The sequence below is a fragment of the Rana temporaria genome, chromosome 3, assembly GCF_905171775.1.
Source record: "Rana temporaria chromosome 3, aRanTem1.1, whole genome shotgun sequence".
In the NCBI taxonomy this organism is placed as follows: domain Eukaryota; kingdom Metazoa; phylum Chordata; class Amphibia; order Anura; family Ranidae; genus Rana; species Rana temporaria.
The window spans coordinates 23,423,254-23,495,342 of record NC_053491.1 but is presented as its reverse complement, the minus strand read 5'-3'; the positions used below and the strand labels follow the sequence as shown (position 1 = coordinate 23,495,342).

The 72,089-nt window shown below is 44.7% G+C and overlaps 1 long non-coding RNA gene across 1 annotated transcript; it reads right to left on the bottom strand.

The window, feature by feature from the left end:
- Positions 1–22,975: 22,975 nt before the first annotated feature.
- On the bottom strand, positions 22,976–55,640 carry LOC120931163. The gene is made up of 2 exons (XR_005747832.1): positions 55,538–55,640; positions 22,976–24,037 (listed from the first exon to the last, which is right to left on the bottom strand). It is a non-coding gene; the product is annotated as an uncharacterized LOC120931163 (long non-coding RNA).
- Positions 55,641–72,089: the final 16,449 nt, after the last annotated feature.

Genomic DNA, 72,089 nt, shown 5'->3' with positions numbered 1-72,089 from the left:
ATGCTCTGGTGCCAAGCTGCTTCTACCTCCTGCTCCAAGGACCGTGACTGCCAGCTCTACCCACCTACAGAGGGGACATCACCAGCCAGCTACCCAGGACTCATGCCACTCCTTTACACTTCCTGTTCCCACCTTCAGGAGTGTAGGCGGGAGGAGCAAGGGAGGCCTCCATCACATTCCAGTCTCCACCAGGTATGTGATAGATTAGCACAACACAGTTGGTTGACATGGGTCTAGGTAAGAGGTGTGTGTGTATCATGGATACATCTTATTATTCAGAGAGCAAGCACTCCAACTTCATTGATTCATTATCAAATTTAGCAACACATTGGTCTTTCAGGCACAACAACACTTTACACACCCATAAAAGTTGTGTATGTATATATATATATATATATATATATATTGTACATATAATACTTGTGTAATTAACCTTTTGGGGTTCTTTGCCCTTACCTACTATGCCTTTGAAATGTTAAGCCTGGGTGCTATGCCTTTGCATCAAAAATGCACAAGTTTTTTATAATATAGAAACGTAGACATAGGCATTTTTACATTATTATTATTTATTAATTTTTATATTATTGCAAGTAAATATATTTTATATTATCATAGTAAAATAAAATTTTATAAAAATATTTTGAAAATTAATAAATAAGATATAATATATATATATTTTTTTTTCAGGCGTACATCTTGAGATGTTATCCATAATTTTCTGACATATGCTTGAAAGATCTTCATTGGAGACTCTATCTTGTCTGTGGACATATTCGTAGTGGAACCTTTGCTGAGACCCACTTGTACTCCAGAAACGTGCTGCTTGTTCTTCCAGCCACAGAAGGGACCACGAGGACTCAGTATTTAGCCATGCCATTAATAATTTACAGAAAATGTGGCATAGTCCATCATTGTTAAATAGTGCATGAATAGAAATGAATGAAAGGTCAAAGGAAAGGGGAGATAAAGAGAAACACAATGAGCGAGAGATGAGGAAATATTGCTGTTAAGTGGAGATCTGGCAGATCAAATATTTAGCCAGTTAAGTTCATTAGTAATTGGTAGCTGGCGGTTTCATTATTAACATAGCAAAATTTTTTAGGTTTAGTTTTGTTTTCAGAGAAGGTTTTGTTGTCTTTACTGAATTATTGAACTAAAAATGTATTCCTTTTGGTGAATTAAAATTATTTCTTGATACCATATGAATGCCATAATTATGTGACAATTCGACGATGTATGATGTCAGAATTGACAATAGTTGTATCAGGATCATTAGTGTCCCTACAGGAAAAATTTTAATACAGCCTTATGCAATGTTCCAATAAAATATACCAATTCCTAATGCGGTCAATAGTCTTGATGAAGCACCCTCCAAGAGTAGTGTAGGCTGTTTAAGTAAATGTAGTTGGCTCCTCTGTAATGATTGGAGCAGGAGTTGATTGTGTAGGCCTGCTCTGTGTCTCACAGGCTGCTGCTCTGACTTCTCCTTTTATTCTAGAGGATTCTGGAGTTATATTACGAGGAAGAACAGAGTGGGCAACCTGAATATATATGCTTGGTAGGTGACGGGAGAGCCCATAAATAGTCTTGCAGGGTGCAGTCCCTCTGGAGGAGACTCCTGGGCTTGGGCTTGGGCTCTGGACCTAGGGAAGAAGTGTTAAAGAAGCCTTTGTGAAGGTACCGAGGTTCCAGCTAGGCTTAGTCGGGGGGCCTATTTGCATGCTTAATCCTGGAATAAATTTGGATCAGGAGAGCGCTAACTGAAGAGAGCCAGGAGGAAATTGGGTGTCCAACTGTGTCCAAAAAAAATAAAATAAAAATGGGAGGGGGGCTGACCGGGTCTGTAAGGGGCACTGGGGACCATTGGGCCCCTTACTGGTGTAATGCAAAAAATAAAAAAATAAAAATAAAAACAGGAGGGGGCCAGCTGGGCCCCTGGGGACCCTCGGGCCAGCCGGGCCCCTGGTGACCATCGGGCCCCTTACAGGTGTAATGCCTGTACCCCCCTGGTGGCGGCCCTGCTGGTGGATATCAGAAGGAGGCAACTGTTGATCCTGTGGCTTTGTGAGTAGATGGTCCAAGTGCTGGAGAATGTGTGTGGCTTTTGGTCGCTGGAAAAATTCATAGTCACTGTCTGCATTAGAGATTATGTGGGACATTTTTTTACAGTGCAGCAAGAGAGTTAAAGCAGAGGTCCGCCAATTTTTTTTTTTTTTTTTAAGTCAGTAGCTACAAATACTGCAGCTGCTGACTTTAAAATAAGGACACTTACCTGCCACCGCCATCTTCGGTAAGGGAATCAGAAAGTGAAGCCTTGCGGCTTCACTTCCTGGTTCCCTTACTGTGCATGCGCGACTTGCGCTGTGCAATGCCACTGGTCCCTGCTGTCTTCTGGGACCCGTGTGTCTCCCAGAAGACAGCGGGGGGCGCCAAAACATGGCATAGACTGCGGCAGATATGCAGGGGTCTATGCCTGGAAGTGGGTGAAAATACCTGTCTTAGACAGGTATCTGCTCCCCCCCCTCCCCCCTGAAAGGTGTCAAATGTGACACCGGAGGGGGAGAGGAATCCAGACAGCGAAGGATTCATTTTTTGTGTGGACCTCCACTTTAAGGAGTCCTACGAGTGTTCAGTCCTAGTTTATCCCATGCTCTCTCACCCTGTCCAAGTTCTATGTTCCAATTAAACCCTAGTAAAACACTGTAGACTGTTCAAAGTCTTAGGCCCCATACACACCATCAGATTATCTGCAGATTTTTGTCTTCAGATTTACCAAAACCATGTAATAGGAGGTCAAACCCCAAGAGTTTCAATTTGTATGCAATCAGGCAGGCCCTTGTACTACATGGTTTTGGTAAATCTGAAGAAAAAAATCTGCAGATAATCTAATGGTGTGTATGGGGCTTTACAGATAATTTCCTATAGAAAGTGCCCACTGCTTGAGTAAAAAAGCCTGTGTTTTGCAAGTGTGCTCTAAAGAAGGACCCTTGCTTTCTGTGTCTGAAAGCAGTGGTCTCTCTGCAGAAGCCTAACTGCAGAGCATCCAAGTCAGCAAAGATTGTTCTACCTGAAAACTGGGGAGCTATACTCCTGACTCATATGTAAAAACCCACACTAGCTAGAACAAAAACATTTTGGCTGGACATTCACTTTAAAGCCCAACTCTGGGCAAAAAAAAGAAAAGATTTCCATGCAGTAGGGCTATGCCTACACTTTGTGGGTTAACTGTTTGTTTTGACCAGGGAAGAAGGGTAAACTGTATACTCACCAATTCCTCTGCTTCAATAGAAAGTGGAGCTCCCCCACAATCCAGTGGTGGACTGATTCTAACGTTCTCACCTCCAGAGCAGATCTATGGGCGTGATGACATCAGGAACAGTCCGCTAGACCTGTTTTTTTTTTTTAGAAGCACATGATTAGAGCTTGAGGCTCAAATTGGCTTAAAAAATAGGTGGGCTATGGGGGCAGAGCACTGCGCCCTGAGCCCACCCAGTTGTGTGACATTAGAAAATTAATATTTTCTAATGTCTTCCTGCTTCTCCTCCCATTCAATCAGAAAGCAGGTCCTGAGACCCGATTGGCCAGGAAGTCTTATGACTCCCGGGCCAATCAGATCTCAGGACCCACTTCCTGTTCGGCTGGGAGGAGAAGCAATGGCCGGAGCAGTGGGCGAAGTGGCAGCAACAGCTGCTTCAAGAAGCCCTACCCCGGATCCAGCACCACCTCATCATCGAAAGTTAAGGCCACAGATTGCTGTCTTCCCATCTGACCCACCCAGGGCGGGAGTTGTTTGCACCCCAAAATATTGAGCACCAGCCGCCACTGGTACAGACATGAGGCTTTAGGGAGACTTTGCTTCACATTTAGAGATTACAGGAGCCGGGATGAGCTCAATCCCGGACCGACGTTCTTAGTGGTGGACATTAAGAACTTGCACCCCTTTTGAGAGCCTGAAGGGCACATGCATTGGGTCACCCAATTTAAGAGTTAGTAAGCTGCAATCAATTTAATTTCTGCCTGTGGGTTGTCTCAACCCTCTAAATGCCACTTTTTCTGGACAGTTTGGTCTGGTAAAGGGAGTTGAATGATAACAGACTTACTGGTCAGATTGTCAGATAAAAATAAAGGGAAAAAGCATAAAAAAATGAAAACGAATGCAGCCATCACATCTAAAAATTTGTAAACTGCAATAAATTAAGGGCCGAATTCACAAAGAGTTACGCCGGCGTATCAGTAGATACGCCGACGTAACTCGGAATCTAAGCCCGTCGTAATTTTAAGTGTATGCTCAAACTGAGATACACTTAAACCTAGCTAAGATACGACGGCCTGTGCCGTCCTATCTTAGGGTGCAATTATTCCGCTGGCCGCTAGGTGGCGCTTCCGTTGATTTCGGCATAGAACATGTAAATGACTAGATACGCCGATTCACGAACGTACGCTTGCCCGTCGCAGTAAAGATACGCCGTTTCCATAAGAGATACGCCGCGTAAAGATAAAGCTGCCCCCTAGGTGGCTTAGCCAATGTTAAGTATGGCCGTCATTCCCGTGTCGAAATTTGAAAATTTTACGTTGTTTGCGTAAGTCGTTCGTGAATGGGGCTGGACGTAATTACGTTCACGTCTAAACCAATACGTCCTTGCGGCGTACTTTGGAGCAATGCACACTGGGATATGTACACGGACGGCGCATGCGCCGTTCGTAAAAAACTTCAATCACGTCGGGTCACCAATAATTTACATAAAACACGCCCCCTCATGCTCATTTGAATTAGGCGCGCTTACGCCGGCCCCATTTACGCTACACCGCCGTAACTTAGGAGGCAAGTGCTTTGTGAATACAGCACTTGCCTCTCTGACTTACGGTGGCGTAGCGTAAATACTCTACGCCGCCGTAAAAATGCACAGGCAAAGATACAACAGACTATTATGGCAAGATGGTTATATAAAAAAATTCTTAAATGTATCCAAGAAATAAAAGCTTTTGCTGTGGATGTTGTAGATGGAAATAAAAAGCGTCCTTATAATGGGAGTCCTTCACCTTTTTTTAAGGGATCAGTAAAGCAGATTACTGTCCTTTTACATTGTCCCGCAGATTTCTTATTGTCCTGCATATGCTCTGGATCTTTTTACACTACTATTATCTGAATCGAATTCAAATTACCACATGAAATCAAATCAAATTCCAGACTGGTAAAATAGCTGACAGGGTTCTCCAGTTTAGCAGATTGGAGTGGAATGCATGACATCGGGCACAAAGAGGTCACAGGGTACTGTGCAAGAGGATGGGGTGGGGGCATCTTATTCTCATTATTAATCCCGAGTTGTACAATTTGTAATGGTCAGAATGGTACAACTGTAGGTATTGCTTTCTGTTAATCCTGACAGTGGAGAGGATTTACAGCTTTCTCCGTGTTATGCCATTGGAAGTTAAATAGGCAAAAAATAACTCTAAAGGATCTTTTGATCCGTATCGCCTGGATCATACAATTGTGATTGCGAAAGGTCAGAAAGCAATGCAGAGTAGAATCATAGCTCCCATCCCAGCTGTCCCCCTTTTGGGGCCAATTCCTTCTGTGTCTCTTTCATCCTTGGCTGACCTTCATTTTCGTCCAATGCATATGTAGCATAGCTCCCAACTGTCCCTGATTTCGAGCAATGTCCCTTTGTCCCTCTTTACTCCTCATTTGTCCCTCATTTTGGTCTGATCTATATAGTTGTATATAAAATTAACTTTTTATCTTTCAAAAAGTGTTTCCCAGTATAGCGCCCTGCTGCTGTTGAACAGGTGCTGCTGTAAATTTAGAGGGGTCTGAGTCGTTATTTGGCTCAGACAAATATGATTGAAGGCAATTTAGCCTCTGTTCCAGCCATGGCTGTGCTGGGAGTAACCACCATTGCTCGCCTGGGGGTGTTATTACCATCCCAGGCCAAGGGTGGCAGCAGCAAAGTCAGGGTGTATTGGATGTCTCCCTCGGCGGCGAATCAGTGGGAGTGGTCGCCCCGCTGTGCATGCTGGGGAGGGGTACTTAAGGGACAGATGCCATTGGCAGGGGGCTCATTGTTCGCGCCTCATGGCCCATCTGGCCTGGGGTGCGTGTTCCTGAATCCTGACTTTGGGACCACGTTGGTCTGGGGTTGTGGCTTTGATTGGTAGGCCCAGTAGTCAGACTGGGTCTGCATTTGCAAGGTGATCCTGTGCTGTCCATCCTGCGGGAGGAAGCCACTTGATGAAGGAAGCCAGGGGAGGACCTATCCTGGAGAGGACCATGCAAGAGGTTGGTATCTTGGGAGAAGGCCTGGAAACTTAATCGAAGGATGCACCATACTCTGAGAGGCTCGACGGTGGTCGCCTTTAAGATCTGAGTTCTACAGAAGTAAATCTGGAGAGATCCGGGTGCTGAATCCTGTGTTGGGGGATTCTGGACCAAAAGTGTCTCCTCATAAAGGAAGGTCTGTGGTAGAGACTGTACTTTATTCCGTGCGCCATTACGGCTGCTAGGCCAGTGAGAGGGACCTATCCGGGTGAACAATACCCACTCTGGCTAGAGCGGCGATGAGAACTGTATGTTGGAAGCAGGAGTGTTTCCTATTTGTGATTATACACCTGAACCCACCTACCTATTTACCCTTCCACCCCCTCCAACTTCTTTTCTACTGAGTTCTATAAATAAATCTCAGAAAAAGAAGTGTATTGTGTGGACATTGAAATTCTTCAGACTCTCTTTACCACTCTGGACAGCGAGACACCCCAAAATTACTCAGCAGCTTTTTCGGGGGTAGTGCTACACCAGTGATAAACTTTTCATCCAAATTCTAAATAGCTGCATTTATAAAATGTAAAAGTCAATATAAAGGAATATTAGTGGTAAAAAAAAGCCCTTGTGGGTTTAATTAAACCTTTTTTTGGTTAATTCTCCTTTAAGGGGGTGTGGCAGGAGGCGTGTCCTATGCCTAAATACGTTTGCTCGTAGGTGTCCCTCATTCCCATCTCAAAATGTTGGGAGATATTTATGTAGCACTACACCGGCAGGAGCTGCTGGTGAAGGGTTCCCCTATTCCTGCACAACCAGGCAACAAGGATTTTCCACTTGCATCCAAACATATGAAACGGTCTTTAAACTTGTTTTTGTTGTTTTATTAGGGGTGATACCTTGGATGGGGTAAAGGCAGAGCTTTTTTTCCTCAAAGAATAGGTGCAGGTACTCCTCCCTTGCACGTCACCTCTTGTCTTCACCGCCTATCCCCCTCCAGGCACCGTCCTTTGGTTCCACCTTCTACCTGCCTACCAGTTCTGTCCCTTTTGAAGGATACAGAACCAAGTGTAATTCTGTGGTACTAAATAATTTGTGTGGAATTTGTAAATGATATCAAGAAAAGCAGTAAAATAGATCCCTGCAGTCATCAACAAATAGACCCCCCAGCAACAAAAGACCCCCCTCAAAAAAATACCCCAGCAACAATGGATCCACCCCAGCAACAATGGACCCCCCTTACAACAAAATACCTCCTCAGCAACAATAAATAAGCCTCAGCAACAATAGTTCTCCCAGCAGCCAACATCAATAGCCCATCCAGCAGCCAGCAACAATGGACCCCTACCTCCAAAGTAGATCACGGCCGCCAACAATAGACCTCCCCAGCAACAACTGACTCCCCCCCATAACAGTAGATCTCCCCCCAAAGGCAATAGGTCCCCCAGCAACCAGCAACAACAGAACCTTCAGGACACCCCAGCACCCCTTGCCTCCCTTTCCATTGCATTGTCATGGATATGCAATAGTCTGGCAGCTTACCTGTTTCCATCTGTCCATTAAGAGGCCTGACTCTGTTCTGGTTACCTTCTTATCTCCTCTCCTTCCTGTATGCCCCCACCCAGGCCATCCCAGGAAGTCTATATTAACTGTTGCACTACAGGCCTGCAGTGCTGTTCAACGGTGTTGTTTGCTTTATTTCCTGTCTGCAGCTTGCCACGATTATCTTCCTGTGTACCATTTTTGGCTCATCCCTGACTTCTCCTGTTTGTCTGTGATCTTGACCTTTTGCCTGTCCCTCGGTTACCCCTGTCTGCCTGTTGCCCCGACCTCGACTTACCCATCACTACCGCTTGTCTGCTTGCTGCTTCCCCTATCTCCCTGCGGAGCGTGACCTAGGGGATCCCAGGGGTCGCAACCTGGATCAAGCTGCGGCGAAGGCCATCCTCACCACTAGAGGCTCTGGTGAACACAAAGCTAGGTCTTAGACTCCACGCCCTGGGTGATCTTGGGTTCACACTTCCTCTCTTTTCGCCGCAGTCGGTCATAGGTTTCACTACCCTGTGGTGCATCCCTGACCCCAACGGGTGCACTTGTTACCTGGCCACAGGTGACCTGACATACATATTTTAGTGCTGGAGGTGCCGGAACTGCATTCCTCTGCATTCCCGCTGAAAAAAATGACTGGGTAAAGGTGTTATAGGATGCTCAACTTGACTGAAAAGATAGATGGGGACGACTTCCTCCCTATGTACAAAAATCTTGGACTGTTCTCCTTCCTGGCCTCCAACAGTCTTTGGTGATCAAAAACAAAAGCCCCTTGAGGACTAGAAACTCTTAGTCCCTTTTAGAAAATAGCACAGTGTGCTTTAGGCTGCATTTAGGAGTATCTCCAACTTCCCCCCCGAAAACTTCTAGAAACTGTTCCCAGCTCTTCTGGCTGCAGGAACTACCAGCCCACTTGGCTCCTCCAAATATTTCCCAGGGCAAGGGAAGAGTTAATCACAGCGCTGTCCACCTGAAAGACTTGCTAGTGCTACATGTTGCAATGTTTCCTCTTGTGAATTCCTGGTTGTGCTGATGTACTCACTCTGTCCTCTTTGCTCCCTGCAGCTCCTTAGGCAAGATTCCTTTCAAACCGTAATGTTGTCAGGATCTTCCCACGCCAACCCAAGCCGAGCCTGGAGGCCGAGCCCCTCCCCAGACCCAGTTGTTCCATGTAGGCCACTGACAGACTCAGCACTCCATCTTCCACCTGGAAAGCCTATGGACTTCTATGCAGAACGCCGAGAGTCATGGGAGTTGTAGTCTAAAACATCAGCCATTGAATGGGGCCGATAGACTCTTTACACTACAGCTCTCAAGAGACACAGAGGAGGTAAAGGAATGGTGAGATGACTTTTAGGAAACTGTCTGGAAAACATCATTCCCTTGGCTTGGAGGGAAGCAGTGAGTACCCATCTACACCATACTGATCTATCCTAACCAGCGGCTTGTTTGGAGGTAGCACTACACTTACAGTATATTAGGAAAACATTATGAAAGAATACGTTTACTGAGTCGCCCCTTCATTTCTCTGTGAGAGAGTAATTAAACCTATGCCTGAGAAATCGTGACCTGCTTTCATGGCCTTGCCATGGAGTAAATGGGCGTTCCTGCTCTGTCACAATGCTCTGCAACCTTGGGCCCTAACCACTCATGGGACCTAATGAGTACTTGGTAGGCAGGTGTCTAGATCTTCTGACTTAAGGGGGGCCCCTGTCCAAGTGACAGCCAAGGTTCTGTGCAGAGCCAGAGGTGAGTCTGAGAAATGGCTTCTAGGTCTTAAGCTGGCCATAGATAGATAGAATTGTGTCTGGTTCAGCAGGGAGCAGATGAATTTTGTTCCATGTGTGGAGATGCCTGTTCGACAGAAGTTTTTTCGATTTGTTAGATCGACTTTTGTCAAACGGGCGTGTTGGAAAATTTTTCTCGATCAGCCAGCTTTTGAAAAGACCTGCTATCAGAATAGAATGTCCCGTGGGAGAGAATTCCATTTATCCTCCTTGCTTGTATGAATGGAGGAATCCATTTGTTTTTCTTTTTCGTTCAACCTGCTACGACCAAAAATAAACGCAAAGTTGCCCTTTGCAAGTTCTGAGGTTTAGATGAATATGGTGGAAGGGGCATTAATACTAACACTGAACTGGTATTGCTGTAATTGTAGTCACTAAACATTAGACATGTGCACACTGAAATATTTAGTTTTGTAATTTCGTTTTCGTCCAAATAATGTTTTTATTTAGTTACTCCCAAAATTAGTTTTTATTTATTTTGTTTTTTGTTAAAAAAATGCATTTGTCCGAAAATCCAAATTAAGGTCGAATCTGTCATTGAAGGCTTATGGTGTCTGTCGAATGTTCTAAGAAGAAGAAGAAAAAAAATACAAATTCAACAGAATCTTTAAAAATAAAAAAAAATTGACTATTTGACTCTCCATGTCTCTCTATGTTGAATCTTCATGTCTCTCTATGTCGAATCTTTTCTCTCTATGTCGAATCTTTTCTCTCTATGTTGAATCATTTCTCTTTATGTAGAATAATATTGGACTAATAGAGTTAAGGTTAGGCACAATTAAGGTCGAATTTGTCATTGAAGGCTTATGGTGTCTGTCGAATGTTCTAAGAAGAAAAAAAAAAAGAAGATTCGACAGAATCTTTAAAAAAAATTAAAAAAGGCGATTCTTCATGTCTCTCTATGTCGAATCTTCATGTCTCTCTATGTTGAATCTTTTATCTCTATGTCGACTCTTCTTCATGTCTCTATAATGTTGAATCTTTTCTCTCTATGTCGAATCTTTTCTCTTTATGTAGAATAATATTGGACTAATAGAGTTAAGGTTAGGCACATTCGACTGCAACTAAAACGAAAATGTGTCGGATCTTTCGGTTTTCGTTTTCTGTGCTTTCGTTATCGTTTGTTAAAACGATAACAAAAATACCTGAAATTCGGACGAAAATGCATTCGGACGAAAACGATTGGTAAACCACCTGGTTTTTATAACGGGCTATAACTGTAAATAAATGGCACCTATCTCTCGAATAAGTGGAACACCAAAGTAACAGTTAAAATTAAAAGTTGAATCAAACTCTGATTATGTCATGCAGAATCTCAAGCAGTTGACGGAGTGTACAGGAAACATAATGTGCCATCTGTATGTGATTTGTCTGTGAAACGATGAAAGCACTGGAATGTAATTCAGGCATAATTTCCAGATTTCAGCAAGACAAATTTTTTATTTTTTTACTCTTATAGAAAAAAATGTATATACTGCACCATCAAACAGTTTTAGCAAATGATCCTTCCAATACAGTGCGGCTGCTTCTCTTGGAGTGTTGTATCTCTGTGGTATCAGTAGTAGACATGAGGGTCAGGGTCTAACTAATGTCCATTTTCTCCAGCAATCAGGATGGTTAGTAGTTTCATTGCTGACACTCCCAGGATGCTGCTTTTATCTTCATAATACTGAAATCAGCTGATGTACTACAAAGCAAACAAGTGGATTGCTGCACACTAAAGAAAGGAACCCCAAAACTTTTATTAAACCGATATCCACAGACAGGGCCGACATCAGGAATTATGGGGCCCCTTACACAGCTTCAGGCATGGGCCCCCCGGAGCAGAGAAAGGGGGGGTGCTGCCGCCTGAAATTGAGAAGCGGGGGGGGGGGGGCTTCCGCGAATTGAGAAGCGCGGGGCCCTTTAAAAAAAAAAGAAGAAATAAAGAAAAATATATATAAAAAAATATATAATAATATTTTCATTAAATTCTGTGCCCTTTCTTCTCCAAACGTACCTTTGCTCATTCCGGACAAAAAGTTATATTTTAACCTCATCGGGCCACAGAACTTGTTTCCAAAATGCATCAGGCTTGTCTATATGTTCATTTGCAAAGTTCAAACACAGATTTTTGTGGTGAGGATGTAAAAGAGGTTTTCTTCTGATGACTCTTCCATGAAGACCATATTTGTACAAGTATCTCTTTATAGTGGAATAGTGTACCACAACTCCAGTGTCTGCCAGATCTTTCTGGAAGGATCGTGCCGTCAAACGTGGGTTTTGAATTGCTTTTCTCACAATCCTGCGAGCTGTTCTGTCTGATATTTTTCTTGGTCTTGCAGATCTTGCTTTAACTTCCACTGTTCCTGATGACTGCCATTTCTTAATTACATTCCGAACAGAGGATATTGACATCTGAAAATGCTTTGCTATCTTCTTTTAGCCTTCTCCAGATTTGTGAGCGTCAACTATTTTCAGTTTCAGTTTTCTAGACTGCTTAGAAGAACCCATGGTGCTGATTGTTGGGGCAAGGTCAGATGAGTCTGGGCATTTAAAACCTTTGAGATTGACATCACCTGGTCTTCCCAGACGATTATTGAGAACAATCCATGACACTGGCAGGTCTCAGCTTTGCAAAGGGGGCAGTGCATGCTAGAAATTCTGCAGGGTGCCCAAACTTTTGCAGACACCTATTCTTTTTGTTTTCTGTAATTTTGAAAGTGTAAATGATGGAAATAAAATCTAACTTTTTTTGACATATAAGAATGTCTAATCTGTAATTTGATGCCTTTTGGAGATTTTCCCATCTTTCTTTGGCTTCGTTATGCACATTAATACAAATTTTTACCTGGGGTGCCCAAACTTTTGATCCCCACTGTAGCTGCTGGCTCCATTCTGCTTATATGAGGGCTGGTCTTATAATACATTTTACTGAAGGACACTCTCATGGACTTTAAATGCCATTAGCCATATGTAATGCTCCCATCACATTGTTCATATGTGGGTTGGTCTCATGCTACAGTCCAAAGGAAGTTAAATGACACTGACCATATGGAGTGGCCCATCAATAATGCTTACATGTGAATTGGTAACCTTTACAGTCCATGAGAAGATCCTTTAATGGACTTTGAATAATATTTAACTATATACCAGTCCTGGAGTATATTCTACTAAGGCAGTGGTTCTCAACCTGGGGGTCGGGACCCCTTCGGGGGTCGAATGATGATTTGCCAGGGGTCACCAAATCCTGGGCTGTTCGTAAAGCCTGCACTGCTCTCCCAGTCTTTTTGCGGCTGCCCAGCAGAGCTGTCCCTGGAGCCTGTGGCTGCCCAGCTGGGGTGTTCCTGGAGCCCGTGGCCGCCCACTCTGCCTCTTTGCAGCTGCCCATTCAGTTCACAGCATGACTGGGGGACAGAGACTAGAGGTCAGCTGACTGGTGAGTAATGTGAAGTGGGAGGGGCTGGAGGAGACCCTATCTCCTGATTTCGGCATAGGTGTCACTGCTACGAGACACCACAAAGTCAGAGAGACACAGTGAGTAACACTACCTGTGATTAGAGTTGCCATTAAAAGTCCCCACTACAGTTCTCAGATCAGCAGATGACCTTGATCAAGGGCACCTAAGTTGGCTGATCAGAACTCCCCCCAGCATTTCCACGCATCCCAACTCCCCGCCAGCACGGCCACTTATCCCATTCCCCCCACTCCCCACCAAGGAGTAAGAGAAGGAATAAAATAGAGAATACATTGAAGGGAGAGGAAAAGAGTGGGAGGAACAAAGAAAAGGGAAAGAAAGAATAAGAGAAAGAACAAGAAAGAAGGCTAGAGAGAGGGATGGTGGGAAAAACTAAAAATTAGGATAGAGAAAGAAAGGAGAACAAAGAGAAAGAGCGGCACATCCTAAAATGTACCATAAGGGGTTTCAATACTATACGGGTGGAAGGGACTTGGGGAGAGCTAAATGTCCATTAGGGGTGCAAATTACTTGTCTTGGCTTGGATGCTGACAACCCATGCTACGAAAATATTTTTACTGTTAGGGTCCCCACAACTTGGGTAATTTTATCAAGGGGTCACAGCACTAGTAAGGTTGAGAACCACTGTACTAAGGGATACTTTTGGGAATCCAGAAGAACATCAACTTATATATAATATGGAGGATAAGTTTTTATGTTTTTAATCCATTTTATGTCGACTGTGCCCCCCACTGGGGGTACACACACCCATGAACACTTGACATCACATTTTTTCATTGTTTCCCCTTTTTTTCTTAGAGAGGGGGGATGCTTATACAATTTTCTTGCAGCTGCCATGGTTGTGTTTTTAATAACTGGCCAATTATGATTTTATTTTATTAGTTGAATAATGGGTTTTGTACTTTCTAGATTATTAGGGCCAGATTCAGGTAGAATTCCGGCGGCGTAACGTACTGCATTTACGTTACACCGCCGCAAGTTTTACGGGCAAGTGCTTGATTCACAAAGCACTTGCCTGTAAACTTGCGGCGGCGTAGCGTAAATCCGTCCGGCGCAAGCCCGCCTAATTCAAATGGGGCGTGTATCATTTAAATTAGGCACGTTCCCGCGCCGAACGTACTGCGCATGCTCCGTTTTGAAATTTCCCGCCGTGCTTTGCGCGAAATGATGTCGCACCGACGTAATTTTTTGAACGTCGATGTGAGTTATGTCCTTTCCTATTCACGGACGACTTACGCAAAAAAAAAATATCAGTAGATACTCCGGCGTATTTCTTCTGTGAATCTTGCCCTTAGGCCCCATACACACGATAGAATTTATCCGCGGATACGGTCCAGCGGACCGTTTCCGCGGATAAATCCTCTCGAGGATTTCAGCAGATTTCTCTGCGATGGAGTGTACTCACCATCGCATTGTAATCCGCGCCGAAATCCTCTGGCGATGACGTGTCGCGCCGTCGCCGCGATTATGACGCGGCGACGTGCGCGACGCTGTCATATAAGGAATTCCACGCATGCGTTGAATCATTACGACGCATGCGGGGGATCCCTTCGGACGGATGGATTCGGTGAGTCTGTACAGACCAGCGGATCCATCCGTTGGGATGGATTCCAGCAGATGGATATGTTGTGCATGTCAGCAAATATCCGATCTGCTGGAATCCATCCCAGGGGAGATATATCCGCGGAAAAAGATCCGCTGGCATGTACACACCATAGGATCTATCCGCTGAAACCCATTTGCTGGGATTTATCTGCGGATGGATTCTATCGTGTGTATGGGGCCTCAGTGTTTAATGAAGTAAATTCTTTATTTTCTTTTTCTTTACTGTTTCATGTGTCGGACTACTTTGCAAGGTCCCCCCATGTAATATAAATTTATCTACGGATACATTGCAAATTTTTTCTTATTGAGGTTGAGCTCAGTATGGTTTTTATTCCTTTTATTTTTCTTTTTTTCATGTATGTATGCCACAACATTGCCCTCATAATTTAATATAAGTTCATCCTTTTAATAACATTTTTTTTTCTTTTATTCTTTGCTCTGTCTTGGACACATTTTATTCCTTTTTCCTTATTTATGGGTTCTCCAACCAACTTATGTGCACATCTTTTTAGGGATTGGCTGGGTTCCCATACATTTTCGAGATGCTCTCCCATTCTTTCTCCCACTGTAATCCTTTAATACATATAAAAACGTTTTTTTTTTTTTTAATGTAAAATTAAAATAAAAACAAATATAATGTAAATAGACTTGTGTGTCTGGCAAACAGATCTCTGGAAGTTTGATAACTAATTTTCACACAATCACATCCCCTATGTGTGTGACCAGCTTTAATGTTTCATATTCCCATCGCACACGTTCCTGGTATAATAGGGTGACCAGACAGTCCCCTGATTGGGGACACTGTCCCCGAACCAAATCTGTCCCTGGTTTTGTCCCCAGATTGGATTTAATAGGGGGCAGGGGCAATTTCAAAGACAGTCAGTGCAGAATTAAAAAAATTGAATTACACACCCCCGCTCCGCCGTGCCTACTAGCATAGGGGGGTTGTATTTTTCCCATTATCTGTGCCCCTTTCTGATGATCATGTGCTGGTCGGAGCGGAGGAAATATTTCTTCAGTTTCGGGCGCATGCCCATTCAGCTTCGCTCGCATGTTCTTCTGCCTTGGCTCAAATCCTGGCCAGCCACCTGCTTATCTCCTTGCCTTCCCTGGTAGAGTGATCTTCCTCCGCTCCCCACCCAGTAGTAGCCGGGGCCCGAAGAGATAGGCCCCATACACACCATAGAATCTATCCGCAGATAAATCCCATCAAATGGGTTTCTGCGGATAGATCCTATGGTGTGTACACTCCGTCGGATATTTATCCGCAGATAAATCTCCCCTGGAATGGATTTCCAGCAGATGGATATTTGCTGACATGCTCAACAAATCCATCTGCTGGAATCCATTCCAACGGATGGATCCGCTCGTCTGTACAGACTTACCGGATCCATCCGCCCAAAGGGATTCCCCGCACGCGTCGTAATGATTTGACGCATGCGTGGAATTCCTTATATGACAGAGTCACGCCCGTCGCCGCGTCATAATAGCGGCGACGGCGCGACACGTCATCGGCAGAGGATTTCAGCGCGGATTTCAATGCGATGGTGTGTACACGCCATCGCATTGAAATCTTCTGAAATCCTCGAGAGGATTTATCCGCGGATACGGTCCGCTGGACCGTATCTGCGGATAAATCCTCTCGTGTGTATGGGGCCTAAGACTTGAGAGGCTGTGAGGCGGGCAGCGACGGGCAGAGAGTCGCTGATTGTTGCCATTACTAGTAAAGAAAAAATGTGTCCCCGGATTTCATTTAAAAAATCTGGTCACCTTATGGTATAAGCTCTCAAAAATAGGGTGCTGTAGCAACAACCAGCGGGATACTGGTTCAAGTCATGGAGTAGATATTTTCCAGCACACCAAGGATCAGCACAAACGGGGAGTTTATTGCATGATCACAACACAACTAAAGTACAACTTTTCGGAGTCACGCGGGACCCCTTTGTCAGGCATGTGAGTATACGATGTCATCTGAGGCCTGATGCTCCATTTCCCTGATTGTGGTGTTCCTTCCATACATGTTCTATACTGTAACTGAATGCCTTGCTCTTGTTCAGTTCACAACGTTCGTTTCCAGCACTCACTTGTCTTACAACAAATGTTAATTCTCTCTCACATATCTTCTTTCTGAAACTACAATCCATTAAAGAAAGTTTATGGGCGGCCAGCCTCGGCTACAGTAAACCAGGAGGAGGGACGATAGATACAGAGTGCATGTAAAATAATATGGATCCCAGTTGTAGAATGCCGTAGTCAAGATCAAAGGGAGCAATTGTTTAAACTGCACGACTTCAAAATATTCCCATTGTTTTGAATTATTCCTGATATCTGGCAAAAGTGGAGAAAGGCCAGGGCTTTCCCTCAATGATCTGCTGAGCACACTGTCAGCATGGACGAGAAGAAATGAGCTATGAGGCTTTTTTTTAATAGAATATGTTTTGGCTGTATGGTTTACATACTAAGAAAGCAATTTACTTCATGGCGCCAAGTAAGGATGTTTAATTCTTCAGAACGTATCTCATGTTTGTTGACAATGGCCCATAAATAAAACATGATTGCTGCTGTAATTTATATGGCTGCATGTGTAAACCTAGCGATCCCATTCAATTAGCCGACAAAATAAAAAGTGAGAGAGGATGTCTTTCCATCAAGCCAGGCATTAGCCATGTGTGGGAAGGTAAGTGAAGGAAATCCTGACAACCTGGAGATTTTCACACCTAGGAATTCAATTTTACCCCATTAGCATATTAGCATCAAACTGATCGCCCTATGACAGCGCTGTTTACGGCTGACTCACAGCTTCAACATGTTTATTCATAGTATGAATTTGGAATATTTATTAGTTATTGGAAGAACTGTCATTAGAGTTAAACTCCAAGCAGACAGAGAAGACACAAATGAATGCAGCTCTATATTCATTAATTCGCCATTTGTAAATTGAAGTAGTATAAGTACTGTATTTATTGACGTATAACACTCACTTTTTTATCCTGAATATAGAGGGTAAACTGTGCCTGCGTGTTATACGCAGGGGGCCGTGGAAAGTTTTTTTCCTGAAACTTCCCTCTTAAAGTTAGGGGCCCAGATTCTCGTAGAACTTAGGGCGAGCGTAACGTATCTCATTTACGTTACGCCGCCGCAAGTTTTTCAGGCAAGTGCTTTGGGCCAGATTCACATAGCCCGGGCGCAGAGTAACATAACTGGTTTAAGTTACACCGCCGCAATTTTCCAAGTTAGTGCCCGATCCACAAAGCACTTACCTGGAAATTTGCGGCGGTGTATCCTAAACCCGTCCGGCGCAAGGCGTGCCCAATCGAATGGGGCACGTCCCATTTAAATTAGGTGCGCTCCCGCGCCGGACGTACTGCGCATGCTCCCGTCGCAAATTTCCCAACGTGCTTTGCGCGAAGTTACGACGCGCCAACGTTTTGTGAATCGCGACGGGTAAAAAAGACTTGCGCCGGGAAAAATAAAAAATTTAAAATAAATTTGAAAGCGACGCGGGAAAGACGGGTATACTTTTACATGGTGTATTAAGTTTACACTTTGTAAAAGGTACCCTATCTTTGCGACGGCAAACTAAGACTTGCGGCGACGTAACGACGGGAAAAAAATTAGTGGATCGCCCTAACTGCTAATTTTCATACCCGACGCTGGTTTACGACGCAAAATCCCCCCAGCGGCGGCCGCGGTACTGCATCCTAAGATCCGACAGTGTAAAACTATTACACTGTCGGATCTTAGGGATATCTATGCGTAACTGGTTCTATGAATCAGTCGCATAGATAGAAACAGGGATACGACGGTGTATCAGGAGAAACGCCGTCGTATCCCTTTTGTGAATCTGGCCCTTTATTCATAAAGAACTTGCCTGTAAAGTTGCGGCGGCGTAGCGCAAATCACCCGGCGCAAGCCCGCCTAATTCAAATTAGGCGGGTAGGGGGCGTGTAGTATTTAAATTAAGCGCGTTCCCGCGCCGAACGTACTGCGCATGCGCGGTCCGTAAAATATCCCAGGGTGCATTGCTCCAAATGACGTCGCAAGGACATCATTGGTTTCGACGTGAACGTAAATGGCGTCCAGCCCCATTCACGGGCAACTTACGCAAACAACGTAAATTTATAAACTTTGATGCGGGAATGACGGCCATACTTTAACATTGGTTGCGCCTCATAGACCCAGGGGCAACTTTACGCCGGGACAAGCCTAACGTAAACGTCGTACCCTTACTGCGTCGGCCGCACGTACGTTCGGGAATTTGCGTATCTAGCTAATTTGCATACTCGACGGGGAAAACGACGGAGGCAACACCTAGCGGACAAAAAAAAAATTGCATTTAAGATCTGACGGCGTAAGAGCCTTACGCCTGTCGGATCTAATGGATATCTATGCGTAACTGATTCTAAGAATCAGTCACATAGATACGACGGCCCAGATTAGGACTTACGACGGCGTACATGGCGTTGCGCCGTCGTAAGCCCTTTGAGAATCTGGGCCAGGGTGCGTGTTATACGCCTGTGCGTGTTATACGCCGATAAATACGGTATTTGACGTTGGATAGGCCTCTTGCTGTCATTGTACTGCAGAACTGATGGGAGGAGAGCAGTGGTGGCTGGTGTTTTTTTTCAGGGGGGGTGGCAAATTAAGGCAACCCGCCACCCCCCCCCCCCTCTGAGTGGCAACCGTCCCCCCCCACTGTTTGCCAGACGGTCCGGCACTTACTGCATCGTGGCGGGTGGCAGGCAGCGTGGTGTAGTGGCTTGGTTTCCGAGTCTTCTCCTCCATAGCGGTTTCCGACTCCTCCCCTTCTTTTCCTAGGCATCCAATAGGATCGCCTGTCCTTTCAGCCAATCGAGTGACCGGTGTCAAAACCTGCTTCCTGATTGGCCAGGGGGAGGATCAGTGCTACAACAGCGAATATTAATTTGTTGTTGTAACACACCTGGGTGGGCTGAGAGCGCACTCTCTGCGACCCCAGCCCACCCTATATTGAAGCCTATTAGAGCCTCTGGCTCTAATCAGTGCTTCAAAAAAACTGCCCCTCCTCGCTGGAATTCATGTGCCAGTGTCCTGAAAGGGGTCAGACGCATGAATAGGGGAGGCGCGCGATGGACAGGCCACCCCTGGAGGAGAGGCAGCACCTGTAGACAGGTGCAGGTTATTCTTCCTTTCTGTAGGTGGCACTGTGCCAATGCCACAGGGGAAGGTAAGTCCCCTTAAAGTTCAGTCAAATCCTAACAATACTTAAAGTGGTATTAAAGTTTAGTTTTTAGTTATACTTGTATACAGTGGTTTTGCACAGAACATCTCCAATCCTCTTCTTTTTGGATCCCCTGCTTACGCTCCTGGCTCCTCGCCCTCGAGCAGAGCCCCCAGAGAAAATCGCTTGACCTGGGGATACCAATGCATGCTCACTCCCGAGCCGCTGCTCTATGCAAGACACATGGAGCCATGGCTTGGCCCGGCCCCTCCTGCTCTCTCCTCATTGACTCGCTGGTTGTGATTGACAGCAGTGGGAGCCAACAAGGAGAAAGAGCCCTGGGACAGCCGAGGCTATCGTGAACATCGCTGGATCGGAGGGAGCTTAGGTAAGGATTGGGGGGCTGGGAGGGGGGGCGCTGCACACAGAAGGTAAAAAATCTTCAGCCTTTAGAACCACTTTAAACTTGCTCCCAACCTCATTCTAAGCCTAAGCAAAAAGAAGAAGGCATGCCGGCCTAGTGCATTATCATAAGACTTTTACTAAAAATAAAAATAATTCCAAAGTACTCATAAAAGTACAAGATAATGCGCATCCATCCACAGGAGCATAGCTTATGCATTTCAAGGGCTGTTATCTCTTCATCAGGGCTCTTGAAACATGTAAGCTACGCTTCTGTGGATGGACGCAAATATAGTGTTGGGATTGGACTTTTTGTGAGTATTTGTTTTATTATAAATAAAGGTCTTCTGATAATGCACTAGGCTGGTGCACCTTCTTTTTTGCTTTTGCTTCAGTTTGGTCCCCCCATCTAAAGTGATTAGCAAGGCTGAAGTGTTGTGTAGGCTCCCTATGGTGATTGTCTCTTATTTGGTTCTACGAGAGAGAAGAGGAGCTTTTTCTGAGTCACCATTTAGACTTTTATCATTGAGGGGCATTCAACCTGTAGCGCTGATAGGAGTATTTTGTTTGTTTACTAATTCTAAGCCTATTATAAGTACCCCGTGAAAGAAAAGATATCTATACTTATCCCTCCTGAGGGCACTCTGGTCCAGTCACATGATCTCTCCAGTGGCCAGCTTCAGAATTGATGTCCCCCATAGACTTACTATGCGGCATCCGTTGTTGGCTATTCCTTCTCCACACTGAAGCTGGTGCTGGGGCCCGATCATGTGACCTGACAGGAGCGCCCTCAGCATAGGTTAGTACAGATATCTTTCCCTTTCAGGGTTGTTAGACTAGGCTAATGCCGTGTACACACCATCACTTTATGTGATGAAAAAAAACGACGTTTTTAAAAACGTCACTTTAAATGACCGTGTGTGGGGGAAAACGTTGTTTTATGTCTTCTGAAAAACGACAAAAAAAAATTGAAGCATGCTTCAATTTTATGTGTCGTTTTTTAAAACGTCGTTTTTCACTTCACAGAAATTGACCGTATGTAGCAAAAAACGTCATTTAAAATGAAGTTTTTACACCCGCGCATGCCCAGAAGCTAGTTATGAAGCGAGCTTCAATGGAAAAACGTGGTGAACGTAACCTCGCTTTGCTAGAACATTGTGAGAAAAACGATGCTGTGTAGGCAACTTCGTCTTTGAAAATTGAAGTTTCAAAAACGTCGTTTTTTACTTCACAGAAAGTGTCGTTTTTTTTCATCACATAAAGTGATGGTGTGTATGCGGCATAAGAATGGAGGTGGGAGCTGGTTTAAGTATAGTTAGGATTTGACTGGACTTCCAATTTAAAGCCTTCATTAGTCTCCCCTGGGAAGGTAGGTGTCTAAATTTGATGGTAAATTCCCATGAGATTTCAGGTGGCCATCCTAAAGAGGGGTCCTTTAAAAAGGGGATTGGACATCATATGGCCATGCTTAAGATGAGTGGGAAGTTAGGGAGAGGAACTTGCTTGTTAGGGACAGTGCTTAGGGAAAGGTTCCTAGGGAGTAGGGGCAAGGTAAGGGATTATGTCCAGTGCCGAAAAACCTTCCAAGGATTCCTTTTGAGTGGGCCAGTGCTGAATGATTATAGGAAATACCATCATCTCTCCAGCAGAAGTCAATATCCGGAAACATTACCACAACTCATACTAAGTGGACTGCATTGCAAATATTGTGTTTACCAGTGTGCCATACCATTGCAAGAGTTACAATTTTGAACTGTTATTATAAAACTGCTACAAGCTAAAAATTTGGTGTGTGGTACTTCCCAAGAGGGTACCTTAACCAAGGCTCCTTCTTCACATAAGAATTAGATAAGAGTCAATCAGGCTGCTGCTTCTCTTTTCACTGGCTGGGGGAGGGATAAGATCTCCTCTAGAGATGAGCTTAGGGTCGGTCCAAACCCAGAAGGAGCTGTCTGTGCCGGGCCAATAGTCGCAGTCATGGGAGTCACCAGCCCAGAGTTGCACATACACAAAAGGGTGGAGATGCTCATGACATTCTGACCTATTATGGCCACATGGCTATCTTCAGTTAATTTGGTCAATTACAGGAGGCTATGTGGCCATATTAGGTTAGTGATGTACCAAGCAACCCACCCTTCTGTGTATGTGTAACTGCAGGGTGAAGTACCTGACAGTTTTTCCATCCAGGTGCAGTATAACATGGAATCGGACTGAACCCAAGACGAAACTCAAGCTCATCCCTAGCCTCCTCCCCTGCCAGACAGGGCCGGGCAGCCCAATCAGCTGCAACCAGGGCATTTCCCACCACGCAGGTACACATACACAAAGGGGCTGGGATTCTCATGATGTCATTGACCTATTATGGCCATATCAAGTCAATTAAGTCAATTGCATTTTAAGTACTTAGGTTGACCAAATATGGCCATATTAGGTCAATGACATTCAACTAATAATAAAAATAATAACTAATAATAAGTCAATGATGTTATAAAGCATCCCTGCTGGTCCAATGTGCTGCGGCCAATACATGCACATTCATTGTGGGGATGCTTTGATGTAACAAAATTTCATAGGTTCTGCCGCACTGAGCTGCCAAACCCAACTCTTCCCTATTAAGGGCTTATTAGATCTCTGGCTGGATCAACAGGAATTTATATATACAGTGTGTGCCACGATTTTAAAGAGACAAAACATAAGGGAAATGTGCAGGTTTTGCCTGGATGTACAAAATATGTTTTCTTTTAATAATTACCAGGCCATATATACAAGTTTAGCCCATGTATATACACCGGCATAGCAAGTAGAACAAGTCGAAACTTACAATTTTACAAGTTGTGTGTATATATCCTTTGAGCAATTTAATACCAAGGCATCTCTTTTCTAAGAATACATACATTGCTTGCTGTTTGTTATTGGTACGCCTACATTTTTATATACATGCTGTGTTAATTGATTTACTTACTTACTGCAGAAGCATGTGTTTCTGAGGTTTTCATTTATTTAAGTGAAAACCAGTGAATGTGTACATACTGTATACAGCTCCTCTGTATTACAATTGTAGAGGTCATTTTATTAATTCAAGGACATGCAAGGTATTACAAGTATTTATGGTATATAGTGTCAGCAATTTATGCATAACTTTACATATTGTACATTCAAGTCAGTCCTTGCATTCAAGGAGCTTACAATCTAAGGTCCCTATCAGATGTGCATACATACACATATATAAAAAACACATATAGTATCTGCGCTAAGGCTCAAAATAGCAATAAACAGCTGACACTATATTGTAGGCAATAATATGAGCAAAAAGATTGTAAGCTCTAACGAGCAGGGCCCTCTGATTCCTCCTGTTCTGAATCATATTGTAACTGTACTGTTTGCCCTTAAGTTGTAAAGCGCTGTTAAAACAGTTGCCACTATATTGATCTTGGACAAAAATAAAAAGATATAAAAAAAAGTGCAGTGCTGATAACTAAAAAGCAGACACAGTCTGACAAGGTACAAACAAGAAATAAACTGAGAATAGTGCAAAACAATCAGAATTGGTCAGAAAAGTCCATAAAGTCCTTAAGTAGAGACCAGTAGTTGATGGTGCTTATAGAGATGTGACAAAGAGTCCTTCACCCTCAATCCACATGGATAGCCTCTTACCAAACAGATTTGACCATAAGGTCAAAAAGCGCAGTCAATAATCAACTCCAGGAATGGACCATCTCCCATCTTTTCTTATTAGTATCCAAGTCAATGGTTAATCCTCCTGACCCAATGGACATCAATACTCCCTATAGAGAGAGAAAGAAACATCTCATAGTGTAGTAAATCCTGAAATAATGATTTATTTATTTTGCACTTACATTTCTAAGTATAAAAACCCACATTTCAATAAAAGTTTTCCTGTTAAACTCTTTTTTATTACATTTTGAAAAAGAAAACAAGCCAAAACAAAAACAATGAAAATCAACGGTAGTATTCCTGTAATATACATAAGAATGCATTTCCATACCCCATAATTTACATACAATTACTCCATACCCCACAATCTACATACAATTACCTATTCAAAGCATGGATACCTCTTCCAACCTTCCTCTTCTCTACATTCGTAAGACCACCCACCCCCTCCATCCAACAGTCCCCTCGAAAGAGAGAGAGAAAAAAAAGGAAGAGGGAAAAAAAGGGGGGAGAGTGCAAACAATACATAACAATAAAAAGAAGGTACCAAAAGGGCCTATAAATGGCTGGTTTCAAACCAACAAGATGGCTGCTGCGTTTCGGTGCGCGAATATTTCATGCGTCATAACTCCACCCTACGTCATTGATGACATCATCATGGGGCGTGATACATACACATACTAAGGCCAATTTAGACAAAAGCCATAACCAACTACAAACAAACACAAATTTAAGAACACACTTACCAGCTAGCCTGCAAACAAACCAAGTTAACGCTGTCTAACAATTCATGTTAAATACAGAGGGTTTCAGTGCAACAAAATAAAGGAATAAAAACCTTAAACAAGAAAGCAAATGCAAGCACCACGTTTAAAGTGGAACTTTACCCAAAAGGGGAAGTTCTACTTGTTTGCATTCCTCCCCCCTCCACTGCCACATTTGGCACTATTTGGGGGGAGCAGGTACCTGGTTTTTCAGGTACCCCCTCTTACTTCTTGTCAGATGCATCAGAAGTTTGCCCTCCCTCCTTCCCTCTTAGCCTTCTTGTACACATCATAGGTCCCAAAAGACTATGGGGACCATTCACAAAGCGCAGTAGAAAACTGTCTGTAAAACAGTGAAGCCTCGTACACACGATCAGTCCATCCGATGAGAACGATCTGATGGACCGTTGTCATCAGTTAACCAATGAAGCTGACTGATGGTCTGTCGTGCCTACACACCATCGGTTAAAAAAAAACGATTGTGTCAGAATGCGGTGACGTAAAACACAACGACGTGCTGAAAAAAACAAAGTTCAATGCTTCCAAGCATACGTCGACTTGATTCTGAGAATGCGTGGATTTTTAACCGATGGTTGTGCCTACTAACGATCGTTTTTTTCCCATCGGTTAGGAATCCATCGGTTAAATTTAAAGCAAGTTGGCTTTTTTTTAACCGATGGTTAAATAACCTATGGGGCCCACACACGATCGGTTTTGATCGATGAAAACGGTCCATCAGACCGTTGTCCTCTGGTTAACCTATCGTGTGTACGAGGCCTTAGGCTTCACTTCCTGTTTCCCTTACTTACTATTGAAGAATCGGCTCAGATGAGGACATTGCTGGATCCCTGGACAGGTAAGTGTCCTTATATTAAAGGTCAGCAGCTACAGTATTTGTAGCTGCTGACTTAAAAATGTTTGGGGGGGAGCCTGGAGCTCTACTTTAAAGATTGACAAGCTGCAAAGTATTACATTTTAGCTTTTGGGTTACGCTTTAAGGACGGGCAATGTAAAGATCATGACGACCCTCCATAGATGCACGTTGTATACAACAACGAATTACAAAAGGTTGTAAAAACGAATGTTTTGTTTAACGTTATTGAATGGGACTCTATGCCTCTGGTGACCTTGACAGAGATATTTTAATTTAAAACACTGAACTTGCAAAGGTTTCAGATGAAAAATCAAAACCTGCCTCAAATAAGAGAATAAGAGAACCCTAACCTACGTGTTTATAACACAGTAATGTGTTTCATTATCCCTTATTCTGTTGGGGGGGGGGGGTTGCTCGATGTATGTTTTCCCTCCCTCCCACAGTGCACTAGGTGTAAGCACACAGCATATATAATAAAGAAAGAAAAGAGCTGAAAACATATCTTCAGTTTTTCTGGATGAAAGCGTTTTTTTTTTCCCTTTAAACAAATCCCCATTCAGTGAACTGTTAAAATAATCTAGGAGGTATAAATCTTGTAAAGACGTGCAAGCCTTGCATTTGTTCATTTTTTTTTTATGTGGATGGCTGTTGACCTTGATCTTCTACAGGCAAGTTATAGTCTGCTTTCTATGCACTATTTAAAAAGAAGAATTGAATAGTTTAAGTGGATACTGACATCTAAGTCAACAAATCCGAACACTTGAAACTAACACGCGGGTAAATATGACAGGAGATATAACGCCTTTGTTAAGCACTGGCAAACAAACGGCAGGCTGAGGCTTCAGAACGGCGGGTACAGTGCCAGTCCATGGAAGGAAAAACATTAAGCTCTCTAATAAAAAGCCAAAATATTTTACACCGCTCCGCAGATGGAAACATTAAAAGACACAGCAGTGTGGTTTAAAGAGGTAGAAACCAAAAAACAAAAATGTAATACGTACAGAGCGAAATCGCGCTAGGACTACAAAGCTGCACAATCATAAATATAAATGGTGAAAAACAACAAAGTCCTCAAACAGTGCTGTGCTAAAAATTCACAAGTAAATCGTGGACAGTAAATAATCATATGAATAAATGAAGTAAAAAAAACAAAAGTCCAAGCGAATGTACAAATAACACAAAAAGTCCCAGAAGGTGCAAATTACACTGGATCAAAATGAAAAGTTCCACAGTGTTGATAGTAGTTAAAGGTATTGACAACTCATGTGCTCTACCACCAATGTTATGCCACGTACACACGATCGGTTCATCTGATGAAAACGGACCATTTTCATCAGACGAACCGACCGTGTGTGGGCCCCATCGGTTTTTTATCCATCGGTGAAAAAAATAGGAACTTGTTTTAAAATTATCTGATGGTTAAAAAAAACGATAGAAAAAAAAGGTTGGTCTATGGGCACGTCCATCGGTTAAAAATCCACGCATGTTTAGAATCAAGTCGACTCATGCCCGGAAGCATTGAACTTAATTTTTCTCAGCACGTCGTTGTGTTTTACGTCACCGCGTTCTGACACAATCGTTTTTTTAACTGATGGTGTGTAGGCAAGACTTATGAAAGTCAGCTTCATCGGATATCTGATGAACAATCGGATGAACCGATCGTGTGTACAGGGCATTACAGTGAAACTCTTACCAGAGCAAATGGACTCTCTATACAGAAAAGAGTCAAATGCACTTTTACTGCAGTATATTGAAGTGTGTCAGTGCAGTTTTACTGCAGTATATTGTAGTGTGTCTGTGTAGAGAATCCTCAAGTTAAAGTGCACCAAACACCACTTTCCATTGATTAAAGTGCATTCAAGTTCACATTTTCCCTTCCCTATTACATTTCAGTAATAAGTCCCCGATCCCATTATGTCTGGGAGGTCAACAAGGAGAGGCAGACATCCCATGGCACTGTGAGGGGACCAGCAGCATATGTGTCCACAGGCAAAGGTGGACATGGTCTGTCCATGCAGAGGAGGTGGTGAACTGGCTTACGAATCCATCTGGCAATTTGGTGGGGCAGTTTTAAACAGGTACCCAGAGTTGGGTTATCTGCTAAAGCAGGCCAGAAGATTCTGTGGCCATTTAGGCGGTCATACACAGCCAGCGGGAATTCCACCTGCCCATAAACCGCCTAATTTGTGACATCACCACCAGGTGGAACTAAACTTTGGCAATGCTGCAGTAGCTGCCCAAGAAGCAGAAGGCCGTCAAGGAGTACATGTGAGTATGGCACAATGACAGACTCAGGGCGGCTTGGCTTTTTGTCCCCATGCCAATGGCTGCTGATAAAGGATGCATGCACTGTACTGTAACCGTTTGAGGCAACAAGGATAATGAGCCGTGACAAAGCATGCATCTGTGACACAATCCCTGTTGTGTTCCTGCTGGAGCAGAATCTGCATGGCATTACGGACAGGGCATTCAAGGCAGAGCAGTGGAAGGAAGAGGAGGACTTCCTTTCCTCTCAAGGCCCACTTTATGCAGACACCATTCTTATGATGCCACAGAACACACAAGAGAAGAGGGAGGAGGGATGGTCGTTTTGGAGGCATTGAAGCAGAGGAAGACATACGTCACACCTTAACAGATGGTTTTCCATCCATAGAACCCTTGGGAGTAGTACGAGGCTGGAAGGAGGCAGTTCTAGATACTGTAATCCTCAGTGACCACAAGGACTGTGCTTCTCATGCCTTAGCAAACTTACGGTGCATGGCCTCCCTTATTCTTCAAAGCCTGCAAAAGGACCCAAGAATGTGTGGCATTACTATTGGTTGGCAACCCTCCTTGACCACCGTTACAAGTAGAAAGTCTCTGAATTCATCCCGTCTCCACAGAGGGAGCAGAGGATTAAATATCTTGAGGACACCTTAAGGGGGAGTTTATGTAATGCCTTTCCAGACTCTGGTAAGGAAAAACAGTCTTGTGCAAAAGCTAGTTTTGAGGCATCTGATGGTTAAAAGAGAAGGGTTGGGAAGAAGGGGCCGCGTCAGTGATGCATTTAATTTTTTTTTTAGTCCTTTGGACACAGGGCTGTTTGCTTCCATATCCCATTGGCAGTGTCTGCATTATATAGTGGGAGATTACCTAGGGACGAAAACAGACATGGAGAGCTTTTCAGTTCACTATCCACTGGGTTACTGGGTCATGGGAAAAAAACACTGGCCAGAACTTGCCCAGTATGAAAATTGAGCTGCTGGGCTGCCCTGCATCCAGCTTGCTTTCTAAATGAATGGGCATTCAGTGCTGCCAGAGGTTTTGTGACAGACAAAAGATCCCGCTTGTCCACAGACTCCATTGACCGACTGACATTTATCAAAATTAATCATTCCTGGATTAGCAGCAGCTATCAAGCCCCTGATGCCGATGTCACTGATTAAGTGTTTTCTGGATCTGGAATCTGTGCAAGATTTTTTTTAGGTAAAAGTTTCATGTGCACAATTAACACCCAAGGACCAATTTATCTGCACCTGTTTGACTGGTGCATATAACTAAAATTTTTGACAATAAGGCCAATTCTTGCTTTCATCAAGAGTACCTATATAGAGTTAAGGTGTGAAGTCACCACCAACACCCAAAGCCCAGTTTTTTCACACCTGTTTGACCGGGGCATATAATTTACATTTTTGACAGTGTAGCATCCTCTAGTGTGCTAGAGTAGGTAGCGTTAGGTTTTTGTTAGTGTAGGTAAAATGTTTTGGCTTGGCTGTCAGCAAAGCCTGTGTTTTAATCTGGGTCAGGGGAGTGTTCCAGGGAGGGCTGGTATGACTCAGCAGGCAGCATCTCTGCTACATCCCCCTACTTCTGGAACTTGCTGAAAACCTCCAGAAGAATGATAAGGAGGTTAGGAGGAGCTGCCTGGATTATTCATGAGGGTCCTGACCAATCCCCAACAGATGGGTTGGCTGGGGCAGGCCCCCTTAAATACTCAGGGTAAGCCCAGCTGGGCAAAAGAGTATGAATGGAAGTTGGAGATAGAGTGCTAGAAGGCTGCCTGTGGGCCTTTGAGGGTAACACCCTAGTCTGGGGGGTGACATTGGGCCTGGGAGCTTGGATGAAGGAGGGATCCTCTGATATCCCAAGAAGGAATCCTGTCCAGTGGCACGGGAGAAGGTGTGAGGACAGAAGGAGCCAGTGAGCACTTCTGGGAGATTTACAAGGAGATGGCAGCCAGGTGGGCTGGTTGGCGTTACAGTCGGGGAGGTCTTAAAAGGCAGCCTGAGAGGACTGGGTGAGAGCAGTCTGAGATGTATGCAGAGTCAGTCTAGGAGGACTGTGGAAGCTTAGCCAGGAGGCCTAGAGAAAGGGGCACCTGTAGGCAAGTGGGCTGGCAGTGCTTGAAGAGGTGGTGCTGGGATCAGTAGCCACAGATGGGCAACTGGGCACTAGAAATTTGCTACACAACCAAGGGGCCTGCGGTCCCTGCCTGAAAAGGGCATTTGCTACAATCTGACTGAGCCCTATTGTCAGATCACCTAACTGTTGCCAGCTGGTCCTGGGCGTTGTTATGCTTCAAACAAGTGTTGTGCTGGAGGAAGCTGAGGAGTGTGTAAATAGTCTGTATAGAAGAAGTTATCCCTGGAAAGTTCTACTAAAGTCAAGGGGGCCTCCCATAATACCAAGTTTAATACCCCTAATAAAAATACAGAAAAAAACAAATCTGCAAGGACTGTTTCTTGACTCAAGAGTGCTGTGGAAAATTCTGTGTGCCTGTTCATGCAGGGTGGGGGATCCCTTTTTCCCCAGTGGCTCCTGAGGTGGTAGTGCTACAACAGCAAGGCCAACACTTTTATCAAGAGTACCTCTATAGGGTTACAGTGTGAAGGCACCACCAACACCCAAAGCCCAATTTTTCCACACCTGTTACTTTTAATTCTGAATTTATCCAAAAAAACTTGAATCTTGTTCTGAGTGCACTAAATTGTCATCATAAAAATTGGCTCCCCAAGTAGTTGTTTACTAAATAAGTCAAACTTGCAGGGAAATGTCATTTTTCTGGCTTTATAAATGTAATTTTTGCTGCAGCAGGTTCTATACATGGTACAGATGCACCACTTTACAGGCAGACTAAAGGGACCCCCCAAGCACTATGTTTAAAGACATTTTTCATTTTTATTATTTCACTTTAAGCATCAGTAATCACTGCTCAATTAAAAAATTATTTTTTTTAGATTGATACATGTCCCCTAGGGCAGTACCCAGACCCCCATACCCTTTGTATGCCCAATAATTTTCATATAAGGCCTTCAAAATGGGCACTTTTGATTTTTTAATTTCAGGTCCCATAGACTTCAATGGGGTTCACTGTTCAGCTCTAAACTTTTGTGATGTTCGAAAGTTCTGGCGTGAATTGAACTGGGCGGTGTTCGGACCATCTCTAGTCGGGATCTGGTTTGCCTATTCTACTCCTAGCACACATTAGAGGGTGCTACATATTAATGAGTGCTCTTATATTTATCCATTTGTGAGTACCAACTTGTTTATTTTAATAAAACTTATTATAATGCGATTTTACACTATGTGGCTTTCCTGGCCTTTTTCTTCCATATGACTCCACTGTGCTGCTAATGGATGTCAGACACATAAGGTCGCAGCAGGATATTGTTGAGCCTGCCATATGCTGAGTAGGAGACCAGCTTTAAATACAAAATGCATTTGACTCTTTTCTGTATAGAGAGTTAATTTTCTCTGGTAAGAGTCTTATCGTACCATTGGTGGTGAAGCACATGAAGTATTGATACCGTTAACTACGATCAACACTGATGCACTTTTCATTTTAATACAGTGTTATTTGCACCATTTGGGACTATTTATGTTATTTATACATTTATAGGGACTTTTTATGATTCAAAATGATTCATATGATTATTTACTGCCTCCCCTGCCGGCAGAACACAATGACAGGCTGATTATACTGAAGTTGGTCAATTGATCGGCTTGTGTACAACCAGGATTCCCATACTGTACATGGATCCAAAATTTCATCCATGTATTGCTGGCTTTAGTTTTTTGCAGAGACAGGGCTTAGAGAAGTCATTGTCTTTTTAAAGGCAGGTGACCACACTGTCTGGATAGACTGGGTCTATGGGTCTATAGGTCAATGCATAAACAGGCATTTGGAACAGAACAGATCCTTCACGTGTGGATTTGATTTGGAGTTGGGTTTTTTCTGCCCTTTGTTTGATCAAAAGTTGCTTCAAGTTACTTTTGCTTTCCTATTAACTAAGAAGATCCTTTGCAAACAAAGCCCATATGCACAAGGCCTTTAGCATATATAAGACCTCCTACCAGGGTTTTAGGCTGCTCTGTACAGATGGCTAATGAGTGGGTGTCAATCAGTATTGCTGTAGCTCATGTCAGAAGCTGTTGTCCGTTTGTTAAAGTCAAGTAGAAAGTGAGTGGGGTATGTCAGGGCCCCTCCGCAATCAGCCTGTGGCAGATGTATCCGTTATTGCAATTGGTACCAGCATCAGGAACTCACTTGTTGTGAACACATCCAGCCTGTGGTCAGTGGTCATCTGTATCACAGACAACTTCCTGGAATGCAATATAAATAAAGGTATTAGGAATTAAAAGCATAAGGCTTGGGACTGTGTTCAGGAAATACTGACGCCTGCCTCTACTGCCATGTCACCGGCCTTGCCCTTGTGGAGTAACCCTCGTTTTCCCCATCTCCTCACTACACAAGATCCGATCATATGGGTGTCAAAGGGAATTAAAACTTTGGGTGATGTCACCAGAGGGGGTGAGCTGTTATAGATCTAAAACAGAAAATTGAGCTTCCAAATCCCTATCTCTTTTGCTAACTCCAATTGCGACACGCTTTTGTATCCCAATTTGGCTCCACTAAGCTGGAACTCAGGTCCTCATTTTTGGAGAATGTTCTCAATGGCTGACTCCATGAAAAAAACGTTATCTGAATTATATAAATAACTATTTCCTGTCTCTCCCCCTTTGGTGGCCAAGTGTAGGGCGCAATGGGTGGAGGAGGTTCTGGATATGGGAGGAGAGGAGTGGGATGATATGTGGAGTGTTCCCTTTACACACTTAAAGCGGGGGTTCACCCGAAAAAAATTGTTTTAACATTAGATTGAGGCTAATTGTGGGAAGCACAATCGGGTGTTTTTTTTTTTAAATCAATGCAGTACTTACCTTTTTAGAGATAGATGTTCTCCGCGGCTTCCGGGCATGATCTTCGGGACTGGGCGTTCCTATTTGATTGACAGGCTTCCGACCGTCGCATACAGCGCGTCACGAGTTGCCGAAAGAAGCCGAACGTCGGTGCGGCTCTATACGGCGCCTGTGCACCGACGTTCGGCTACTTTCGGCAACTCGTGACACTCTGTATGCGACGGTCAGAAGCCTGTCAATCAAATAGGAACGCCCAGTCCCGCAGTCCATACCCGGAAGCCGCGGAGAACATCTATCTCTAACAAGGTATGTACTGCATTGATTTAAAAAAAAACACCTGATTGTGCTTCCCGTAATTAGCCTCAATCTAATGTTAAAAATTAGTTTTTTGGGTGAACCCCCGCTTTAAGGCACACACCGCATGAATATCAGAAGTAAAGTTTCGTCCAACGAACGATCTACCGATTTTAGGATCGTTGGTATGGTGCTTTGACAGCCGATTCCGATTTTTCGTCCGACAAAAGCTGGATCTGTAGAGTATAACATTTTTGTCGTATGTGAACTCAACGTCTTCCAATTAATCAGTAAGGTTTTCGTAAGAGCAAGACTACGCATGCTTGGAAACGAAAGAATACATACAAAACTATTCAACACATTACGTCACTTCTGACACGTGTACAAGAATTTTCTTATGGTGAATAACCTCTTCACTTTCGACATGAGACTAGCATGCAACAAAAAAACGGACTAACGGTCGTCCGAAAATCTGATGCGTACAAAGCTTTAGTCTCTGCTAAAGTTTTCTTAATTCAATTTAATTTCCTGCACAGGATATATTACACCCCAGCAAGGTTATCTAAAAACTCCCCAGGAACGTTGGCAGAATGTTGGCATTGCTCACAGTCCCCAGCCAATTTTAGCCACGTTTTTTGACACTGCCAGGTAGTCAAGGAGTTCTGGTCTGCCGTTGGGCGCTGTATAACATAGATTACATCTATGCCTGTGCCCTTGATGGTGGCGACATGCTTGCTTTGCTTGGTGGAGGGCTTGGCACCTACTAGAGCACAGCGTACTTTGCTTAGCTTGTTATTGTTTTATGTGCGCAAGGCACTGATCCTCTACTGGAAGAAACCCACAACGCCCTCACTGTCGTACTGGAAGGGGCTTGTGAATAAGGGGATTCCATTCTATAAAGCAACATACCTGAGCAGAGGGTGTCCAAAAAAATATGAGAAAGTTTGAAAGATTTGGTTGGACAGCGATCTTTCTGTAACCTAATGATTATATGAATTGTACTAATTGGGAGGAGGTTGCCTGGGTGGTGATGGATATGGGTGTATATGGCTTTGTAATACTTGTACTAACATTGGGATTATTTAGGGACTGACTACTGCTTAGATAACTGTATGTAGGGATGATTGATGGCCATATTACCCTAATGCCCTGTACACACGATCGGTTCATCCGATGAAAACGGTCTGATGGATTTTTTCATCAGATATCCGATGAAGCTGACTTTCATCAGTCGTACCTACACACCATCAGTTAAAAAAACGATCGTGTCCAGCGAGGTGACGTAAAACACAACGACGTGCTGAGAAAAATGAAGTTCAATGCTTCCGAGCATGCGTCGACTTGATTCTGAGCATGTGTTGATTTTTAACTGATGGATTTCCCCACAGACGATCATTTTTTTTATCGTTTTTTTACCATCAGATAATTTTAAAACAGGTTCTAAGTTTTTTTCACTGATAGGAAAAAACTGATGGGGCCCACACACGATCGGTTCGTCTGATGAAAACAGTCCATCAGACCGTTTTCATCAGACAAACCGATCGTGTGTACATGGCATGAGAACTGTGAAATCGTTCTATTGATGCCTATAATATGATGTTCGTATACTTTCCCCTTTTGTTTTAGGGGAATTGCATCCAGGTAGGTGGTGAACCTGGACTGGAGGGGAGAGATGTTGTGGGAGTTTCTTTATTTTTACTTGTCTTTTCTATGAATCCCGCCCTGCCTGGCGTTTTTTTGTTTATTTTCTTTTTGTGTTTTTGTACTATGCAAAATATTAATAAAAATACATTTGCAAAAAAAAGGATTAAAAAACATATACAATGAAGGATACCATTGCGAATTATATTCACAAACAGTTATCACTGTTTTTGATTATTAATATTATTATTGGCTTCTAATAAGTCGGCTTGTGATTTCTCACTGTCACCAGCAGATATAGTATGAGATTTCGCAAACAAAAGTAAGTTATATTTTCTTTAGCCAATCCAGTAAGAGGTTTCGGCCACTGGTGCATGCTGGGGGAGGATATAAATATCTAGGACAGGCTATGTGCTCTCTATTTCTTTCCCTGGGCTGAGGCCTAGAGGGGTGCTGCTGCTGTTAGGCCCAATAGACTGGTTTGGGGCTTAATGTGTGCTAAAGTGTTCCTGAAGCTGTCCTGCCTGGTCTGGAGGAAGCTGTGCCAAGAAGGAGACCCAGGTCTAGGACCCTTGCTGAATAAACCAGGAAGAAGGCTGGTCTCTTAAAAGGGCCTGGTCACTTGGAGGAGGCACTGAAATTTGGTAATGTGCTTACAGTGTTGTCTGGTCAGCTTAAAAGTTCTGACACTGTAAGTCTGGCCATTGATCTGGAGAGTCTGTAAATGATCTGCTACAGTATCTAGGAATGCTAACCCTCTCCTCTTTAACAAGTCTGCAACAAAAATAAACTATAGTGACTGGTGCCCAATATCATTTTGTCTTTTGTAAAGTTTTATATAAAGTTTTATAAAGCCACATGGCCATATTAGATCAATGACGTTGACTTAATAAGACCTTGTAGCCATATTAGATTAATGATATCAAGAACAACCCTGCCCCTTTGTATACATGAAGCTTTGGGGCATCTGGAAGTGAACATAATACTGTGGATCATCTAGAAGTGTCAGCCTCAGCTTCATCGCAGCACTTGAAGCTGCAAGGTGAGGAGTGGACCCTCCACCTGAAGCTCATTGGCCCAACACTGACAGTTGGCCTTCCAGGCTCAGTCTAACATGGGTTTAGACCCAACCCAAGTCCACTCCTAATTAGGATCTTCGTGTCACCTAGATGTGCAATGTGCAATGCCTCCAAACTTCATATGCATGTAACTACAATAAATCTGTGGCCGCACACTGATGACGTCACTTTTAGATGTCCCACAGCTTTATGTACACAAAGATGCTTGTGTTATCGTTGACCTAATACAGCTACTTGGCAATATTAGATCAATGACATTGATTAATATGACCTTGTAGCCATATTAGTTTGATGATATCAAGAGCAATCCTGCCCTTTTGTATATGTGAAGTTGTGGGGCATCTAGAAGTTCACTACAGAACGTGAAGCTGCAAGTTGGGGAACTCCCACCTGAAGCTCATTGGCCCAGTAGCACTGACAATTGCCTTCCAGGTCCAGCCTAACATGGGTTTAGGCAACATTTGTCAAACACAAGGCCCACGGGCTAAATCTGGCCCACCAGGCATTGTCATATGGTCCTCCCAACAAGTTTTGAAGCCGGAATGTGGTGGAACTGTCTTCCGCCACCTCTGGTTCTCACCCTCTGCTACGGCTCCTGCTTGTTTTAACAAGGGACAGCTTTGCCTTTAGCAGCTTCCAGATGTAACAGAACAGGTACTGGATAACAGAGCCAAATACATGGGTAGAAGAGAGCCACCTACACAGGGCTGTACTAGTGCCGCCTACATAGGAAGTTACTAGAATGGGGCCGGGGAGGGGGCATAGGGCACCCCTGGAATTGCGCTCTGTACAAATCACATCCTGAACTCTTCTGCACTCTGTACATTCTGTACGTAACACACTCCTGAACTCTGCACTATGTACGTAACGCACTACTGAACCCTGCATTCTGTACATAACTCATCCTGGAACTCTGCATTCTATACATAACGCACTCCTGAACTCTGCACTCTGTATGTAAAGCACTACTGAACTCTGTATGTAAGGTATTACTGAACTCTGCACTCTTTATGTAATTCACTCTGGAATTCTGCCCTCTGTGCCTAAAGTTCTCCTGGGCCCTGCACTCTGTACAAAGAGTAATCCTGAACCCTGCACTCTGTACGTAGTGTAATCCTTAACCCTGCACTATGTTCCTAGAGTAATCCTGAACCCTGCACTCTGTACGTAGTGTAATCCTGAACCCTGCACTCTGTACGCAGTGTAATCCTGAACCCTGCACTTTGTATGTAGTGTAATCCTGAATCCTGAACTCTGTACGTAGTGTAATCCTGAACCCTGTACTCTCTACGCAGTGTAATCCTGAACCCTGCACTTTGTATATAGAGTAATCCCGAACCCTGCACTTTGTACGTAGTGTAATCCTGAACCCTGAACTCTGTACGTAGTGTAATCCTGAACCCTGCACTCTGTACGTTGTGTAATCCTGAACTCTGTACGTAGTGTAATCCTGAACCCTGATCTCTGTATGTAGTTTAACCCTGAACTCTGTACATAGTGTAATCCTGAATCATTTGCTCTGTACGTAGCACACCCCAGATACAACTGGCCCTTTGAGGGCAACCATACTTCTGATGCGGTCCACCATGATATTGAGTATTTAGTATCTATGTGTGTCACTTAGATGTGCCATGTGGAAAGTGTATGTAAATCAAAAACTTAGCTGCACAGAATCACAAATCTTTTAGCAGGGAATGCTATCTATACAGTAAACATGTAGCTCAGTTGGGTATTCAGCTGCCTGCGCAAAGTTTCACTTTAACAATTCCTGTTGTGTTATCCTACTTCTGGTGTAATAATCCGGCCATCACAGGAAGAGAAAGTGACATGGAGTATTTAGATGTACTGAGTGACAACCTGAGATTACCTAATTGGTTGAGGATTGCCCCAGTTAACACTAAAAGATAAGCACCCTGTGCTCAAAGAGTAAAGAAGAAGAAAAAAAGAACAACAGTATGTCAAGTTGTGCTATTAAAGTCCAGTAAAAGTATCTGTTGTGTGTTCTGGGGAGGGGGGGAGGGGAAGCCTCCCAGACACAAGAGATGTTTGAAAGTTGAGTCAGTCTATGGGCTGTTTCCAGCTTCAAAGGTTGATTTGCATCCACCCTATCTCGGTACGTGAGCTCCATGAATGGAATCACACACCTATATCTCTAGGATTTAATTAGTTGTTTAGACATGTAGCTTTGTTTGGTTTTAACTAAGTGGTGTGGCTCTAGTCTGCCCTCCTCTTCTTCTTCTCCCTTTGTACATTCTTTCGCTCTCTCCCTCTCCCATTGTAGAAAATACCCTTTATTATTAAAAATATCATTTTAAACCTTTCGAAAAAATCATAAATGAAAACATAAAAAAATGTACAGGCTTGTTCTGTGAGCTCACTGGATGAGCGTTGAATTTACAAGGAGTATTACCACGAATTAAGGCAGAACTATATTCAAAAAGTAAAAGAAACATTCAAAAAGTAAAAGAAACACATGGATAGCCCAATAAAAGATGAAATAACAAAAAAGAAGAATCAATGTTGAACTTTGAGTACAAAATTTCGAATTTATAGTACTTTTTTATGGTCTTTTATATTTGCTTATTATTCAGCTTTACTTTTTATTATTTACTATAAAAACATTTTTTTTTTTTTTTACGGTAGTCTGATGGCCAGCATCATTCAACCCGCTTCCTCTGAGCCCAGGTTTTCCTGGACCTGCCCAGGTTCTTTGCACTGCTTCCATTTAAAAAATACATTTAAATATACAGGATATTCATTGTTACAGACTTACATCTGTAATATGGTAATATGGGTCTTTTATATTTGCTTATTATTCAGCTTTACCTTTTATTATTTACTATAAAAAATAGTATATATATATATATAGAGAGAGAGAGAGAGAGAGAGAGAGAGAGAGAGAGAGAGAGAGAGAGAGAGAGAGAGAGAGAGAGATCTCTATATATAAATATGTGTGCATATATATATATATAAAGGGCCAGATCCACAAAGAAGTTACGTCGGCGTATCTATTGTTATGCCGCGTAACTGCTAGGTTGCTCCGGCGTATCTTTGTTTTGTATCCACAGAACAAGATACGCCTGAATGGGGGCTCGATCCGACTGACGTACGTCTTACGCCGTCGGATCTTAGGTGCATATTTACGCTGGCAGCTAGGTGACGCTTCCATTGATTTCCGCAAAGAGTATGCAAATTAGCTAGATACGCCGATTCTCAGAACGTACGTCCGACCGGCGCATTTTTTTACATTGTTTACGTAAGGCTTTTTTCGGGGGAACATTACCCCTGGGTCTATGAAGCGTACGCAATGTTAAGTATGGACGTCGGGCCAGCGTAAAATTTTCCGTCGTTTGCGTAAAATGTTCATGAATAGGGCTTTGCGTAAATTACGTTCACGTTGAAAGCATTGACTATTTGCAACGTGATTTCGAGCATGCGCACTGGGATACCCCCACGGACGGCGCATGCGCCGTAAAAAAAACCGCCATTTACGTGGGGTCAAGTAGAATTAACATAAAACACACGCCATATTATCGCATTTGAATTGCGCGCCCTTACGCCGACACAGTTACACTACGCCGCCATAACTTACGGCGCAAATTCTTTCAGGATACAGAAACTACGCTGTAAGTTACGGCGGCGTAGTGTAAAGATAGGCAGATCTTTGTGGATCTGGCCCAAAATGTTTTATAATATATTTGTTTTATTTGTTTTATGTCTGGGCATCCTGTCCTGTGCTGAGCCCGAGTCCATGAGCTGATCCCCATTCCATTAGAGAAGGGGTCTCCAAACATTCTAAACAAAGGGCTGGGTTTATTGTCCTTCAGACTCTTGGAAGGCCGGACTTTGGACAGCGGGATTAGAAATTTTCCTGGCATCATTGTTGGTGAACATCTGGTATTAGGGGGAGGAATTGTGCCCCATTGCTGGTATCATAGGGAGTAATAGTGCTCTATTAATTGTGTCAGTGGGAGAAATGGTGTTCCATTGTCGGTGTCAGATGGCAGAATAGTGCCATGTATCAGTGGGAGGAATAGTGCCCCAAGGCCCGGATAAAGGCGAGCAAAGGGCCGCAGTTTGGAGACCACTGCATTAGAGGGAGAGTTTCTTGCCTAAGGACGCAGTGGACGGGATCTGTACAGCCGTAAGGAACGGACAGGAGTTGAGTGGCGCACACGATCGGGATATCCTGATACCCCGCAGAGGGTTATTTCTGCAAGTGCACAAGACCTCGCCTAAAAGGGGGTCCATTCTTTATGGTAAGGATGTTTATATTCAATCTTCTTCCTGGTTTACCTCTTGGGGAGCGGCTTCCTTTCAACTACCTTGGTGGAGGTTGATTCACATACTTTCAACGCTATTTCCACATTTGATTGTTCAATATTCACCAGTTGTGGACTTTACCCTTCACATTGGGACTTATTTGTTTATTTACACTTTACTCATATGTATTTGTATATAATTATTATTTATTTATTACATTGATTATGCACGTATATTATCAGTTTGTGTCATCAGATTTTATTTAGCGCGACCTTATCCCCCTTTTTTTCTTTGCCCACACATTTGCCTGCTGAGGAGGGAACGAGCGCCGTTGAGATAGACAGAGCAGGATGTCCTGTGTACTCAACTCTTCTCAGTCTCGCAGTCCTGCCCAGTCCCTCCCCTTGGCCCGGCTCCTAGGATGGACATAACACCGTTCCAATGGCGGGAGGCGGGACTGGGCGTGGCTGCGAGCCGAGCCGAGAGGAGCCGAGTACACAGGACATCCGGCTCTGTCTATCTCGTGGCGCTCGTTCCCTCCTTCCCCTCCGAGGCGGCCGTTCGGCGTATAACACGCACCCGCGATTTTCCCCTGATGTTAAGGGGGGGGAAGTGCATGTTATACGCCGATAAATACGGTATATGGGGGTGATTCACAGAGAGTTAGGCCGGCGTATCAGTAGATATGTCGACCTAACTCGGAATCTACGCCGACGCAAATTTAAGCGTATTCTGGAAACCAGATACGATTAAATTAGACTCAGATACGAGCGCCGTAAGTGTCTTACACCGTCGTATCCTAAAGTGTAATTCTTAGGCTGACCGCTAGGTGGCGCTTCCATTGCAGTCGGCCTAGAATATGTAAATAAGTAGATATGCCCATTCACGAACGTACGATTGCCCGACGCAGTAAAGATACGCCATTTACGTAACGCACTTTCAGGCCTAATGTTATTCCATCAAATAGCTGGAATAGTAATGTTAAGTATGGCTGTCGTTCCCGTGTCGAAATTTTAAAATTTTACGTTGTTTGCGTAAGTCGTCCGTGAATAGGGATTTACGTCATTTACGTCCACGTCTAAACCAATAGGACCGTGCAGCGTACTTTGCCGCAATGCACACTGGGATATGTACACGGACGGCGCATGCGCCGTTCGTAAAATACGTCAATCACGTCAGGTCACCCCCTATTAACATAAAACACGCCCCCTCAGCCGAATTTGAATTAGGCGCCATTACGCCCGCCCGATTTACGCTACGCCGCCGTAACTTAGCAGGCAAGTACTTTGTGAATCATGTACTTGCCTCGCTAACTTACGGCGGCATAGTGTAAACACGATACATTATGCCGCTGCAACGCTACGCCTACCTACCTGAATCTAGCTAAATATATACAGTATATAAATACAAAAGGGTTCTTCAAAAAGTTTCCTGCACTTTTCATAAACTTTTTGAAGACCCCTCGTGTATGTACACAATATTGCCAAAACTTTTGGAACACCCCTCCAAATCATTGGATTCAGGTGTTCCAATCACCTCCATGGCCACAGGTGTGTAAATCAAGCAGACGGCTTCTACAAACATATGTGAAGGAATGGGTCGCTCTCAGGAGCTCAGTAAATTAAAGCGTGGTACCGTGATAGGTTGCCACTTGTTCAAGAAGTCCATTCATGGAATTTCCTTGCTACTAAATATTCCATGGTCAACTGTTAGTGGTATTATTACAAAGCAACTGGGAACAACAGCAACTCAACCACGAAGTGCTAGGCTATGTAAACTGATAGAGCGGGGTCAGTGCATGCTGAAGCGCACAGTGCGTAGAAGTTGCCAACTGTCTGCAGAGTCATTAGCTACAGACCTCCAAACTTTGTGTGGCCTTCAGATTAACACAATTAAGCCTCATACACACAATCGGACTTCAAACAAACTGATTTTTGTTCGAAGGGCGTTGGCCGTGAACTTGGTATGTATACACACGGCAGGACTTTTTCAGCCAACAAACATAAACGTAGTGACGTAATTGACATACTCTGTGTTTTTTCTGCTCTTTAGTGCCACCCTTTGGGCAACTTCTGCTATTGCTGGTTGATCTTTTGCATTGGTTCTGAGCATGCGTGTTTGTACTTTGGACTTAAGTCCGATGGACTTCTGTACACACAATCGGACTTTGCTCCATCTGACTTTTGTTGCCGGAAAGTTTGTCTGTTTGCAGAGCGAACATTTGTCCGATGAAAACCGAAAAACTTTGTCCGATGGAGCATACGCACGGTCGGATTTTCAGAAAAATATGCTCATTTTGAAGTTTGTTGTCAAAAAGTCCCATCGTGTGTATGGGCCTTAACAGTGCCTAGAGAGCTTTATGGAATGGGTTTCCATGGCAGAGCAGCTGCATCCAAGGCTTACCTCACCACGGGACTCTAGAGCAGTGGAGACGTGTTCTCTGAAGTGACCAATCACACTTCTCTGTCTGGCAATCCGATGGATATGTCTGGGTTTGGAGATACGCCGTCGTATTTCTTTTGAGAATCTGGCCCTATATTACCAAAAGTATTGGGATGCCTGCCTTTACACACACATGAACATTAATGGCATCCCAGTCCGTAGAGTTCAACATTGAGTTGGCCCTCCCTTTGCAGCTATGACACCTTCAACTCTTCTGGGAAGGCTGTCCACAAGGTTTAGGAGTGTGTCTATGGTAGGGTGACCAGACTCCCCGGTTTCTGGGGACAGTCCCCGGATTGAGGACACTGTCCCCGGTTTTGTCCCCGGATTGGATTTGAACAGGGGCTGGGGCAATTTCAAAGAAAGCCAGTGCAGAGTAAAAAAAAAATCTGAATTACACCCCCGCTGCTCCTACTAGCTTAGGGGGGTTTATTGCCCATTCAGCTCCTCTCGCATATTCTTCTGCCTTGGCTCAAGTCCCGGCCAGCCGCCTGCCCGCCTATCTCATAGCCTTCCCCGGCGGAGTGATCTTCCTTCACTGCCCACCCAGTAGTAGCCGGGCCACAGAGAGTGAGGCCCCGTACACACAACCGGTTTTCTCCACAGAATCCAGCAAGAAACTCGATGGAAGACGTATTCTGCCGAGAAAACCGGTCGTGTGTACACTTTTTCGCCGAGAAACACGTCGGGAAACTTGTCGAGCCAAATAGAGAGCATGTTCTCTATTTCCTCGTTGGGCAATGGGAAAATTTGGCTCGACAAGTTTTCTGATAGCCGAACAAGGAACTCGACGAGCAAAACGATGTGTTTTGCCCGTCGAGTTTCTCGGTCGTGTGTACGGGGCCTAAGACTTGACAGGCTGAGAGGTGGGCGGTGGCGGCGATGGGCAGAGAGTGGCTGATTGCCGCCATTACTAGTAAAAAAGAAATATGTCCCCCGATTTCATTTTTAAAATCTGTTTACCTTATGCTAATGGACAGACGGTAGGCATTGCGTAGAGGGTACAGAAGGCACTTTAGAAATGATTGAGTGGTGGTAACAGACCAGCAATAGTAGAGACAGTAATGCAATTTGCCAAAGATTGAAGTTCAGGTGATGCGGCTCTTTTCACCCGGCTGCCATCATCCATCTGTCTAGCACAATACACGGCCAGCGTGTTCAGACCTGAGGAGTGCTTTCTACCTGTATACGGTTCACATGCATCCAAAGTTATCTCCAACAACATTTAAATGCACCGGGCTGCCCCCGTGCCTCCTGAAGTTCAAGGGTTCAATAACAATGGCTGTCTTGGCAGGTACGGCGTTCAAAGTGCGTTTAGGATCAAGACATGTGCATTCCTAGGCCAATAACTTGTCCAGTAATTGGTATATTGATTGCTAATGTCATCATGTTTTCGAACGTATAAACCCTTCAGTATATCACACAGCCGGCAACCATCCAAGAAAGCATTGTTTATTCATTGGAGTTCCCATACTGGCCTGGCTTGAATTGTGCTTGAGGGCCTGCTGATAAAGATCAGCAGATGATTGGGTGCACACATTCTTAACATGTCTGACCCATGACATCCCAAGGGCAACAGGCAGCCTGTCATTACAGGCACAATGCTCCTCTTTCTTTCCACTTATCTAAACCCAGATGACTTTGAAATTTGTATTAACTCATTAATGACTGAAAATGTCATTAGAGGCAACCAGGAAAAAGAGAGTTAGTGGAGTGCAGAAGGTATGGCTTGCACAGAAATTCCAGCACTGGCTATAATTAGAGGCATACGGCTTCTTTTTTTTTTTTTTTTACACGGCAGATCCGGCCGGCTAACCACACCTGGACCCGACTCCTAATGATAGGAAAATGGAGAGAGGTTTACAAGAATTATTCCCCTCATCTATAACTCTTATTATTAATATTTCCCAGCAGTGCGATGAAACGTTCACCTAACAGGTTGGGAACAGATAGAACATATTGAATGGATCAACACAGAGTCGGAATATTTTAGGATTTATGGAATACATGAACACTTCATTTTTTTTTTATCAAACAGCTCACGGTAGTGCAACAAGGTGGCTATTTATTTAAAGAGTAACTCCACTTTTATTGAGAAAAAACACTCCCCTCTGGACAGTGGTGGCCCATCCATTAGGAGTACTTGGGCGCTGCCCCTCCTATCCTCACCACCCCCTATATGCAGTGGATAGATTTATTTAAAGAGTAACTCCACTTTTATTGAGAAAAAACACTCCCCTCTGGACAGTGGTGGCCCATCCATTAGGAGTACTTGGGCGCTGCCCCTCCTATCCTCACCACCCCCTATATGCAGTGGATAGATTTATTTAAATAGTAACTCCACTTTTGTTGAGAAAAAACACTCTTCTCTGGGCAGGGGTGGCGTGTATATTAAGGGCACCCGACGCTGCCCCCTCTATCCTCGCCACCCCCTATATGCAGTGGATAGATTTATTTAAAGAGTAACTCCACTTTTGTTGAGAAAAAAACACTCCCCTCTGGGCAGGGGAGGCCCGTCCTTTAGGGGCGGCCCGAGCACCGCCCCCTCTACCCTCGCCACCCTCTATATACAGTGGATAGATTTATTTAAAAAATGACTCCACTTTTCTATAGAAAAAAAACTCTCCCCTCTCGGCAGGGGCGGTCCGTCCATTAGGGGCGCCCGGGGGAGCCGCCTTACCTATCCTCACCACCCCCTATATGCAGTAAATAGATTTATTTAAAGAGTAACTCCACTTTTGTTGAGAAAAAACACTCCCCTCTGGGCAGTGGCGGCCTGTCCATTAGGGGGCACCCCGGAGCTGCCTCTTCTATCCTCGCCACCCTATATATGCAATGGATAGATTTATTTAAAGAGAAACTCCACTTTTGTTGAGGAAAACATTTTTCACCTCTAGGTCCATCCGTTAGGGCAGGGGTGGCCAACCAGTGGCCCGGGGGCCACATGTGGCCCGCGGAGCCCTCTGATGTGGCCCGCGACCTCCTGCTCTGGAAGGGCAGGTCGGCAAGCAAAGATCACAGGTTGCCGGCCACAGCATCAGTGTTGTGATGTGAAGCTGGTGGTAAAGGAAAAAAGTGGCTACGGAGCAGAGCCCAATAAGCTGAAGCTTCCTCTACAGAGCCGGCTTTTGCCACAGACGGAGTCTATGGCAAAGTTCAGCTAACCCCCAGGATAGACACAGCTGCACTCGCGGTATGGGTAAACCGCAGCACATCAGTGTGAAAGCAGTCTTAGGCCCTTTTCACACGATCAGCCCGACAGAGCGACAGATGTCCGTTTACGCCTGCCTACTTTCAATCCGAAAAATATTTGTCTCCTTCCATCTGGGCGGATTAGAGGGCCTATAGAGTAGCCGTGACCTGTCATCCGTCCGCTCTACTCATTGTGGCCCGCGACTGGTTACCAAGTTGCATAAGTGGCCCTCGCTCTTCAAAAGTTTGGGCACCCCTGCGTTAGGGGCACCCGGGCGCTGCCCCCCCCCATCCTCGACACCCCCTATATGCAGTGTATAGATTACATGAATCTATCCACTGCCCCCGCGGCCGCCCCCTATTCATGTGTCCAGCTCCTTTCAGGTCACCGGGCATATGAATTACAGCTGCAGGGTTTTTTTTTTTAAGCACCTTGATCAGAGCCATAGACTCTAATATGCTTCATAATAGGGTGGAACCCACCCAGGTGTGTTGCAACAGCAAAAATTGACCGGCCAATTTGGGAAGCAGGTATAAAACCCGTTTCCAGATTGGCCAAAATGTCAGGCGATCCCATTGAACACCTAGCGCCGGGAGGAGGAGAGAGAGGCTGCTCCAGGAGGGGACACCGGAGCAGCTTTTCCCGAGACCGCCACGCTCTCACCACCCACATCCAAGATAAGGACCGTAGATGATGTTGGGGGGGTGGTGTTAGTGCTGCGGGGGAAGGGGTAGTGCTGCTCCACCGGCGGCCTGAGGGAGAGGTTGTATGCCGCCCCCCCCCCCAAAAAAAAACACCAGCCGCCAATGCCTCTGGGTGATCTGTGTACATTGCAGGGATTTTACTAAACTTTGCTGCAGATTCCTCCCTTTTGTTATTCTGAAGAAATAGCTGTTTGTCTGTATCCATGCACAAATTGAATCTAATAGGAGTGGTTTTATAATTATTTTTTATTGGAAAAAAATAAAATGGAAACCATTTATCGTTTTCCTTCCACTTCACAATTTTGTGCCACTTTGTGTTGGTCTATCACACAAAATCCCAATAAAATACATTTAACTTTTTGGTTGTAACATGACAAAATGTGGAAAATTTTAAGGGGTGTGAATACTTTTTTAAGGCACTGTATATGACTAGTTTAAGATTGAATCATGGAGTATGGGGTAGTTAATTCCAAAGATTGTTTAAAGTTGAGTTAAAGTGTTTGTAAACCTGAACTTCTCTTATTTGCTTCCTTTTGATTTGTCAACATTGGTGTTGCATCCATAAAGGGCGCAGGAGCGCCGCCCCCTCTCTCCTCCACCTTTCTATCACCGATAAATAGATTCATGCATTGTATAAATCTATCTATTGTCGCCGCTTCCGCCCCCTATTCAGGTGTCCGGCCCCTTGTCGGGCGCATCTGAATTACAGCGGCAGGGGTGTTTTTGGAAGCGCCTGATTAGAGCCGTGGGCTCTACTAGGCTTTTTTTTTAATTGGTAAACAGCGGGCACAATGCTTTGCGTTCGCTGTTTACACAGTGTTGTGTTAGAGAAGCGAATAAATCGCTTCCATAACACTGACCCGCCTATCAGCCAATCAGGTGCTCGGGTCTGGTTACCCTGTCACCTGATTGGCTGAAGTGACAGACGCCTATCTGGGGGCCAATCAGAGCAGAGATGACGGGAAGAGGACGGGAGAAGACATGGAGGACTCGGAGCGCGGAGGACAGCGCCAAGTCAGGTAAGTGCCAGGCAGGGGGGCACACTAGCAGCATTTGATAGGGCACAGTAGCGGCAATTGATGGGGCACACTGGCAGCATTTGATGGGGCACACTGGTGGCAATTGATGGGGCACACTGGCAGCATTTGATGGGGCACACTGGTGGCAATTGATGGGGCACACTGGCAGCATTTGATGGGGCACACTGGTGGCAATTGATGGGGCACACAGGTGGCAATTGATGGGGCACACAGGTGGCAATTGATGGGGCACACTGGTGGCAATTGATGGGGCACACAGGTGGCAATTGATGGGGCACACAGGTGGCAATTGATGGGGCACACTGGCAGCATTTGATGGGGCACACCGGTGGCAATTGATGGGGCACACTGGCGGCATTTGATGGGGCACACAGGTGGCAATTGATGGGGCACACTGGCAGCATTTGATGGGGCACACTGGTGGCAATTGATGGGGCACACTGGCAGCATTTGATGGGGCACACTGGTGGCAATTGATGGGGCACACTGGCAGCATTTGATGGGGCACACTGGCAGCATTTGATGGGGCACACTGGTGGCAATTGATGGGGCACACTGGCAGCATTTGATGGGGCACACTGGTGGCAATTGATGGGGCACACTGGCAGCATTTGATGGGGCACACTGGCAGCATTTGATGGGGCACACTGGTGGCAATTGATGGGGCACACTGGCAGCATTTGATGGGGCACACTGTTGGCAATTGATGGGGCACACTGGCTTACTTGGGGAGCCATAGCCCAGGCTGGAATTATGTGTCCGGGTTTCAGGCCACAGACACATGATTCAAAACTTGGGCTGTCTATGTGAATCCTGGGCTGGTGGCAAACCTAGGGGGTTGGGTAACCGCTAGGGTGACCACATTTTCAGACTACCATTCAGGGACACCCCCCCCCCCTTCCCAAAAATCAGCTTGTGCTGTAACGAATCACAGCACAGTGATTGGACACAAGAGGCGGGATTTATGATTTCTCCAATCACAAGCAGGGGGGCGGGGACTGTGCTCCTCCAGGCATTCCTGGCATGGACAAGTACTGTCAGTGAGTAAAGCGGTGATGTGGCTGCCTTTTTTGGGGGCATCAGATTGGCCCGGCGGGGGGGTGTCAATTTCATTTTGGGACACTGTATTGTCCTGGAATGAAGGTGCCCGGGACAGACCTGCAAAATCCGGGACACGTGGTCACCCTAGTGGCCGCCCCCCGCCAAAAATAAAAAACCCTAGCCGCCACTGACTAGGAGGGTGTTACATGTTCCTATTGTGTTTGTTTTTGTGTACCAAAAAGGAAAGCAGAAGAAATGTTACTTGTACACCTGACTTGTTTCTTCAAAGACCTCTCACCTTGGTCACAGTACAGAGCATTTCCTCTATTGTGTGTCTGCAAACTTCATTTTCACCTCTGAGTAACAGAGACTTCACAGTTTGGGCTTTTTTCAGTGAGAAAAGTATATCGGGCCCAACAAATAAAGAGCAAGCCGTAATTTATAGTCGTAAATCCCTATTGCAGCATGACACAAGGAATCCTACGGAAAGTGTAAATTGCTTTCAAAGGCCCGAGGAGAATGCGCTGGGCTTTGGAGGAAGCCAGATAATCGAATTTAGCGATAACATTTTAGTTATACCCCATGCATCTGTCTTTTTTCCAACTATTTTACTTTTGTACCTTTCAATTTCACTGTTGTCCACATTTGCAGTTCCTTTCATTGTTTCCTACTGACTTCCTTTCCTTCACCTGGGGCAGGAAAATTGTCTGTCTGTCTGCTGTTTGCCAGTTGCCGTGCCTGAGAGACGAGTACCAAATATACAGTGTGTGACAGAGTAGTATTAACCCATTAGGCCCCTTTTACACTGGGGCGGTTTGCAGGCGCTATTGCGCTAAAAATAGCGCCTGCAAACCAACCCTAAACAGCGGATATCCCTCTTCAAAGTACCGCCATATAGCACCGGCGAGTGGGCGTAAGTGGTTAAAGCGTTTTTTTAGGCATGTAATTTTGGCATGTAATTTTTTTGGGGGGGGGTGGGAGTGGGACTTCCTGTCCCACTTCCTCCTTCCGCCCAGGAACCGCTTAGGCGATACGTCATATCGCCTATGGCGGCCCCTCCCTGTAGGCGATCGCCTGGGACACGAGACAGGTCCCAGGCGATCACCTGTCCACTCAGGGAGCGCTGCGCCATTCGCGCATGCGCAGTGAGTGCCCGGCTGTGAAGCCAAAAGCTGTCACGGCCGGGTGCCCACAGTTGCAATAGAGGCACCGGCAGAGAAGGGGGGGAGAAGAGCGAAGCTCCGGGCGCTGGACAGTGGAACAGGTAAGTGTCTGTTTATTAAAAGCCACCAGCTACACTTTTTGTAGCTGCTGACTTTTAATAAACAGAAAAAAAATATGAACTCCCCTTCAAAGTTGTTGAGGGGGGGGGGGTTTTGCCGTGGCATGTCTTACCTCTTCTTCCTCCTCTTGTTCATGCTAATGCAGGAAATTATTCTCTCTTTCGGGAATGCGGGAGGAAGTTCTCATTGCGGAAAAGTCCCTGTTCTGCCTCTTGTGCCCGCGATCGCTCATGGCCGGCAGTCATCATTGGCACCCCCGCAATGCAGCGGGGCGCACACGCTATCGCTATCCCACTTAAAGGGACCGGCATACAGCTACGACGATTCGCAGGGTCGTAGTACATTGACGGCGGCATGTCGCCAAGTGGACAGACTTCATGGTTAGATCAGTGGCCTGAGGCACCCTTTATATCCAACGTCTCAAACATGCAATATTAACTGGTTACCGACCAGCCGGCGTCGTTTTACGGCGGCAGGTCGTCTAACCTGCGCGAGAGCCCGTAGCTATACGTCTGCTCTCGCGCAGGCCGCTCTCCCCCGACTTCCGTGTGCGTGCCCGGCGGGCGCGATCACCGCCGGGCAAACGCAATCGCTCATTACAGAGTGAGGACCCCAGCTCCCGGTCCTGTCAGGGAGAGAAATGCTGATCTTGTATGAATGTATGAACAGAAGATCAGTCATTTCCCCATGTCAGTCCACCCCCCCTACAGTTAGAACACACCCAGGGAACATACTTAACCCCTTCTCCGCCCCCTAGTCTTAACCTCATTCACTGCCAGTGGCATTTTTATAGTAATCCAATGCATTTTTATAGCACTGATCGCTATAAAAATGCCAATGGTCCCAAAAATGTGTCAAAAGTGTCCGAAGTGTCCGCCATAATGTCGCAGTACCGAAAAAAAAAAACGCTGATCGCCGCCATTACTAATAAAAAAAATATATTAATAAAAATGCCATACAAATACCCCCTATTTTGTAAACACTATGGGCCAGATCCACAAAGAACTGTCTATCTTTAGGCAGGCGTAGCGTATCTCAGATACACTACACCGCTGTAACTTAGAGCGTAGTTTCCTTATCCTTATATTTGCGCCGTAAGTTACGGCGGCGTAGCGTAAATGTGCCGGCGTAAGCACGCCTAAATCAAATGAGGAACAGGGGGGTTGTGTTTTATGTAAACTAAGCATGACCCCACGTAAATGACTCTTTTTTTCGAACGGCGCATGCGCGCGCATGCTCAGTATCACGTCAAATTTTCAAATTAAATTACGCCCGCTCAATGCCTAGACGATGTGAACGTAACTTATGCAAAACCCTATTCGTGAACGATTTACACAAAGGACGTAAACAACGGAAAATTCTACACTGTCCCGACGTCCATACTTAACATTGCGTACACCTCATAGAGGCAGGGGTAATGTTACGCCGAAAAAAGCCTTACGTAAACATCGTAGAAAAATGCGCCTGGCGGACGTACGTTTGAGAATCGGCGTATCTAGCTAATTTGCATACTCTACGCAGAAATCAACGGAACGCTACCTATCGGCCAGCGTAAATATGCACCTAAGATCCGACGGCGTACTAAGACGTACGTCAGTCGGATCGAGCCCACATTTAGTCGTATCTTGTTTTGTGCATCGTAGAACTTATGCGGCGTATCAATAGATACGCCGGCGTAAGTTCTTTGTGGATCTGGCCCTATAACTTTTGCGCAAACCAATCAATAAACGCTTATTGCGATTTTTTTTTTTACAAAAAATATGTAGAAGAATACGTATCCGCCTAAACTGAGAAAAATTTTTTTTATATATTTTTGGGGGATATTTATTATAGCAAAAAGTAAAAAATATTCATTTTTTTCCAAATTGTCGCTCTATTTTTGTTTATAGCGCAAAAAATTAAAACCGCAAGGGTGATCAAATACCACCAAAAGAAAGCTCTATTTGTAGGGAAAAAAGGACGCCAATTTTGTTTGGGAGCCACGTCGCACGACCGCGCAATTGTCAGTTAAAGCGACGCAGTACCGAATCGCAAAAAAGGGCTCTGGTCTTTGACCAGCAATATGGTCCGAGGGTTAAGTGTTTAAACATGCCTGACTTCATGGTTAGATCAGTGGCCTGAGGCACCCTTTGGGCCAGATTCACAGAAAAAGTACGCCGGAGTATCTGCTGATACTCCGGCGTACTTTCAAATTTGCCGCGTCGTATCTTTATTTGGAATTCTCAAACAAAGATACGACGGCATTTGGCTAAGATCCGCAGGCGTACGGCTTCGTACGCCTTCGGATCTTAGGATGCAATACTTCGGCGGCTGCTGGGTGGAGTTCGCTTAGTTTTCCGCGTTGGGTATGCTAATTAGCTGTTTACGGCGATCCACGAAGGTACGCGCGTTCGTCGCATTCTCTTACGTTGTCGCTAGTCGGCTTTTCCCTTCGCAAAGTTACGGCTGCTATTTAGGTGGTGTAAAAATAGACAGCCCATGTTAAAGTATGGTCGTCGTTCCCGCGTCGAATTTCAAATTTTTTTTTTTTTCGTAAGTCGTCCGGGAATACGAAAGGACGTAACGCACGTCACCATTCAAAACATTACGTCGGGGCGACGTCATTTCGCGCAAAACACGGTGGAAAATTTAAAAACGGAGCATGCGAAATACGCTCGGCGCGGGAACGCGCCTAATTTAAATGGTACACGCCCCATTTGAATTAGGCGGGCTTGCGCCGGACGGCTTTACGCTACGCCGCCGCAAGTTTACAGGCAAGTGCTTTGTGAATCAAGAACTTACGCTGAAAACTTGCGGCGGAGTAACGTAAAGGACATACGTTACGCCGCCGCAAATGTATGTGAATCTGGCCCTTTATATCCAACGTCTCAAACATACAATATTAAAAACTATTTTATATTGAATATAAATTAATAAAATTATAAAAAAAAAAATTAAGCAATGCTTTATAAGCAAAAATATATATATATTAGTATATAATGGTCGCACTATGATTTATGCTCCTTTGGGAGAGTCGATGAAAATTATCCGAAGAGAGATGACAGTTCTTCATATGAGTAACAAGCCAAATCTAAGTGTGGGGGAATTCACTTGCGCTACTTAAAGCAATTGCGCCATCACAAGTTCCATTGACACGTCATGAAAAGTGGGTCATTATAGAATCCATGTTTAGAATGTAGCAGTCTGAAGATAATGTCATTCATCACAGTTACAACAGTGGGCCACTAATAAGCTCTCATTGCATATTCATAGCCGCGGTGTCTGCCGTACATTCCGGCACTCTCGCAGAGGTTGGGCGCGCGTTCCATAATCCTGTCCAACCCTGGCGATGACTGTTCCTTTGTCATGTTACCTCAATTACACTGTAAAAGTCTTCCTCAAGATTGATGGCCCTGATCTGTGGTTCAATTGTAAATTAGAATGCTCCTCTCCCTGGGGAGCCACACTCCTTATATGTGATTACATTTCAAAAAAAGGCTTCTAATAGAATAATGTAGGAAGTTTATTCTCTTACTTTTATGTAGTTAGTTTTATTTGTGTAGGGGGAGGAGCCTAACTTCAGGTGTAAAGTGATCTCAAATTGTACATTGTTTGCCCCGTAACTCCCGTTTTTCCCTTTCAGCGACATTTATGGCTGCAAAGTACAGCAAGGTATGGGAAATTATTATCCTCGATGGAGTCTGTGGATTGCGTTTTCAAAGTTTTGTGGTTTGCATATTATTTTTTATTTTTTTTCAAATACACTATATTGCCAAAAGTATTGGGACACCTGCCTATACACGCACATGAACATTGGCCTAGATTCAGGTAGGGCTGCGCACTCTTACAGAGGCGCAGCGTACCGTTTTAACGCTACGCCTCCGTAAATTACCTGCGCTACGCTTCATTCACGAAGCAGTAGCTCCGTAATTTGCGTGGGCGCTCCGTAAAAATGGCCGGTGTAAGCGTGCGTAATTTAAATGATCCCGTAGGGGGCGTGGATCATTTAAATTAGGCGCGTTCCGGTGCCGAACGTAGTGCGCATGCTCCGTCGGGAAAGTTTCCCGACATGCATTGCGGTAAATGACGTCGCAAGGACGTCAATTGCTTCAACGCGAACGTAAATGGCGTGCAGCACCATTCACGATTCACTTACGCAAACAACGTAATTTTTAAAAATCGCGACGCGGGAACGACGGGTATACTTAGCATTGGCTGCCCCTGCTAATAGCATGGGCAGCCTTACGCAGAAACCGACGAACGCAAACGACGTAAAATGCGAACGCAGGGCGCACGTACGGTTGTGAATCGGCGTGAGTATGCAATTTGCATACTCTACGCTGACCACTACGGGAACGCCACCTAGCGGCCATCGTAAGAATGCAGCCTACGATACGACGGCATAAGAGCCTTATGCCAGTCATATCTTAGGCTGCAGTCGGCGTATCGAACTTTCTGAATACAGAAAAGTCGATACGCCGGCGCAACTAAGCAATTGCGCTGCGTATCTATGGATACGCAGACGCAATTGCTTACTGAATCTACCCCATTAATGGCATCCCAGTCATTTAGCTGGATTCAGAAAGATTTACGCCGGCGTATCAGTAGATACGCAGACGTAACTCTGAATCTAGGCCGTCCTAAATTTAAGCGTATTCTGGAAACCAGATACGCTTAAATTAGGCTCCTTAATTAAGTCTCCTACGCCGTCGTATCTTAAAGTGTAATTTTTAGGCTGGTCGCTAGTTTGGCGTAGAATATGTAAATGACTAGATACGCCGATTCACGAACGTACGTGCGCCCGTCGCAGTAAAGATACGCCCTTTCTGTAAGAGATACGCCGCGTAAAGATAAAGCTGCCCCCTAGGTGGCGTAGCTAATGTTAAGTATGGTTGTCATTCCCACGTCGAAATTTGAAAAATTTACATCGTTTGCGTAAGTCGTCCGTGAATGGGGCTGGATGTAATTTACGTTCACGTCAAAGTCAATACGTCCTTGCGGTGTACTTTGGAGCAATGCACACTGGGATATGTACACGGACGGCGCATGCGCCGTTCTTAAAAAAACGTCAATCACGTCGGGTAATTTACATAAAACACGCCCCCCATCCTCATTTGAATTAGGTGCGCTTACGCCGGCCCCATTTACGCTACTCCACCGTAAGTTAGGAGGCAAGTGCTTTGTGAATACAGTACTTGCCTCTCTGACTTAAGGCGGCGTAGCGTAAATACGATACGCTACGCCGCCTTAAAGATGCGGCGCTCTCTGAATCTGGCTATTAGTCCGTAGGGTTCAACATTGAGTTGGCCCAACCTTTGCAGCTATAACACCTTCAACTCTTCTGGGAAGGCCGTCCACAAGATTTAGGAGTGTGTCTATGGTAGGGTGAATAGACATCCCCGGTTTCCGAGGACAGTCCCCGGATTGAGGTCACTGTCCCCGGTTTTGTCCCCGGATTGGATTTGAACAGGGGCTGGGGCAATTTCAAAGAAAGCCAGTGCAGAGTAAAAAAAAAAAAAAATCGGAACTACATCCCCCTCTCCGCTCTGCCTCTCCTACTAGCTTAGGGGGGTTTATTGCCCATTCAGCTCCGCTCACATGTTCTTCTGCCTTGGCTCAAGTCCTTGCCAGCCGCCTGCCTATCTCCTTGCTTTCCCTGGTGGAGTGATCTTCCTCCACTCCCCACTCATGCAATGCATGAATCTATGTATTGTTGAGTGATGGGTGCAGGAGAGAGGGGGCGGCGCTCCTGCGCCCCCTTTGGACGCACCGCCACTGCTCCAGTCATGATTGAAAATCAAGTTTGTTTTCCGATGTATATAGGGAGAATAGCCTACCTGATCAGTACATCAATTTATAGTCAGGGGTTGTTGTAGTACTTCAATCCATCCTCTTCCATTTGTTGGTGAATTCATGTTTGTGATGCAGGCGATGAATTCACATCCAATGCAGACTGTTTGCTGTCTTTCATATACGGGAAGCCTGCAAAGTTAAAACAAATCAGTATGAAGAAGCTTCTCATGGATAGCCACCAGAGATAAACCTTCCTGGGACATCTAAATTGGATTTGATCCAGGAAGTACATTCCCTGCGACCCTGTGAGATGCTTTTTGAATTCTGGTGACTACAGGGAATTTCTTTGTTTTTTAGTAATTGCTGGATATGGTGGGTAACTTGTCGATTGTTTTTATTTGTAGCCTGGAATGTCTCCTTATCACTGTCATTACTAGTAAAAAAAAAAAAAAATGCTATAAATATATCCCCTATTTTGTAAACGCTATAACTTTTTTGCAAACCAATCAATATAAGCTTATTGCGATTTTTATTACCAGAAATATGTAGAAGAATACATATCGGCCTAAACTGAGAAAAAATTGCTTTTGTTATATATTTACTATAGAGTAAAGTACAAAATATTTGGCCAGATTCAGGTACATTTACGTTGCTCCGCGGCAGCGTAACGTATCTGATTTACGTTACACCGCCGCAAGTTTACAGCGTAAGTGCCTGATTCACAAAGCTCTTACCTGTAAACTTGCGGCGGTGTAACGTAAATCCGCTCGGCGCAAGCCCGCCTAATTCAAATGGGACGGGCACCATTTAAATTAGGCGCGTTCCCGCGCCGAACGTACTGCGCATGCTCCGTCGGGAAAATTACCCGACGTGCATTGCGCTAAATGACGTTGCACGGATGTCATTGGTTTGACGTTAACGTAAACGGCGTCCAGCGCCATTCACGGACGACTTAGGCAAACGACGTTAAATTTAAAATTACGACGCGGGAACGACGGCCATACTTAACATTGCTTAGACCACCTAGGAGGCAGCCCTAACTTTGCGACGCGTATAGCTACGGAAACTACATAAATTTAGATCGACGGGCATCGCAGACGTTCGTGAATCGCCGTAACTAGTCATTTGCATATTCTACGCCGACCGCAATGGCCTGGCCACCTAGAGGCCGGCCTAGAATTGCATCCTAAGATCCGACGGTGTAAGTCAATTACACCTGTCGGATCTTAGGGCTATCTATGCGTAACTGATTCTATGAATCAGCCGCACAGTTAGGACGGGCGGATCACAGAGATACGACGGCGTATCAGGAGATACGCCGTCGTATCTATTTTGTGAATCTGGCCCTTTGTGTTTTTTTTTTTTTAATTGTCACTCTTTTTTTGTTTATAGCGAATAAAATAAAAATTTGCAGAGATGATCCAATACAACCAAAAGAAAACTCTATTTGTGGGGGAAAAAAGGACTTCAATTTTGTTCGGCTTCCACCCACAACATTCCACTGAAACTGCCCTACTAAAACTCACCAATGACCTGCTAACTGCTAAAACCAATGGCCATTACTCCATACTCATACTCGTAGACCTCTCGGCTGCCTTTGACACAGTTGACCACCTGCTCCTCCTCAGCAAACTACACTCCCTTGGCCTCCATGATTCTGCTTTATCTTGGTTCTCCTCCTACCTATCTCAGTGCACTTTCAGTGTCACTTATGCCCTGTACACACGATCGGTTCGTCTGATGAAACCGAACCGATGGATTTTTTCATCAGATATCCGATCAAGCTGACTTTCATCATCCTTGCCTACACACCATCGGTTAAAAATCTGATCGTGTCCAACGCGGTGACGTAAAACACAACGACGTGCAGAGAAAAATGAAGTTCAATGCTTCCGAGCATGCGTCGACTTGATTCTGAGCATGCGTGTATTTTTGACCGATGGATTTCCCCACAGACGATCATTTTTTTCTATCGGTTTTTTAACCATACGAAAAATTTAAAACAGGTTCGATTTTTTTTCACCGATGGGAAAAAACTCATTGGGCCCACACACGATCGGTTCGTCTGATGAAAACGGTCCGTTTTCATCAGACGAACCGATCATGTGTACAGGGCATTACAACTCCATCTTCTCTGCTCCTGTTCCTCTTTCTGTTGGGGTACCCCAAGGCTCCGTCTTTGGGCCACTCCTATTCTCACTCTATACCTCTTCCCTGGGCCAGTTGATAACCTCCCATGGCTTCCAATACCACCTCTATGCAGACGACACCCAGATCTATCTCTCTCTCCACTCCTCAACTCACCCCCTTGACCTCCTCACGGATCTCAAACTTACTGAATGACATATCGGTATGGATGTCACACCACTTCCTCAAACTCATTCTTTCTAAAACTAAGCTTGGTATGTTTCCTCCTTCCCGGTCTCCTCTCCATGACTTTACCATTAATATCAACAACACAACTATTGGCCCCTCCACACATGCCAGGGTGCTCAGTGAAATCCTTGACTCTGACCTCTCTTTCAGCTCCCACATCCAATCACTGGCTAAATCCTGTTGTCTTAACCTCCGTAACATCTCTATAATTCGACCCTTCCTGACTAATGACACCACAAAGCAACTTATTCACTCCTTGATTATTTCCCGCCTTGACTACTGAAACTCTCTCCTCACTGGCCTACCTATACACAGGCTCCTCCCCCCTTCAGTCTATTATGAATGCTGCTGATAGACTAATACACCTCACTAACCGATTTGTAACTGCTGCTCCTCTCTGCCAATCTCTTCACTGGCTTCCCCTACCCCACCGTATAAAATTCAAAATACTAACCACAATATACAAGGCCATTCACAACATTGGCCCCATCTTCATCACCAACCTCATCTGCAGATATCGCCCAAATCGTCCCCTCCGCTACTTCCAGGACCTCCTAATCTCTAGCTCCCTTGTTACCTCCTCCCATGCTCGTCTCCAGGACTTCACTAGAGCCTCTCCCATCCTCTGGAACTCCCTGCCCCGGTATGTTCGATTAGCCCCTACCCTGTCCACCTTTAGGAGATCCCTGAAAACTAATTTATTCAGGGAAGCCTATCCCACACCCACCTAACAACTGTCCCTAAGCCACCCCCATCAAATCATTCTTTGCAGCTATTACCTTTTTCCTACTCCCCCCCCCCCCTTTAGAATGTAAGCTCTACGAGCTGGGCCCTCCTGTACCTTCTGTATTGAACTGTACTGTAATTGTGCTGCCCCCCTATACATTGTAAAACATTGTATAAACTGTTGGCGCTATATAAATCGTGAATAATAATAATAATAATAATAACAATAATAATTTTGTTTGTGTGCCGCGCCGCACGACCACGCAATTGTCAGTTAAAGCGACGCAGTGCAGAATCGAAAAAAAATGGCTTTGTCATTGGGCAGCCAATTCTTCCGGGGGTCATTAAACTGTATGATTATACTGGCCCAGATTCACGTAGATCGGTGCATCTTTGAGCGGGCGTAGTGTATCCTTTTTACGCCTCTGCAACTTAGACAGGCAAGTGCAGTATTCTCAAAGCAATTGCTCCGTAAGTTGCGGCGGCGTAGCGTAAATAGGCCGGTGTAAGCCCGCCTAATTCAAATGTGGAACAGGGGGGCGTGTTTTATGTAAATGTTATGTGACCTGACGTGATTGACGTTTTTAACGAACGGCGCATGCGCCGTCCGTGGACATATCCCAGTGTGCATTGCTCCAAATACGCCGCAAGGACGTATTGGTTTTGACGTGAACGTAAATTACGTCCAGCCCCATTCACGGACGACTTACACAAACAACGTAAATTTTTTACATTTTGTCGCGGGAACGACGGCCATACTTAACATTGCTACGCCGCATGTACGCCACCATATAGCAGGGGTAACTTTACGTTGGGAAAAGCCTAACGTAAATGGCGTATCTGTACTGCGTCGGCCGGGCGTACGTTCGTGAATTCGCGTATCTAGCTGATTTACATATTTCTAGGCGTAAACCAGCGTACACGCCCCTAGCGGCCAGCGTAAATATGCAGTTAAGATCCGACGGCGTAAGAGACTTACGCTGGTCGGATCTAATAGAAATCTATGCGCAACTGATTCTAAGAATCAGGCGCATAGATACGACCGCTCAGACTCAGAAATACGACGACGTATCTGGAGAGACGCCGTCGTATCTCCTTTGAGAATCTGGGCCACTGTCTTGTTGAGTCCCAAGCCCTACTCCATAGGAGTCACTGTTTCCATGCACTGCACTGATGATGGTTGGAAACAGTTGTATGCAGTTTGCAATAAATGGCTTTATAATGTTGGACTATAGTTGCACTTTACACCTACAATTCTCGCAGTGCATTTGGCTGATGGAACTGAGGCCCTGGACACACGATCGGACGAAACCGATGAAAACGGACTGAAGTTCAGTTTCATAGGTCCAAACTGACCGTGTGTGGGCCCCATCGGTCAGTTATGCTTCGGTCCAAAAATGTAGAACTTGCTTTAAAATTCAACCAATGGACACCTAACCGATAGGTCAAAACCGATGGTTAGTACGCAAAAGCATCGGTTCCAAACGCGCGCATGCTCAGAAACAAGTCGACGCATGCTTGGAAGCATTGAACTTCATTTTCCTCAGCACGTCGTTGTGTTTTACGTCACCGCGTTGGACTCGGTCGGTTTTTGAACTGATGGTGTGTAGGCACATCAGACCATCAGTCTGCTTCATCGGTTAACCAATGCAAACGGTCCTTCGGACCATTCTCGTCCGATGGACCGACTGCGTGTACGCGGCCTTAGAGCAATGAATGGCATTCCACCATGCACCACCCACAATCCTGAAATAAATATCTTTGGGACATGTGATGGAATGGGACATGCGAATACTTTCTGTTCTGAGAGGTCTTTACTGTGGTCAATCCTAAAATGTGTTCCATGATGGATATTTTACTTCGCTATCCTGAACACCTAACAGGGAGTAGGCGAAAAAATCACTAAAGTCAGTGGAATTCCCCTTGTAGAAAGTTGTCACCAGAACAGGTGTCCCCAGTGGAAGCTTTACATTGACTTCCTGTTCTGGTGACAAAAGTAAAAATCTGGATTTCCCATTACCCTCTGTCCCAGGAACAAGCATCATCAGGACACATAATGGGGGGATTTATTAAAACTGGCGCACAAAACCCAACCAAATACATTTTGTGAAACAATTTTGTGGAATACAGACCTTCAAATTTAAGCACCTCATCCCTTGTAAAGAGAAACAATGTAGAGGGGAAGGAAAAGGGTACCAAAAAGCCCTGGGGACTTTTAAACGGTGCTGATAAAGTGAAATAACACAAATGTAATATAGAAAAATAGAAAAATAATTTTATTTGATAACAATAAATAAATAAAAACCATCCGATAAATATTATTATTGTTGAACTTCAAAGATATGAGAAGACCTGTTTGCAGTATTGAATCGCTCTACGTGTTTCGCTCCAAAATAAGCTTCTTCAGGAGCTTGAACGGGTAATACTACAAAATATCATATACCCCCTTTTTGAATTATTGTCTATATACATTTTTGTTCTCAAAAGTTTATACTGTGCTTATATATATGCACCTATACTTACCAATGTGTTGTTTCCCATCCTTTATATTTTTTGTCTCTTGATATTTTGTAGTATTACCTGTTCAAGCTCCTGAAGAAGCTTATTGGATGGTTTTTATTTATTTATTGTTATCAAATAAAATAATTTTTCTATTTTTCTATATTTCATTTGTGTTATTTCACTTTATCAGCACCGTTTAAAAGTCCCCAGGGTTTTTTGGTACCTTTTTCCTTCCCAAATACATTTTATGCTTATTCTAGAATAAAAATTCTATTCTCAATAAATCTTCTGTTGGAATAATAAAAAAAAAAAAAAACTGGTTTACAAAGAATCAGGTGCAGCTGTGTATGGTAGCAAATCAGCGACAAGGGTTTAATTATTGAGCGTTTCGCAATACGAGCACTGTATCTGTATTTAAAGGGGTTGTAAAGGTAAAAAAAAAATCCCTAAATAGCTTCCTTTACCTTAGTGCAGTCCTCCTTCACTTACCTCATCCTTCCATTTTGCTTTTAAATGTCCTTATTTCTTCTGAGAAATCCTCACTTCCTGTTCTTCTGTCTGTAACTCCACACAGTAATGCAAGGCTTTCTGCCTGGTGTGGAGTGTTGTGCTCGCCCCCTCCCTTGGACTACAGGAGAGTCAGGACGCTCTCTAAGTTGCAGATAGAGAAAGGAGCTGTGTGTTAGAGGGCGTCCTGACTCTCCTGGAGGGAGGGGGGCGAGAAGGACACTCCACACCAGGGAGAAAGCCTTGCATTACTGTGTGGAGTTACAGACAGAAGAACAGGAAGTGAGGATTTCTCAGAAGAAATAAGGACATTTAAAAGAAAAATGGAAGAATGAGGTAAGTGAAGGAGGACTGCACTAAGGTAAAGGTAGCTATTTAGGGATTTTTTTTTTTACCTTTACAACCCCTTTAAAAAAAAAAACTGACCCGGTTTGCGTGTGTTGTCTTGCAAAATGTGGCCTGAGGTGGGGGGAGGCGCTGGAGCCAATTGGAGCCGCTCAAATCCGTTCGGAAATGCACAGAAAAACTTAGAAATACTCCGTTCCTGAGCCTTTCTGAGGTTTTCCAAGTTCAGCCGAGCTGTCACCAAGCCTTTCCATGTGTTTCCAAGGCTCTCTGATGCCCCCCCCCCCACCTCTGGCCACATGCGGTATTGCATGCCATAGAAGTCAATGCAGAACAAATTATTTTAGTTTCCATTGACTTCTATGGCGAAACTCGCTTTGATATGCGAGTGCTTTGGATTACGAGCATTCTCCTGGAAAGGATTATGCTCCTAATCCAAGGTTCCACTGTTGGAGGATAATGGTTTTACAAGAAGTGTCATCTAAGAACAGTTTTGACTTGATGTTTGAACATTATACCTTGGTATCCATGGCTGTCATGGACTGAAAATACATTGTAGACTGTTGAACCATCAGTGACCATCCATGTCAGAGTTCCTGTAACATAAAGTTATAAAATATATTAAAACATTAATTTATTTGGCACAATGATATCAGTTAGGCATAGAACAATGGGCAAAGGTTAGCAAACCATAGTGACCAATCAGATTAGGTAAAGTACAAGCTAATTGTTTTCTATAAGTTGGTGCACTTTGAGTGCCATCCTTGCTCTGTACTGATATACTCAATCAGCTGAATGGTAACCGTAGATTATACATTATTTCTTATAATTAATACACATGCAGCAATAGGAGAAACTTACTAAAGTGCACTTAGGCAAAGATGGTTTTACTTTGGACCTCAAACTTTTTAAATGATATATTTTTTTAAATCCCCATGATTGTGAATGATGTTTTACATAAACATGGCTTCACCACTTGCCTACTGGGGACTTTCACCCCCTTCCTGCCCAGGCCAATTTTCAGCTTTCGGTGTTGTTGCACTTTGAATGACAAGTGCCCGGTCACGCAACGCCCTAGCCAAACAACATTTTTTTCATTTTTTTTAAAGACAGATAGAGCTTTCTTTCGGTGGTATTTAATCACTTAAAGGGGTTGTAAAGGAAATGTTTCCCCCCTAAATAGCTTCCTTTACCTTAGTGCAGTCCTCCTTCACTTACCTCATTCTTCCATTTTGCTTTTAAATGTCCTTATTTCTTCTGAGAAATCCTCACTTCCTGTTCTTCTGTCTGTAACTCCACACAGTAATGCGAGGCTTTCTCCCTGGTGTGGAGAAAGCCTCTTGAGGGGCTGAGGGGGCGAGCAGGAGTGTCAGGACGCCCACTAACACACAGCTCCTTTCTCTATCTGCAAAGTAGAGAGTGTCCTGACACTCCTGCTCGCCCCCCCCCCCTCAAGAGGCTTTCTCCACAACAGGAGAAAGCCTCGCATTACTGTGTGGAGTTACAGACAGAAGAACAGGAAGTGAGGATTTCTCAGAAGAAATAAGGACATTTAAAAGCAAAATGGAAGGATGAGGTAAGTGAAGGAGGACTGCACTAAGGTAAAGGAAGCTATTTAGGGGGGGGGGGGGATTCCTTTACAACCCCTTTAAAGCGGTGGTTCACCCTAATTTGACACTTTCTGTCAATGCAACTACTAGGCATTGACAGTAAACAAACCATTTTTTATTTATTTTTTTAATCGCTCCTTACCCCTTCTTCAGCAGCCGTTCCTGGGCTGTCAATCAGAATCCCCCTGCGGGGACTGGGCGTGTAAGTCCATTCTCCCCCGTCCTGTCAATCTATCTCCTGACACTCCCCAGGAGACGCGCTCTGCTCTAATCGCGCGACAACGGGGTGTGAGCTTGTTACGCCGCCGTTGTTATGGCAACCGTGTAGTGTTGACGGCGACGCTCGCCGTCAACACTACACATGCGTGGGATCGAGCGGTGAATGCTGGGAGGCCAGCATTCACCGTATCCCGGAAGAAGACCCTGTCGGCTTTAAAGTGGCCACAGGTAAGATGGAAACGTCCATCGCATCAGAATATAAAATATCCTTTCCACGATTACACCGATTACGCGGGCTAAAGGAGTGGGACACCCGGGCAGTGCATTAGTACAGGTAAGCCCTGACGATTGATGCAAAAAAAAAAAAGGATATCCCGCGGAACCCCCGCTTTAAGGACCTTGCCTGTTTTTCAGACTCGGTGTTTACACGTTAAAAACATGTTTTTTTGCTAGAAAATTACTTAGAGCCCCCAAACATTATAATTTTTTTTCTAACACCCTAGAGAACAAAATGGCGGTCATTGCAATACTTTTTGTCACATCGTATTTGTGCAGCGGTCTTACAAGCGCCCTTTCTTTGAAAAAAAAACAAACACTTTTTTGAGTAAAAAGTAAACAGTAAAGTTAGCCCAATTTTTTTTTTATTGTGAAAGATAATGTTACGCCGAGTAAATTGATACCCAACATGTCACGCTTCAAAATTGCGCCCGCTCGTGGAATGGCGTCAAACTTTTACCCTTAAAAATCTGCATAGGCGACATTTAAAAAATTCTACAGGTTGCATGTTTTGAGTTACAAGAGGAGGTCTAGGGCTAGAATTATTGCTCTTGCCTCCGACGCTGCCGATGGCTCCAGTAAGCGGCGGAATCCGTTGCGGAGACCACCATTATCGTTTACAGGACCAGCGCCTGAAGAGATGGATATCTCGGTTGTGGCAGCAGCTGCTGCCCTTACAAGATTGGAGGCAGGGGGAGATTGTGGCACTGCAGAGGCACTGCAGATTGTGGCACTGATAGACAGCACTGATGATGAGGCACTGATGGGCAATGACAGGCATCACTGATGGCCACTGAAAGGCATCACAGGAGGGCACTGATTGGCAGCACTGGTGGGCACTGTTGTGGCTGCACTGATTATCAAGACACTGACGATCAGTGCCCTGATTGTCATTGCAAATGTCCACGCTGAGGAATGTCGCTTACCGACTCTCCTCGCTTACCGACTCTCCTTACCCGTTAACCGGCATTTCCTGATTGGACACAGCTGATCACATGGTAAAGAGCCTAAGTCATGGTCGGTGATGCGTCAGCATGAGAAGAAGAATGCCGATAGCCGGTATTTCCTGTTTACTCTGTGATCAGCTGATCACATGGTAAATAGCCTACATCATAGGCTCTTTACCATGTTCGGTGATGTGTCAGCGTGAGAAGAGGAATGCCGATAACTGGCATTTCCTGTTTACTCTGTGATCAGCTGTTATTGGACACAGCTGATCACATGGTAAAGAGCCTACGTCATAGGCTCTTTACCGTGTTCGGTGATGCGCTATGTCCCAGGGACTAGGAGGACGTCATATGACGTCCCCCCAGAACTAGACCGCTCCCGCCCATCCGTAATTTCACTATACAGCAGACAAATTAATATAATGCTTTCTCTGACTGGATGAGTTGGAGATCATGAACAATGCAAGGTGTCCTATAAATTGTGGCAGTGCCAAGCCAAAGCACAACAAGATTCAAAGGTGTAATGCATTAGGGTGTGCATCCCAAAGTTCTAACACATATGCATTTGAAATATTTAGCGGCCTCTTCACCGCTCTCCATCCTGAAACAATGGGATGAAGGGGGAGCACATGGGGGACCCGGGCAACAGAAGGAAGAGTAACAGGGAAAGCAGGGGTGGCATATATTAGTCCAGATCCCCTATACTTTACTCCTGTAGCAGCTGAATGTTGACAAAAGGGAGGAGGAGGAGAAGCCTACTTTCAGCTGCTGCAGGAGGAAAATAGAGATCGGTTCCACTAAAATTCCACCCTCCCCCACCTCTCCTGTCCAGGTTCTGAGGGTCGGCAAGGAAGGATTGCGGTTTTACCCATCACCCGCCCATCATTGGCAGGTTGCCAATCCCAGGATTAGGGTGTGCCCAGGCACACCTGGCACACCCCTTGCGCACGCCTATGACAAGATTCAAGTATTAATAGATGTGCCCCTTGTATTTAGGCAATGTTTGCTTTTCCTGGAGTTGAGCTTTAACTATAAAGAGAAAATGGACTACAGCGCTACTAATATATAATACAAGGAAAAAAACACAACATAAAAAACCAAATAATAAAAGCTGCAGTCTAAGCGGTGAAACCAAACCAATAGTGAAAATTGTAAAATAATAATGCGCTAATATTAACTTAATGTATGGTACAAAGTACAAATAGTGCAGATTGCAAATTCACAATAAATCAGTCCCAACATAAACACAATATAAAGTGAAATTTTAAGAGTCCTGATATTGACTGGAATAATCCACAATGCCTCCCCTCTGATCAGAGGCGCTCCCAACGCTCCAAGCTGTAAGGATCAGGTGTGCAGGCACCAGCAATACTCAGGAGCAATCATGTGCAAAAAAAGGAAAAAAGAAAGAAGAAAAAACCTCATTGCGCAATATATTGGATAAGATGGAATATGGACAAAGATTACATCTGTAGTGTGTGCACTCACGAAACCCCGCTAGGACACAGACAAGTAATTCGCCACTCAGCTTCAAGATCTCCTCACTTGGATCTGACTGGCTTGGCGTACGATCGTCCCGTCACTATAGGCTCCTCCCCTACGCGTTGCGTCACTCGTCACGTGACTTACTCACGGGTTACCCATGCCAAGCCAAGCCAGTCGGATCCAAGTGAGGAGATCTTGAAGCTGAGCGGCGAATTACTTGTCTGAGTCCTAGCGGGGTTTCGTGAGTGCACACACTACAGATGTAATCTTTGTCCATATTCCATCTTATCCAATATATTGCGCAATGAGGTTTTTTTCTTCTTTCTTTTTTCCTTTTTTTGCACATGATTGCTCCTGAGTATTGCTGGTGCCTGCACACCTGATCCTTACAGCTTGGAGCGTTGGGAGCGCCTCTGATCAGAGGGGAGGCATTGTGGATTATTCCAGTCAATATCAGGACTCTTAAAAATTTCACTTTATATTGTGTTTATGTTGGGACTGATTTATTGTGAATTTGCAATCTGCACTATTTGAGCTTTAACTATAGTTTCCTCCAAAATCTCAAAAAGTTGAACGTTTACGTCCTCAGAAATACATACAAGTCTTCTTTGTATGACATGATGCTATTTTCTGCTAAAGACATTGACTTAATTCATCCTGTAGCCAGAAGAAGACAATCAGAATACAAATGATATATTGAGGGGGGAGGGCAAGGGATTGAAATGGAGCGTTAAACACACATTTAGCAGGAACACACACATAAAACAACATTAAACCAACATCTTACAATACATGGTGCTGTTACATGGAAGAAATTAGATGTTTCACAGAGGAAGCGACAGGATCTACAATCTGGAAACAATTAGGACAAATTCATGAGTTGTTAGCTAGCATTCCACACTGTGCAACTCATTCCGAGGTTAGTGTGAGTGAACAGATGTAGCCGATCTTTCCCATCTAGTAGCACCACACGTACTTTGTATCTCTAGGACTCTGGAATTTGTCTACTTGGACGGGATATCTGTCTGATGCAGGAAGCACCAGGTATTCCCGTTTGAGTTATGGCCGTTTCCCGCTGCAAGAAGAGTTTTTGTTGGTAGTATTCGTCTTTGTTTTTTTTTTCAGATATTATTAGCCAGATTCAGATAGACTGGCTTAATTTTGAGGCGACGTAGCTTATCGTATATAGGCTACGCCGGCGTAAGTCAGAGAGGCAAGTGCTGTATTCACAAAGCACTTGCCTCCTAAGTTACGGCGGCGTAGCGTAAATGGGCCGGCGTAAGCCCGCCTAATTCAAATGATGAACAGGGGGGCATGTTTTATGTTAATGACTAGTGACCCGACGTGATTGACGTTTTTAACGAGCGGCGCATGCGCCGTTCGTGGACATATCCCAGTGTGCATTGCTCCAAAGTACGCCGCAAGGACCTATTGGTTTTGACGTGAACGTAAATTACGTCCAGCCCCATTCACGGACGACTTACGCAAACGACGTAAAAATTTCAAAATTTGACGCAGGAACGACGTCCATACTTAACATTGGCTAGGCCAGCTTTTTGTTTGACTAACTTTACGCCGGAAAAAACCTTAGGTAAACGCCGTAAAAAAATGCGCTGGGTGTACGTACGTTTCTGAATCGGCGTATCTAGCTCATTTGCATAGTATACGCCAAAATCAACGGAAGCGCCACCTAGCGGCCAGCCTAAATATGCACCCTAAGATACGACGGGGTAGGATACTTACGCCGCTCGTATCTTAGCCTAATTTAAGCGTATCTGGTTTCCAGAATACGCTTAAATTTACGACGGCGTAGATTCAGAGTTACGACGGCGTATCTACTGATACGCCGGCGTAAACGTCTTTGAATCTAGCTATATATGTTTAACTACCGTATTTTCCGGCGTATAAGACGACCGCCTAATTTTCCAGCTAAAATGTTGGTTTTGGGATATACTCGCCGTATAAGACGACCCCCTTCCTACTAGTCATGCCTCGCCTTGCCTCACTGTGCCATTACATGCCTCACTGTGCCATTACATGCCAGACTGTGCCACCATTACATGCCAGGCTGTGCCACTACATGCCTCACTGTGCCATTACATGCCAGACTGTGCCACCATTACATGCCAGACTGTGCCACTACATGCCTCACTGTGCCATTACATGCCAGACTGTGCCACCATTACATGCCAGACTGTGCCACTACATGCCTCACTGTGCCATTACATGCCAGACTGTGCCACCATTACATGATAAACTGTGCCACTACACGCCTCACTTTGCCATTACATGCCAGACTGTGCCACCATTACATGCCAGACTGTGCCACTACATGCCTCACTGTGCCATTACATGCCAGACTGTGCAAAAATTACATGCCAGACTGTGCCACTACATGCCTCACTGTGCCATTACATGCCAGACTCACTGTGCCCCATTGCATGCCTCACTGTGCCACTGCATGCCTCACTGTGCCACTACATGCCTCACTGTGCCATTACATGCCAGACTCACTGTGCCCCATTACATGCCTCACTATGCCACTACATGCCAGACTCACTGTGCCCCATTACATGCCTCCAATGCTGTATCCTGGCCTAGGGCAGCACTTTGCAGGGGGGCAGCACGGAAAGTGTCCCCGCTGGCTTGTGCTACACTGTTGGTGTAACGCAAGCTGTTTCTCATTTTGACTGTCCTATCATCCTGGATCACAAACCTTCCTCACTGTGATCTATATTTTCTGCTGTACTATTGGCATGGTTATATCTTCTTAGTCCTCTCCATAAAATTATCAGAAATTTGTGCTTGAAGTAGAACTATAGGCAACACTTTTTTTTTTCATTTTGGATAGAGTAAGGGAGGGTTATAGCCCCTGTCAGTTAATTTTTTTACCATCCCTGTCCCATTGCAGGGATTCCCCTTCACTTCCTGCCCCATAGCCAAACAGGAAGTGAGAGGAAATCTATACAAATTAAGGGAATCCATTTCCCCCACCCAGGCATTGAGAACTAGTGTCCCCACTCGAAAATGTCAGGGTGGGTCTTAAACAGAAAGGGGTGTGGCCTTGACAGGAAGGGGTTGGGTCATATTTAAATTAGGGGGTGCACAAGTTTAGTCAAGCCTAGGGCAGCACAAAACCTAAATACACCACTGCATGCCTCACTGTGTCACTGCATGTCTTGACGATCCCTTACCTTATCCTAAGACATGCAGTATCTGTCAGACCGCGGCCATCCATTTTTTCAAAAGCCGCGCCTCCTGCTTCTGCTGTTCCGTGATAGGCGGAACACCGAGGACGAGAGGGCCTCCGTGATAGGCGAACACTGAACACAGTGTCTCCTGGGAAGCTGAGTGTTCCGCCTATCACGGAACAGCAGAAGAAGGAGGCGCGGCTTTTGAAAAATGGACGGCCGCGGTCTGCATGTTAGGTTACCGGCGTATAAGACGACCCCCGACTTTTAAGAAGAATTTCAGGGGTTAAAAAGTCGTCTTATACGCCGGAAAATACGGTACCTCAATACCGGGCACTTTCACCCCCTTCCTGCCCAAGCCATTTTTCAGCTTTCAGCGCTGTCACACTTTGAATGACAATTGCGCGGTCATGTACCCTAATGACATTTTTATAAATTACATTTTTATAATTTTTTCCCCACAAATAGAGCTTTCTTTTGGTGGTATTTGATCACCTCTGCGGTTTTTATTTCTTGCGCTATAAACAAAAGAGGAGGGACAAGTTTGAAAAAAACACAATGGGCCAGATTCAGGTAGATCAGTAGATACGCCGTCGTAAGTTCGAATCCGCGCCGTCGCAACTTTAAGCGTATGCTCAAACTGAGATACGCTTAAATGTTGCTAAGATACGGCCGGCGTAAGTCTCCTACGCCGTCGTATCTTAACTGCATATTTTCACTGGCCGCTAGGGGCGTGTACGCTGATTTACACCTAGAATATGTAAATCGACTAGATACGCCTATTCACGAACGTACACCCGGCCGTCGCAGTAAAGATATGCCATTTACGTAAGGGGTTTTCAGGCGTAAAGATAAACCACCAAAAAGATGGCGCAGCCAATGTTAAGTATGGACGTCGGAACCGCGCCAAATTTTTCAAATTTTACGTTGTTTGCGTAACTCATCCGTGAATGGGGCTGGCCGTAATTTACGTTCATGTCGAAAGCATTGACAATTTGCCGACGTCATTTGGAGCATGTGCACTGGGATACGTCCACGGACGGTGCATGCACCGTTCGATCGAAACGTCATTTACGTGGGGTCACACTTAATATACATAAAACACGTCCACAGCTTCAACATCTGAATTAGGCGGGCTTACGCCGGCCCTAATACGCCGCCGTAACTTTGGCAGCAAAATCTTTGAGAATAACATACTCGCCTCTCAAAGTTACGGCGGCGTAGCGTATAGGAGATACGGTACGCCCGCCTAAAGGTATGTGAATCTAGCCCAATATTTTTTACTTTTTTTACTGTAATAAATATCAATTAATTTTTTTTTTAAGCAAATTTTATTTCTCAGTTTTGGCCGATGCGTATTCTTCTACATATTTTTTGTAAAAAGCGTTTATTGATTGGTTTGCACTTTTCGCTCTATTTTTGTTTATAGCGCAAAAAATAAAAACCGCAGAGGTGATCAAATACCACCAAAAGAAAGCTCTATTTGTGGGGAAAAAAAAGGACGTCAATTTTTTTTGGGAGCCATGTCGCACGACCATGCAATTGTCAGTTAAAGCGACGCAGTGCCGAATCGCAAAAAGTGGCCTGGTCATTTGGAAGCCAAATCCTCCAGGGCTGAAGTGGTTAAAGACTGTTACCCCAACATTTCATATTCCTTATACACTCACGACCACTTTATTAGGTCTACCTTGCTAGTACCGGGTTGGACCCCCTTTTGCCTTCATTCTTTGTGGCATAGACTCATCAAGGTGTTGGAAACATTCCTCAGAGATTTTGGCAGGGCTGTATCTTGGCATAGACCAACAAGGCCTAGGCCTAGGGCAGCACGTTGCAGGGGGGCAGCACGGAAAGAGTCCCCGCCGGCTTGCGCTATTAGTGTAGCACTGTTAGTGTAGCACCAGTCTTATGGGGCGGACTGGGCAGAGAGGCAAGCATCCCGCAACTGTAGGGGGGGGCGGAGCTTCTAATTTTGACTGTCCTATCATCCTGGACCACAAACCTTCCTCACTGTGCTACATATTTTCTGCTGTACCATTGGCATGGTTATATCTTTTTAGTCCTCTCCATAAAATTATCAGAATTTTGTGCCTAAAGTAGAACTATAGGAACACTTTTTTTTTTCATTTTGGATAGAGTAAGGGTAAGGGAAGGGCAGGTCTTTAACAGGAAGGGGTGTGGCCTTGACAGGAAGGGGTGGGTCATATTTAAATTAGGGGTGCACAAGTTTAGTCAGGCCTAGGGCAGCACAAAACCTAAATACATCACTGGATTTTGGTCACATTGACATGATAGGATCACGCAGTTGCTGCAGATTTGTTGGCTACCACATCCCAAAGGTGCTCTATTGGATGAGATCTGGTGACTGTGGAGGCCATTGGAGTACAGAGACCTCATTGTCCAGTGGTGAGATGA